This window comes from Euphorbia lathyris, chromosome 2 (assembly GCF_963576675.1).
Source record: "Euphorbia lathyris chromosome 2, ddEupLath1.1, whole genome shotgun sequence".
NCBI classification, from domain to species: Eukaryota; Viridiplantae; Streptophyta; class Magnoliopsida; order Malpighiales; family Euphorbiaceae; genus Euphorbia; species Euphorbia lathyris.
In genome coordinates, this window is record NC_088911.1 from 13,633,281 (window position 1) to 13,705,155 (window position 71,875).

The following is a 71,875-nucleotide window of genomic DNA, read 5'->3' on the forward strand; positions in this document are numbered from 1 at the left end:
ACGGTTTTTAGCATTATTTCATGAATAAGCGAGCAATTCTCGCATTTATATGCTTTTGTCTGAGTTAGTTAGAAATTGGAAATGTTTTATTTACTTTTCATTGTTTAGGCTCGTTTTCTGGTTATTTTAGGCAAATATGGCCAAAATAGCATGTACGTTAAATTTCCATTATCTTTTATAGCTAATTGATTCGCCAAAAGTCGCACCAAACGGAGTGTTTACTCAAAATGAGCGATTGGCGGGTCAATTTAGCCTCGAAACTAATGTTGTTTGGAGTTTATGTGCGTGTGCAGGTTAAAACATGATCAATTTCAGGCAAAAATCGCGTCTCGGGGACCCCCGGCAGTCGCTCGGCGAATTAGGCATCGGCGAGCAGCCTAGGCGCTGCTTGGCGCGCAGCCCAGGCGCTGCTCGGGCGAGCTGGCCCCTGGAGGCCAGCTTGCGTCGAGCTGGCCAGCTCGCCGAGCAGCGCCCAGCTCGGTGAGCTGCCCTACGGAAATCAGTCAAAAGACTGATTCCCGGCCCCACGAAGCCACGATTGACCCCACGACTTCCCACCTGCAAAAGGATAAGAATTAGGTCAGAGAGAGGGCCCGAACCGCATCTATAAATAGGACTTTTCAATTGTAAATTAGATATCTTTCATTCTTGTAATTACTTTAGCCTTCTTCTTTGAAGATTCCTCTCCACCTCCTCCATCTCCTTCAACCTCCATTGAAGCATCTTCGAAGCTCCGCTCATCGAGGAATATTCAAGGTCCGTCTTTAAGACCTAGGAAGCCTGCTGCAGAGTAGACAGGTTCCCTGAAAGGGATTTTCGTATCTCCTTTCATTTATTTTTCTTTGTACTCTTTGATACAGTCTATGAATCCTAGGCTAATTGTATCCCGTGACAATATTCTTCGCCTTTAATAATATCTTAGCTCTTATTTTGTTCTATGATTATTTGTTTAATCTTTGTCTTACGCTTTATTCAATTGGTTTAACTCATTCAAAAGCCCCAAAATCTAGTAGGCACATATTGTGAGCTGAATCTGACCTAGTCAGAGCCTAGGAGATTGACGACCTCTTAGTTGATTAAGCCCAAATTGCTGAGCCTTAGACCTAGTTTCGGCCTTACAAGGGAATCACGCACTAGAGACTTTAGGAGGGTAAGTAGGGTTAATCGCCTTGAATACAAGTGACTTAGATTAGGTTTTTAATCTATTGACCTAATAATCTATCTTTATTATTATCGTTCATACCATGTTCCTTCGGGTAATTGCATTAGTGAAAGATCACCTAGGAGTAGTTTAACTTAATTAGGAGTAGAATAACTTAGTTAGGAGTAGAATAACTTAGTTCGAATTAGTATAACTTAGCTAGGAGTAGCATAATTCAACTAGGAGTAGATTAACTTAAGCAAAACCAACTCAAAACCCACACAGCCTAGATAACACCTGAGACCAAGTAGCTCGATACTTGTGGTAAATAAGTCCTGTGGATTCGATACATGGACTTTCCAGATTTTATTACTTGATAACGACGGGGTACACTTATCCCTCAGTGAGCCTTCTTAACGGAGGCGCATCAGTACTCGGTTATAGTACTCAGTGGTAGAGAAATTCTGGATACTCGGTTATAGTATTCAGTGTGAGATAGGATTGAGTAGACGAATAGAGGACGGTACTCTTGCATACTCAGTTGCTATTGTAAACGGTTTGTGCTCTACCTTTAAAGAGCTTAGTAGTGGATTGAAAAAGCCCGGAGGGATTCTGGGGACTGGACGTAGGCGGTGAGGCCGAACCAGGATAAGACTGCTGAGTAATCTCTAACCCTTTCTCTTGATATATATGTATGTGTTGCTTGCTTAAATTACTCAGTATATAATTTGTACAAGCCGACGCTGAGTAATCAGAGTGCTGAGTTGGAAGCTGACCTAAAGTGTTATTTCCCAACTCACAATTGAAACAGCTCTAGTCAGTGTCTGACTAAAGCTGTCTCACATCTCACTCAGCCTTGCTGACCTAAAGCTGAGTAAAGTTAAAAAAAAAGAATTAACTAAGTCGGCATCATTAAGCGAAAAAGTTACATTAGTTCCTAACCCCCCTGGAACTAATCATAATATGTTACACAGGACCAACATTAACCACTTGACCCGCGATTCTTCCATACAGGCTAAAGACCGAATTAATGCATTGCATATTACTGACAGTCGCCTTGCCGAAAAGGAGTAAATCATCCGCATAAAGAAGATGTGACGGTATTGAAGCGCTACGAGTGTAGGACATCGGTTTGAAGGAACTGTCTGTTTCAAGGCGTTGAAGCCATCTGCTAAGAAAGTCTTCAGCTAAGCCAAAGAAGATGGGCGAGAGTGGGTCCCCCTGCCTCACACCCCTAGAACAGCCAAAGTACCCCTTTGCGGATCCCCCAACTAACACAGAGAGCTTGGATGAGGAGAGGATGTTCAGGACCCAGTCTCTGAATTTAAGTGGAAATCCAAACGCTTCCATCACAGCTAAAAGGAAATTCCAATCCAAGGTGTCAAATGCTTTGTGGATATCAATTTTAAGGGCCATGTTCCCTCCAAAGGTTTTCTTGTTCAGATAGTTTATTCCCTCAAATGCCGCCGCTATACAGTGGTGGATGTTTTGCCCTTTAATGAAACCAAATTGATTGGGTGACACAATTCTGACAGCGATAATGGCTAGGCTGTCCGCGAGGATCTTCGTGATAATCTTGTAGCAGAAATTGCCAAGCACAATAGGCCAGAAACAATCAATACTATTCGCCACAGGCACCTTTGGGAGCAACGCAATAAGGTTCGAGTTCATACCCGGGAGGATACAGCCGCTTCTGAAGAAATCAAAGATCATGTTGCACACATCAGTGCCAATTATATCCCAATTAGCCTGATAGAAAGAGCCGCCAAACCCATCAGGGCACGAGGCACTGTCACAATCCATAGCAAAAATTGTTTTTCTTATATCTGCAGCAGATGGGCAAGCAGTCAAGCTTTTGTTTTCTGCTTCCGTGACCATCGTGGGGATAATTGTACCAACTTCAAACAGATTACACAGTGGAGCTGAGTTTCTGAAAAGATCCGTGTAAAAATCGACAATATGCTGCGATATCTCATTCACATTGCTGGAGAGCTGACCATTGATATTCAAGGTAGAAGTGCCAGATTGCAATTTCCTTACCTTAGCCGCTCTGTGGAAGAAGTATGAGTTACGGTCTCCCGTAATGAGCCATTTTGCACGGCTTCTCTCTCGAAGATGAATTTCCTGCCTTAGTAATTGCAATTCTAGCGCAGCCATCTCTCGAGCATGAAGTTTAGGAGTGAGACCGTGCGTATTAACCAACTGTTGAACCTCTGTAATTTGCTGATTCGCCTTTTGGATATTAGCGTCAACCTGACCAAAAATCTGTTTGTTCCAAGCACACAGAATCGGACGCAATGTTTTTAGCTTGTGACATAGAAGCTGGGATGGCGGGAGCGAGAGATTGGAATTAATCCAATGAGATTTAATCACCTCTCGTAAGGACAGGTGGGTGATCCACATGGTGTGAAATCGAAACCGAGAGGTCTGAGGGGCCCCAATTCGACAGTTCAGGATCAAAGGACTGTGGTCTGAATAGTGTCTAGGCAATGTTGAACAAGTAATCGTATCCCAATGATCAATAAAGGCTTCAGTGACCAAGACTCTATCCAGTCTGCATTTTCAACGTGTACATTCCCCCACCGACCATTCGACCAAGTGAACTGCGCACCTGTCGTTTCCACCTCTACTAGTCCGCCAAGGTTAATAAACTTTGAAAATCCGCACAAGAACGACTAGCAGGAGCAGCCCCCATTTTCTCGTGGGCTCCCTTAACTGCATTGAAGTACCCCATTACAACCCATGCCTGATGAGGAGCCACTTGTAAACTCAACAAAGAATGCCAAAGATCGAGTCTACCCACACTAGAATTGTTTCCATACACAAAAGACACTAATTGCTTAGAAATGGACGTCGCGACTTCTAAGGAGATATGTTGATCATGAACCATAATGCTAGAAGTGGTAACAGTAGCCTTAGCAAGACCCAAATTGACGGTCTGTTGTTTTCAGCCACCAGGACTAAACCCAAAGAATCCCAGAATTGCCTGGACATACTATTAAAGGAGATTAAAGGTTCAGCAATGCATAAAACATCAGGTTTATGTGACTGACATAGCAGTCTGAGCGCCCTTTGAGTTCTGGGGTGGCGAATCCCCCTACATTTCCAAAATAGGACAATCATAAATACCGTTTTGGCGGTCAACTCTGCCTTTTTGCTCGAGCTTCCCCAGACGGTTGCTGTGGTTATTTCTTAGCTTTTTTTCCCTTTAACAGTGTTCCAACCAATTAACTGATTCTCAGACGGATTCTCGGTGATCTGGGCTACCCCTGAAACTTATTGAATATCCAAAACCTGATTGCCCTGATTCTGATCTGCCTCTTTCTCTTCGCTGACCACTAATTCGAGCGGTTCCGGCTCCTGCATGTCTTGCTCAGCGCACAAGGGGTTTTTCCAGCTCTAATATGGGAAACTGGAAGCCTTGGGATCCAGCCTGTGTAAGTCGTTCATCTCAACCCGTAATGGAGTGGGACCTGTGAAGATCTGAATAGCCCATTCAGTGTTAACTTCTTCAATCTCTGACTCACTGACCGAACCCGAAGTACAATCAGCCCATTGACTGCCCTGAACCTTTGAACTTTCCCCTGTAAATTCCTTGTTTACCGACTTAACTCCATCTCCCGTAGCGAGAACTTGCTTAGGCTGCCAAGAATATCTAGCAGGAGATCTGTCCCTAGGCGTTGCAGATTGAGGCTGCTTCCCATCTCTTCTCTGAACCTTTGGTTCTTCCCTTCCTGGGTTCCGGCGGCAGTTCATTGCTGAATGACCAACGGTTTTACATATAGAGCAGAAGCCCAGGAGATTTTCATAGTCTAACTGAACCCATTGCCTCCTACTATCCGTGTCCACATGAATTTTGAACTATAAATCTTGTGCTAAATCCACATCAATTAGGACCCTTGCAAAATGTCTTAATTCTCCTTCGATGGTATTCCTATCGAATCTCAAAGGCGTGCCCACAACACGAGCGATACTCGCAAGTATTCTACGGTCCCAGTACTCCCAAGGGAGGTTGTAGAAATGGACCCAAACCTGTGTCGATGATGATTTATAGGATTCCGGATTAAAATCGGGCGACCAAGGGATAAAACGAATAATACCTGGTTTTAGTGTGATGGCCCCTTGCCCCCAGGCGGCTTGAAGGGCTTCTGCAGTCGGCATTATGATGTGATAGAAACCCTGTCCCAGCGAGATAAGCTTCCAATCCATCTGTCTGTTCCATATCGTGTTCAACTTGAGCTTAAGGTCAGCTTGTTTCCATGGCTTCTCCCCTTTCATAAGAGTAATTCGGCCGATGATCGAATTTTGACACGCCTGAAGCCGTTCATGATAGATCGCTTGGGGGATCTTCATTGCTTTGAAGCCGCCCTCCTCCGTGATTACGGGTGGAACAGCCGCCTGCTCGATTGTTGGGTTTTTGTTGCTGAGAAGGGTAAAGGCGTAGGTGCGATTGGCGGCGATGGGGGTTTCAGCTCCCAAGGACTTAGAGAAAGCATCTCGACTGAACAGTCGGGATATGCAGGTTGGTTCAGTTGCGGTTGTAGTACGCGGCTGTATCGGTGGGTTGTTCCGGGGCTGCGTCGAGGGGTTTTGGTTTTCAGAGAAGGAGGTTTTGGAGAAAAGATGCGTGATGGCAAAAGCAGAGTCCATCGGAGAGGACGACGGTGGAGCCATGGAGTTCGGCCGATTAGGGTTCCGCAGCCGCCATCTTTACCATCTTCGATCTTTCTAGTAATAATGAATATATTAATAGGCAATGTTCCAATCAAATGCTTAGTCATTTATTTTAGAAAATTTTCCATTTTATATACTTACATAATTTGTGGAATTTTTTAATTTCTAACAGCCATTTCAAGTATTTTTTTCTTAAGTAAATTCAAATATTATATTTGAAATCGGAGAGATACTGCTAGAACACTAATTAGAATTTCTGGCGAAGTTTCTATTTTTGCTTTATCCTTGCCATGGCTGATGATATTGTGGAAAAGTGCAGACATCTAAAATTCACTGAGGAGGATAGCGGTTGATCTAGAGAATACTGAGGTCGGTGGCGAATACATGATTGTTCGATTGGGGGGCCGATTTTACACGTGGTGTGTAAATATATTTTTGCTAAATCGATGTCTAATAGAAAAAATTCGTATTTAGATAGAGCCTAATAGGACAAAAAAAATTAGAAATTTAGATTTAAAAATGGCCTAACATATTGGATTTAATTAGGGTCTAACAGGCCAAAAATTAAAATTTTGAATTTAGAGATGACATAATAGATAAAAAAAAAATTGAAATTTTGGATTTAGAAATGACCTAACAGGACCTGTGCCAATTTTGGAGCGCTAATTCAGCATCCGATCTAAATTTCTTGGAAACAGAGAGGCCGAAACCACCACAACCTCAAATTTTTTGGAAACAAGGGGGCTGAAACTACTCGTGGCCATGGTGGTTCCGGCGGTCTGAGGGGCCCGGGCCCCCTCTCTCCGCCCCTGACTGACGTGTGGATGCCAATAAGAAACTCTTAGGGCGAATCTGTATGAAAATAACCAAACTTTGATATTGCATGATCCAACTTTGATGGGTTTTGACTATGTCTTGTGCTGTAGCAAAACAAAAAAAAAGATTTAGAGAAAGGTTTTGCAGAAAAAAGAAAGAGAGAGAAATGGAAAGATGGAGTATTTTTTTAGTTAGGAACGAGGGTGTTTTTGTAATTACACTATGTGGGTCCCTTTTTATAAATGGATAATATAAAAAATGATGAGCTGACGCGTTGACTTTGGGTTGACCAGTCATTTTAACTGGCTATACACCAAAATGAGAGATCACCTATAAGTTTGTACATATTAGTGGGATAAATTGAAAGGTTGTACACTAAAGTGTGAAATTGAACAAAAATTGTATATCATACCTCGATATAACTTGCTGTCTACTGACTTACCTTTCTCGTCAGCACAAAGCACAGTATCAGTACCCATTAGGGTAGATATGGGCTTACATTCTTCCATATCAAATTTCTTTAATATTTCTTTGGCATACTTGGTCTGACTAATGAAGATGCCATTCTTCCCTTGCTTAATTTGAAGTCCGAGGAAGAAGTTGAGTTCGCCCATCATTGACATCTCGAACTCAGTTTGAATCTGCTTGCTAAATTCTTTATACATAGATTCATTAGTAGCACGTAAATTTGTGCTAGCAGGGTATCTTTACCCTTTTTCTAAATGAATAGGGTTGTTTCAGCTTTACCTCTGACATAGTTCCTGGTCAGCAGAAAACTGGTAAACCTTTCGTACCAAGCACGTGGTGCTTGTTTCAGGCCGTACAGGGCCTTCTTGAGTTTATAAACGTGGTTTGGAAATTTTGGATCTTCAAACCCAGGAGGTTGACTAACATAGACCTCTTTGTTTATAACTCCATTAAGAAATGCACTTTTAACATCCATTTGGAACAGTTTAAAGTTCATGAAACTAGCATAAGCACATAATATTCGTATAGCCTCTAACCTAGCAACGGGAGCAAAAGTCTCACCATAGTCAATGCCTTCTTGCTGACTATAGCCTTGAGCTACAAGTCGGGCTTTGTTCCTGACTACATTACCTTGCTCATCTAGCTTATTTCGGAAGACCCACTTAGTTCCTATGGTCTTTTGATTCCTAGGTTTTGGCACTAAATCCCATACCTCATTTCTCTTGAACTGATCAAGCTCTTCTTGCATAGCGTTGATCCAGAATTCGTCGTGCTCAGCTTCGGTGAAATTCTTTGGTTCATGGACTGAGACGAACACAACATTGCTAAGATATCTCTTGAGTTGATTTCTTGTCATCAGGTTGTTCTCAGCAGCATCAAGAATGGACTTCTCCGAGTGTCCTCTTGGAATTTTGATCTCTTTGGGTAGTGTTGAGTTGTCAGGAGTAGGTGTTTCAACAATCTCTGCAGTTTTAGATTGGTCAGCAAAGGTAATTTCAGGTTCGTTTTTACCTTTGGTCAGTCCGTGCGGTAATGACTCAGCGGCCCCATTCTGGTCAGCGGAAGCTGAGCATGGGTCATCTTTAGCAGACTGATCAAAAATGCAAAAAGGAACCTTCTGCTTTCTTCCCATCTGGGGATTATAGGGAACCCAAGAAAATCGCCAAGCGGAAGCAAATGGATGAAAGTGACAATGTTTTTGAGGATGGTGAGCCTTCTTCGTCTTCGAGTTCGGATATTCAGAAATTATTGACTCAAAATCAAGAACTGAAGGATGAAGTCAGGAAACTAACTCACATTCTGGAAGGGCTTTGTAGTTTTTTGGGTTTCGCTCCACCTCCTCCACCAACTATTTGATCTGTTATCGGCATCGGCTCAGTTAAGGGACGTTTTCTATATCTCTATCTTTATCTTTCTGAGCCGTTTGCTTATGCATACATTGGGGACAATGTAGATTTTAAGTGTGGGGAGGGAAATCATTGATTGTAACCAACATCTGCATCAATTGCCTAAATGTTTCCAAAAAAAAAAAAAGAAGTCAAAACAAGTTTTGGAACCCCATTTCTCTTTTATACAACTGTTTTGCATTGATTTTTAACGTGATATGCATTCTTCAAATTTAAGTTTTGATGAATGATGAAGGTAAGTATCAAAGTAGTTTTTCCTCAAAAATTTGGGCATTTTTGCTATTTTCAACATTGGAATTGGATGAAAAAGTGCAAGATTTAACTCTATAACATATGTGAGTTTTTGAGCCTTTTGAGCAATTCATCACTTATTGCTCCATATTTCTTGTTGTGTGTTTAATCGAACATAACTTGTTCATTCTAGAATTTGCTCTTTGATGCATTTCAAGACCACATAGATGATTGTGTGCCTTCAAAATGATTTGGGCATTTAGGTATAGCCACTTTTGAATTCTTAAATAGCCTACCCTACTCTTGTCCATTAGTTAGCCATGTTGAGCCTCTAGCCTCTTTCCTTCATTGACACACCTCATTTCATCCTTTTCCCTTTCACTTTTATCCTTATAAATTACCCCATTTTTTTAAGAATTAGTAAGTCGAATCCTTTCTCTGCAATTATCAATATTTTCAGTCAACTATTAGCATAGGTGGGGTGAACTTTTCACCACCCCCTTCTTTTAATGTTATGTCAAAAAAAAAAAGAAAAAAAAAACAAAGTTCATCCTACAAGAACTTGTTTCATGTTACTCTTCCTATATTAAGTGTCAAACATTCAAACGTCATTCCAATATCCTCATTATGCTTGAACACTTGTTATCAGTAGCTTATTTCTTAAAGCTATCTCCTTATTTTAGTTGCGTCTTGTTATCTTAAAAAAAAGAGAAAAAGAAAAAAAGGGGACTGAACTGTCATTTTCGTTAATTGCAGACTCACGTTATTTACTTTGGCTTACTATTCTTATTTTCGCCCAAAATTTCCTTTCTCTTCACACCCTTACCTAAGCCCCATTACAACCTTGAACAAAGACCCGTTGATTGATTGCATACTTTCATTCCAAGTGGTGGCGATTTGATCTTTGAGCAAACTTATGGTAATGACATGTTTATGTTTTGATTCGAGTGCTTATTGATTACCCTAAACACTTTGAGTGAATAGAGTGAATTCCCCTTGTGAGAGAGTTAAATTGTGTGCTTTGATTCTAAGGAAATTGTTGAAAGAAGTTAAATATATTAATATTTTCAGTCGGATTTGATGCGGATATCGCCGGTTACCACCATTTACATCGGGTCCAAGGTCTCATCGTACCATTTATTACTGGATTCCATGATGTTGTAGCAGATGGTAACTGTGGATTTCGTGTTTTAGCCGATGCCATCATTTATAACCAAGAGGAGTGGAAGCTGATGAGAGTGCTCATAGAGAATGAGATGCGGGCAAACCGTGATCTATATGCGCTAGTGTACGGGAACGGATTTGATGCTACCCTCACACGTATTAAATGGGCAGGAGCGGGTTGTGGTGAGTCCCACTAGATGGTGAGTCCGGATGACTTATTTGCTGCTGCATCTGTATTGAACGCAATAATTTTCCTCTTTACTACACAACAATTAGGATGTTGCACTATACTGCCGATGCGTTCGGTCGATGGAAGACCACCAGAGTGAGAGATTGTGATTTGTCATTTGGGGAGTTATCGTCACTACATACGTCTTTATTTACATCCTGCGTTTCCAGTGCCTCCCATTGCCACCCAATGGCGATTATTTTGTCATCAGAGTGTTCGTCACTTGGAGAATCTATACGCTGAAAGGAGAGAGGCTTGGACTAGATTATATTAGTTTTATATGTTGTGATTAATAATATTTATTAATTAACTTATATTATTTTTTGGTTTTAAGTACAATTCTGTAGTTACGGGTTTAACGCCTCACCGTGTGATCGGACGTGCTAGCCTCACCGCGTGGTCGGACGTGACAGCCACATGCCCGACCTTGCGGTGAGGCGTGAGGCTATCACGTCCAACCACACGGTGAGGCGTGATATCTATACGCCCGACCGCGAGGTGAGGCGTGATGGCCACACGCCCGCGTGTCGGATTGACAAAAAAAATAGAAATTTCCCTCCCAAAACCCATGAAAGGGCATTTTCGTCCTTTCACGGGACTAGGGGGGAATTTGGGGCTGAGTTTAACAACACCCAACTTTTATCATTACATACCAAAAGCCTCGTATCCGTAAAATACCAAACGCCATGTAAGAGGATATGAACTCCATCGAATCAACTCAACAGCTCATTCAAATTGCCTTGGTGGCACAATAATATTGGGACACGTTGAATTAGTTGACCATCTATTAGTCTAACTGACATTCTTTCCTCCGGTTTCCGTTTCTGCCGTCTCCCCCCATAAACCCTAGCTTAATTTTATTCCTTCTCCTCTCTCCTTACAACACAAACAAACATCGCCGATCGAAATCCTCCACTCCACTTCGACGGCCGAGGTTCCTGCTCTTTATCATATTTAATGAGAATAAACGCAAAATTACTCGACTCTCTTTATGATATACTCTATGATTTTGACCTCTGACGATAACTTTTTGAAAATTTTGCAGCGGGTTCAACTAAGTAACCTCTCTCTCTGTATAGAGAGAAAGCTCTAGGGATCAATGGCAGGCGGCTCTGATGTGACGGAAGTATCTTCTTTATCGTGTGTGCAATGCGGGAAGCCTGCCCATCTTCAGTACGTGATTTCCTCTATCCAATCTCACTGTTGGTGAATTTGAGTGAATTAGGGAGTATTTTGCATTACTTATAGGTTTCATTAGTATACGTCTTGCGAGAAACCTGGAATTTGAACTTTTAGGTCTCAATTTGGGTCTTAAAAGGAAATCATTTTGTTGTCTCTATTCTGATGATCACTCTAGTGTATTGATATTGAAAGTTGAGCTGATGTAAATAAGAGTGGTATTACCTTTTCTCCTTTGTAGAGTTTGTTACTTGTGGCATTGATATGTTGTCCCCTGTTTCTGATTATTTAAGTTTCTTCCAATGTATATAGAGTTTATTTGAACCTTCAAGTTATCAACTTGGACGGGTGATTTCTTATTTTCAGTATTTTCTTCTGTGCAGGTGCCCTAAATGCATGGAATTAAAGCTTCCTCGTGAAGGTGCTGCTTTCTGGTATGTAGCTGATATCTTTGATTCACTCTAGGTATGTGTTGAAATGAATAATGGCAGTGCTGGGCACTGCAATGATTTTAATCTGGCAAAAGAAAAAGGAAGACATGTTTTGAAATTTCACGTAATGCTGCATTCTTTCCGGTTAACATGCAAATATACATATTATGAATCATCGTTCAATTTGTATACCTATCTTCTTGTCTTTGTTTTCTTTTCTTGTAATGAGTTCCTGTCACTGTGAATAACACGAATGTGCAAAGTTTGAACTTTTATTTACTCTATAAATTTTTCCACTATTTTAATTGAATATTTGATGCCACTTCTCGCAAATATTTGTATCCAGGTGTTATATAATCCCCAATAAGTACATTTGCTTCCTATGGGATTCTCTATGGGTTTTGCCTTGGATGCAACTGAAATTCATCCAGTCTTCCTATATTATAGCATTGTTGACTCATCCATCGAAATTTCATTTCATATGTATTTGTAGAGAACAACTCGATGCTGCCCTATTTTTTGATCCCATATTAATGGTGTATTTTCTTGTCAGCACACAGGATTGTTTTAAGGCTTCTTGGAGCTCTCATAAATCAGTTCACTTGAAAGCAAAACTGTCTCAACTTGATGCTCTAGGTGGACAAAACGACGGTTGGCTATACTGTTTGAGGAGAGGACAGGCTCGAACCCCAAAACTTCCTCATTTCGATTGGACTGGGTATTTTGCAAAAATTGCTTCCATTTGAATAATTAGTATCTAATTGTTTATTGGTTTGTGATGTTATATTTTTGTCCAATTTCTCTGATCTTTGGATTCTATTGTTGTCACATCTATCCTTTTTTTACTTTGGTCAGTACTGGAATTGAGGCATGTCTGCATCTAATTTTCCTTGATTTAATGTATTTATAATCCAACATTTCCATTTGTCATTTTCTGGAGTTGAACTCAACATCTTTTCTTTTTCTCATTACTAAAGCATAATGGACTTCTTTTCCTTTACAGGATGCTAAGGCCATATCCTATATCTCCCTATCGTGTAGTTCCTGACCACATTGATAAACCAGATTGGGCAGTTGATGTGAGTTTCTATTTGCTCTTCAATTCTAGAGCAGTTTGAGATGTGAACATGATACTGCTGACTGTTATGAAGTGTTTATTATCTGCACCTCATGATTCTTCTACTGACTACCCTGATGTCCTTTTCGAAGTTTATAATTTTGCTCGAGTATAAAGAACCTATCTTTGTTTCCTGCTTTCCTTCACACCTGCTTTTGCTTTCTGTTATGAGCGTCTTATGTAGTGATACATACCTTTTTACTTCATGAATTGCAGGGAATCCCAAAGATAGAACCCAACAGTGATTTACAACATGTAGTGGAGGTAAATTTGTTTTCAATCTCTTAAGCATTGTGAACATATTTTTGTTTTTGTCAGGAAAATATACAGAGTTATCCTTAGGCTTTGCCTATCAACTTAAGCTTTTAGGTCCATTGGTTCATTGACATGGTAATAGAGCCTTTTAAACCAAGAGGTTGAGGGTCCAAATTCTAGCAGCACCGTTTTTATTGTTGAATTTCAACACATGGTAGAGTGAGTCTGTGTTGTACGCCCTTTAAGACCAAGGGGCATTTGCGTGCGCGAGTGTGTCAAAAATAATATATAAACAGTTATTTTCGGGCCTTGTCTATCAGCATGAGCTTTTAGGTTAATTGCTTCCTTAACAGGTTTTTAGTTTTGTGTTTCATATACACTGGATTCTCTCTTTGTTGATTCCTCTGTTATTTTTATTTGCTTCTGTTGTAGATCAAAACATCCGATCAAATTCAAAGATTGCGAGAAACATGCCGAGTAAGTTAATTTTTCACTTCCTTTAAATATTTTTTTTTCTTTTAGAGTACACCCTTGTGGTGAGGGCGAGCCTTGGCGCAACGGTAAACGTTGTTGTCGTGTGACCAAGAGGTCACGGGTTCGAGTCTTAGGAGCGGCCTCTTGCCAAATAAATTGGCAGGGGAAGGCTTGCCACCAGTACACCCTTGTGGTGGGACCCCTCCCCGGACCCTCGCTCAGCGGGGACGCGTAGTGCGACCGGGCCGCCCTTTTTTTTTAGAGTACACCCTTGTGGTGGGACCCCTTCCCGGACCCTCGCTCAGCGGGGACGCGTAGTGCGACCGGGCCGCCCTTTTTTAGGCTTGTTTGCTCTGCCTCAATTTTTGTCTTAACTATACTTGAAGTGAAATCAACTTTCCCATGAAAGGTTTTTTCCCCCCCTCTCAAATGGATGTGTAGATGAAATTCTCAAAAAGCTAGACTCTCTGAACTAGGTTGTACCACATAATTGCTAGTCTTTCTGATATCCTAGTCCTTCTGATGAAGGTATGGTTAAGAAAGGATTGCATGACCATGTGCAGAACATTATAGTCACCATTTTCCACCATTCTTTTTTTCCCCCATTTAGTGGACTTTTAGGCTATCTCTGAGGTTATTCTTCTCCCATCAATAACCCTTCCCTCTGACACCATTCTCTGCTGCTGTTACTAGATAGCAAGAGAGGTTTTGGATGCAGCTGCCAGGGTCATTCGTCCTGGCATAATAACTGATGAAATTGATAGAGTGGTTCACGAGGCAACGACTGCAGCAGGTAATTTATTCTGATTCCATACTTCTAATAAATTGTGAAATATGTCATTTCTTGAATTCAGTTCCTATTTCGCCATGGAATCAGGTTGTACTTAGAAACAAATAAATTTGCTAACATTCTATTTAATATAGGTTTCAGAGGATTGTCACTGTTCTTATGAAATCAGATATTTTATTTGAATGTGCTGTAGCTGTTCTTTCTTGCAGCCCTTGTTTTGCATCGATCTTTTTTATTTTATTTGGTTAACCATCTTGTATGCCTGGATGTTATTACAACAAAAGTCATGCAGGCAATATCACAGAAAAATGTTGGTAGGATTTTCATGTGTAGAGGAATATTATGACATTACTAGGGGTCTCAGATAACAAGAGGGTCTTCTTTTTCTTTTTGTTTCATTTCTACTTAATTGTTTTCTCACGAGTGCTAGTCTTTCACTCCTTCTTCTCTATTTATTACTTCATTCAGCTAATTTTGATATTTATGCATTACTGAACTTCTTTGTTAATGATAAGAATAGTTCACAGTTCATCTATTTATTTATTTTTGGTAATTAAAACCGATAAATTGATTCGAGGTTGGTCAGACACCATTTAGGTGGCTCCTCTCCCAAATAAAGTTTGATGCGTAGGTTAGGATTCGAACTTAAGATTTCTAGCTTAAGCAACTTGAGGCCCTTAACCATTGAAGCCAACCTTAATTGGTTGAAACATGTTTACTGCTAACTACTTCAATTTGCTCTGCTAAACTTCCTTTAATGTAACTCATTGCAGGAGGATATCCATCTCCTTTGAATTATCATTTCTTCCCGAAGTCATGCTGCACGTATGTAGTCATCTTGTTTGTGCCTTTTCTACAAATTTGCTTTTGGGCTTATTATATTGATCAAACAGATCTAACTTCCTGTTGCAGGTCAGTCAATGAAGTAATCTGCCATGGAATTCCAGATGCCAGGCACGTATTAATTCTATTCTGTAAAACTGTACTTCACTTAGGTGCCAGAACTCATTTCTGTGATATAAATTCTGAAACAACTAGGCAACTACTTTTCTGTTTCTTTTACACATTAGAATTTCACCTTTCTAGTAGCATGTTCATATGAAAAACATCTAGGTGCAGTCCACAGCCCTTTTAAAGTCAACTTGTATTCGTAATAATATTTACAAGTAAACCTTGTCTTCATTGCACCAGGAAATTAGAGGATGGTGACATTGTAAATGTAGACGTGACTGTGTACTACAAAGGTGTCCATGGTAGGAATATCTTTCCTTTTTTAATTTGTGGTAGATTTCTTATATCTTTGAAATAATTCTTGTTGATACAGAGATGCTTGTTGAGCACTTCTTGATTTGCAATGCAGGTGATCTGAATGAAACATTCTTTGTGGGAAATGTTGATGAAGCATCTCAACAATTGGTCCGGTGTACTTATGAGTGTTTGGAGAAAGCAATTTCGATAGGTATGTCTTGAGTTAATGTTTTCTTCCCCTTCTGCAAATCTGTGCATTAGTTTGTTAAGTGAATTTTTCTAAGCATATTAATTTGAAGTTTGTATATGATCATTTAACTGATAATGTACGCCTTCGTCTGAGAGTTTTATGAATTGTTCTGTGGAAGGTGTAAACAATTTCTGTTGTTGAATTTTATGTGAAGAGATGGCAATGCCCACCGAGTTTCATCATCTTACCTTATTTGGATTTGCTATACTTTTTTCTCTAATATAATTGTTCTGTGTCTTGGCGCAACGGTAAAAACGTTGTTGCCGTGTGACCAGAGGTCACGGGTTCGAGTCTTAGGAGCGGCCTCTTGCCAATTAAATTGGCAAGGGAAGGCTTGCCCCCAATACACCCTTGTGGTGGGACCCCTCCCCGGACCCTCGCTCAGCGGGGACGCGTAATGCGACCGGGCCGCCCTTTTTTTATAATTGTTCTGTGTCTATATCTTATATTTGTTTGGGTTCAAGGCTCTATCATTTATTGTTACAAAAGAAAGATCCCCACTTTTGACAATGTTTTCTTCTTGATGTTGAGTCCAGTGAAACCAGGAGTTCGATTTCGCGAAGTTGGAGAAGTTATTAATCGCCATGCTACAATGTCAGGGTTATCTGTGGTAATGTACTTGAATTTCGGATTTCTATATACATCCTGTTTGTCATAAAGCCTATTGGCCAAGTTAATAATTCGGTACATTATTTTATTTTTTTGATTAAAAACAGGTGAAGTCATATTGTGGTCATGGAATAGGAGAGCTTTTCCATTGTGCACCAAATATTCCTCATTATGGAAGTATCCTTCAATATATTAGGCAATTCAATCCAATACTTATATTATGAGATAACTCAGTACGAGTGATGAATTAATTGCATTAAGGGTTGCAATTTTTGACACGATAACACGATTACATAGACAACCTGACTGACACAATTGTCATTTTTCTTGTATTTATATCATATGTATAATCATATGGAAGTATATAGATAAAATAACACGATAACCGAATAGCCACCTCTAAATGGCGTGTTTGCATCTTGTAGTCATACTCCTATTACACATCTTTGGTGCATTTTCCAGTTCTAGTGGCTCTTTATATTGCATAACTTAACCAAAGTAGGAAATAAAGCTGTTGGTGTAATGAAGGCCGGACAGACCTTTACAATCGAACCCATGATTAATACAGGTATTTTCTACGTGGCATGTTGATATCAAAAATACACTGCTGTTCTTCCTCCGATATCTAAGTCTTAATGAAATTCTTAAATAGGGGTTTGGCGTGATCGGATGTGGCCGGATGGATGGACTGCTGTTACAGAAGATGGCAAACGCAGTGCTCAGTTTGAGCACACACTTTTGGTGAATATCATATCACATCACTTTAAACCTGTGATCTTTGTTTAAGCATCTTCCAAATATTTATGCTGGGTTAATATTTTGACCCGATTGTCTGTGTAGCATTTCTAGGATTTTTCCTCAGAATGATGTTCATGTTTGGATTGTCAGTGTTGAAACTAGTATTCAAAACGCCGGTTTTAGAAGCACAGAACCCGATAATTGAATATCACTAAGTTCTTTTCTTTTGAAATTGGTGTTTCGAACACCGGTTTTTGTACAGTCTTCGGACAACCCAAACATTGAGCATTAGTCCTCAAACAACATTATTCTCAAGTTATATCTCCATTTCTCAAAATTTTGTGATGTTGCTTTATGCAGGTTACAGAAACTGGAGTTGAGGTTCTTACGGCACGGCTGCCTTCATCCCCGAGTGTCTTTCCGTGGCTAAATGCATAGTTGCCCTTCATTTAAGTGTATGGTGTCTCATACAGCAAGTAATTTTGTGTAAACTTGCTAAAACCAAACCACCCCTTATTAAAGACATGTTGTTTGTAACAATAAATGCTAAGTTTTGCTTTATGATGTATAACAAATTAATTTATACTCCCACCATTTTGGCTTTATCAATTCGTTTAATTCTTTTTTTTAACATAACTGTGCATTCTTGGTAGTTTTTTCTTGCAAATTTGCTCTTATTTATAGGGTCGAGATATCAGAATTAAGAAAAACAATTAATTCTAACCGAAAGATTTTGTTACTCTTGTATTAATTGTATGCGCTAATTAATTTTTATTTATTCTCAAAGTAAAAAGGCAATTTAGATGAGGGTATGTTTGGTAAAAATCCATTAATGTGCATGAATTGATTCAAAATATCATGTATTATGGAACAAACAAAATTCTCTAGAAAAATATATATTGTGGAATGGATGGAATAATTTTTCACAAGTTGCATTAGTATTTTACGTATTTAAAAATACTAGTAGTGCTCATCTGGATCCTGAACGGTTAGATTTAGGTTTATTAAATTTAAATCTTAAAATGTTTTAAATTTTTGCCATATGATTTTAATAAGTTTAAATCTAATAACGAATGATGATTCATCTTTTTGGTAAAGTATCAAATTAATATTTCTAACTTATTTGCAGATGGATTTCGCCAAAGTAAATTTTAAATATTAATTTGAATTTTTAATTGGATAAATTACACACATAACCATTGAACTTTACTTATTTAACATAAAAGACACTCAATTTTATACATATATTTTCTAATAATATGAACATTAATTAACGTCTCAAAATAACTGTTGGGCGATATCAAAAATGGAAGATTAATAAATTTTAGTTTTCATTTAGAGAGTTAATTTTTAGAGATATGGTTTTAGAAATAATGATTTAAAAAAATAAAAGTAACGTAAGTCTAAACAACTTTAATTCTTGAATATTTCTATTTTGAGATCGTCAACTGTTATTTTGAGTTATTAATTGAAATTGATTGGTCATAATGTTAGAAAGTATAAATTAAATGACTTTATATTACATTTTGAAGTTTAATGACCATATTGTTAAAATAAGTAAAGTTTAGTGCCCTTGAGTGTAATTTACCTATTTTTAATTTACATATTTGGTTTAAATTATTCTAAAACGGCACTTATCATTATTAGAATTTAATCAATCCTTAGTTGAAATGTGTCATTTTCAAATTACTTTTAACAACATAAAAATAGTGGACTATAAATTATTTTCTAATATTTTTTTTAACAAATTAATTTTACAAGACTTAAGCAGTTTAGGAGGAAAATTGATTACTTCATCCACATATCTTTTATATAATTTAGCAATTACATTGTAAATCCTTTAATATCGGTGCAGTGCGTAGAGGGTGTTCAACGGTCAATTCAAAATAACCGAATAGCACCTAAAATGAAAACCAAATCTAACTGAATAATATTAACAAATCGAACCAAACTGAACCAAACATTTCTCGATTTCATCATTTATGAAATAAATTATTTAAATATTTTATTTTATGAATTATATATGTAACTTTTGTACGTATCTAATGAATTATTATTTTATATTTTCAATGGACCTCAAAAATTCTTTTTAAAATTATTATAGTATGCATTTAGCGATATTATTTTATCCCATTAGTCCAAATCAAAACCGGAAAAAATTATTATTTAATCGAGATTTTACGAGTCATTTTGAGGTTCATTTTTTCGTTTTTTTTTTGTTGATTAAGCCATAATCTTGAAGTTTGATGCATTGAGTCTTTAACTAATTATAATATACATATTAAGTACCTAATGATAAAAAAAATATCATCTTTCATTTTTTGGTTCATTAAGTTCTTTATTTGGATATATTAAGCCCTTTATCATTTATTTTCTATCACATTAAACTTTGCTTATCAAATTAGTAAGTTGTGAACATCTAATTATATTAAAAAGACGTTACTAATTTTATCTGTATTTAAACTTATTAAAAAATATATTTTTTACAATTTAAATTAAAGTTTTTCTACAATCACATTACACATCCAAAACTGCTTTCAATCAGTGAAAAAAATACAAATTTTGGTTGCATTTCTAACGAAAAATGCCACAGATACCCATCTAACAATCCGTGTAACCACAAAGCATCTAGTAGTAATCAACCCTTTTAGTTATTACACTAGTAACTCAACACATATTTTAGGTAAAAAGTAGAAACACAGAAAACTATATGTTCTAACATCGGAAAATTTCTGTCAGTAATTCTAATTCCTTTTTCATTATCTTTCCATTGTCGGAGGGTCGACTGGCCCACCGTGTCCGCCTATCTCTCCATCCCTAGATCACATAATGCAATTATAACATGATTATCCGTTTTCACACTCTTAGGCTCTTCAGTTAAAAAAAAAGAAACACACTCTTAGGCTCTTAATTCAATTTCCGTATTTTTTTTAGTTTGAACACATTGACTAATTAATCAATTATAATTGAACAGATTCAAATAGTCAACTGCTAAATACCGCAACCAAATTCCTTATCTCTTTTGGATTTTTTTACCCTTCTCATAATTTTGACAAAAACTGAAAATTCTCTCTCCAAAATCATAAATCCGAACAACAATAATTGAAATTATGAAAATAATTGATGTGTGACAATCCGAACCCCGAAAATGGATGATTACGAGTCGGAAACATTAAGATTTACATCTTTTTTATCAAAGAACTCATGAAAATAATACATATTTTTCATGACGATTTTTCATTTTTCGTCACAAAAAATAGGACAATTTTTCATCATAAAAAAATTAAATGATTTAGTATTTTTCGTCACTAAAAATTTTACGATTTTACATATTTCAAAATTTGGCCTAAACGGATGCGGCATACCGTTGACCTATGGCGGGAACGGATGCGGCGTACCGCTCGACCCATGGTGGGAACGGATGCGGCATCCGTTTAGACTAAATTTTAAATTTTCTCTCAAAAAAAAATTCCCAATTTTGAAATTTTTTTTATGCCAAGGACAAAATTGTCCAATGGGTGTCGTGATAAGGAATTTGGTTGCAGTATTTAGTAATATCCTTAAAATAACTATCCATTACTCATTTCGTCTACATTTGAAATTGCTTTTTTTTTTTTTTTTTTATCTGTTTATTTAAGGAAAAAAAATGCATTGTCATTCCTTGGCTTTTCAATTTAACCCAATTAATCATAACCGCATGCATTAAATCGATGGTTACCTAAAAATTATCTACGAGCATCAAACTCGGTCCAAAATGCATTACTCATTTTACCTACATTTGAGATTGCATTTTAATAGTTTAAAAACATCTTTTTTTTTTTTTATGGGTTAAAGTGTAAAAATACCCCTAACGTTTTGGATCAGGAACAATTTTACCCCTAACGTCTAAAATGGTGCAATTTTACCTCTAACGTTAGAAGCCAAGAGCAATTTTACCCCTAACTTTGATAAATTGAGTCAATTTTAAACACTATTATAAAACATAAATAATTTTGTTCTTATTCTACACGAATTGCATAACAATTTATTCTAAAAAAAGGATTTCATGTTTTTTTATAATTTAATAATAGAATTGGAGATTAATATTTATAAATTCGGTGAATTTTTTGGCCTAATTCGTACAAAAAGACAGTATATTTTTTAAATTTTTTTCACATCCAAACATATGTTTGTGATTTGTTACTGATAAAATGATGCACGTATGAAGTGTAAATGACAAGATTCATTACCGAGAAGACAGTTTAATGAATTATTTCTCAAATTGACCCAATTTATCAACGTTAGGGGTAAAATTGCTTTTGGCTTCCAACGTTAGGAGTAAAATTGCACCATTTTAGACGTTAGGGATAAAATTACTCATAATCCAAAACATTAGGGGTATTTTTACACCTTAACCCTTTTTTTATAGGTTTAGTATGGCTAGAACAAAACTGTACAACCACATTTTGAGCTACAGAAAATGGAACATCATATGTGACAGATACATAAAACACATAAAACGAGTCATGCATTATTAACCGAATTTGATATTCAATTGAATTTGACCTCCAAATCTTCTTCTTTTTCAGGCGTTCGAGTTCAGTAATTCATTTTGGAAGTAACATCAAAATTATTCTCTAGGTCCAATTCTTCGGTGAATATCATAATTAATTATAAAATTACAACTAAATTAAAGTATCAAATTTAATTTTAAATACATTATTATTTTCTATATATAACAAATAAAATATGTTTTTACGTCCTAATTTAAAAATTCTAAACTCCAATTTATAAATTGTAAACCCTAAACAATATATACTAAACTCCTAATGTATAAAAGCAAAAAGCATTATTAGGCCTCTGATCTTTCATTTTTGGGTAATTAATTTATTAGTCCCTATATTTTGACAAAACACACTGTTTAGTCACTGTATTTTCAAAAACACATGGTAAGGTCCCTAACTTTTTTCTCAATGAACTGTTTAGTCCTTCCGTCTATTTGTTAGATTTTTTACCGTTTATGACCTCATAAATGACTAAATTACCCTTTACTATTTACCTTCAAACTTTAGAAGGGGAAATTCAATTTAAAAGAAGAAGCTATTTGTATGGAGAACAAGAAAAAGAAAATACACAATGCTTACGAATTTGAACGATTAAGAAGAAAATCAAGAAGAAGAACACTCAAAGTTGATTTCAGATGCATTAAAGTTTAAAGCAAATGAAAAGAAGAACATATATCCAAATTGACTAACAAAATCTTCATGAGAGTCTAATGGCAGGGACTAAACAGTTCACTGATAAAAAAGTTAGGGACTAAACAGTTCATCAAGAAAAAGGTTAGGGACTTTATCATGTGTTTTTTAAAATACAGAGACTAAACAGTGTGTTTTGTTAAAATATGGGGACTAATAAATTAATTACCCTTCATTTTTTGGTTCATTAAACCCTTGATCTTTTATTTGGATACATTAAGTCTTTTTTTAATAATTTCAAATACAGATGAAATTAATAATGTATTTTTAACCCAATTTTATGTTCAAAATTACTTTTTTTGGTCATCGATCGCTTAATGAGACCAAAAATAAATGATCAATAGCTTAATATATCTAAATAAAAGATTAAAGACTTAATGAACCAAAAAATAAAAGATCGGGGACCTAATCATGCATTTTGCCATTTATAAACTCTAATTCTTAAAACCAATATTATCAGAACCGGACCGGACATCAAACCGGATTTGTAACTGGGTCACGGATCACTTGGTCAGATCGGATGGCTCGTATTGGTCGAACCGGATGACGTAATAAATAAATAATATTTATATATAATATATATTAATTTAAAATTATTTTTCTAAATTATATATATCCAAAATAAATTATAAACAAATTTTAATTTATTTTTTTTTGTTTTTTTACCAATTAAAACTTAAATATATAATGAAATATTCTTTTAAATACAAAATTAATCTAATTATTATTTTTTTTTTTATTAAGGTGGCATATGAATAGGGTTGTTTCTATTTAGTTTATCTTTAAAAAAATTTGAAGAATGGCAATAAAAGTAAGAAAGAGAAAGAGGAGTAGGAGTAGGAGGTAAAATACTAAAATCTGGTGGGTTTTGAAATGTGATTTTAGCTGTCAATCACTTTCACACGTTATCTTCAAAATAAACCCTTCATCTCCTTCCTCTCTCTTCTAACTTTCTAAACTGACTTTCATTTTTTAATTTTTTTTGGTTGAGAAAAAATTCACCCAGCAGCATTGTTCATTTATTCCTCAACAATAACACAAGCAAGCAGCACCATGGAAACTTAGACATATGATAAACCAAATGTTTGATGAGATGAAGCCTATCTATTCTCTCTCCATCTCCCTCTTCGCAATCTCCCTCTTCTCAGTTCATCTCCCTCTTCTAACCAGATCTGTATTTTTTATTTTTTTATTTAATTTTTTTATAAATCTTCAAAAAACCGGAGTTGCACCGGTTTCCGGTTCAACTCCGGGCCAGTCCGGTTTGTTGAAGATCCAACAAACCGGCCGACTCCGGACTGCTTGCCGATTTCCGGTCCGACCGGCCGGTCCGGTCCGGTTTTTATAACATTGCTTAAAACATATTAAAAATAATGATTTTAGGTGTCTTCTATTCTTTGTTTTTTATAAAGTAAGACTTACTTTATAAAAAATGTAAACTTAGTTTGATATAGTGCAAAATTATAATTTGGCATAATTATAGATTGTTTTTCGAAAGTGTATCTCCATGTAAATTTGCCTTTTTTATTTCACCACATTCAGCCCTTAATCCTTTATTTTTTACCACATTAAACACATGATAACCGGAAAAGATAACTTTGAATATAAAAATCAGTACATAAAGCACTATTCATTAATGCGAAATTTGTATTTTGAAAAAACTAGAAAGAAGTTTTTCTTGTGTATTGTGAATATATGAAAAAATGTAAAAACATTATTTTGAGCTGTAAAATAAACGATGATGTGTTGAGATAAAAGATCATGGCTCAACTCACTAAAATTGGAAAGATCGGGAACCTCAAATGCTTTTTTGCCTTATTTTAATACTAATCTACTCCATCCATTCCACAATTTACTTTTTTCACCAAATATATTAAATTTAAGTGTCAATGTGTTTTTTTAACATTTCAAGGCTTATTCTTCAACCATTATATAAAAGAGAAATTTTTTTAGTTAACCGATATAAATTCATTATTTTGACTCTATATTAATTGTATTTTTTAATTTGCGTGAAATACCCTAGAATTACTTATATAATGAAACATATGCAACATTTGTTATCATAAATAACAGCAAACGTGGGAAGAAGAAAAATTATCTAAAGCACGTTAATAATATAAAACGTTATATAAAAATGAACGAAGGATCTATTTCCTCAACGACTAGCAGTTCACGCACGGAAAGGCAAGGAAGTTAAGTTCATGAGACCGAAGGCCCAGAATGAATTCACTGACTGATCACCGAGCAAGAAAGACACTTTACCGCACACCATCCAACGAATCAACCCAACGAATCAACGATGGGGGAATAAATAAAGGCAGCTTTCCAGCATCTAAAGATGATACAACAGCTGTGAACGAATAAGTTTCAAGAAGTGGACCGGAGAGAAGTTCGCAGATAGAAAATGTACACAGATCTATCTAATGAACACGGTTGTCATAAATACTAATTTCAGACAATAATCACACACTGACACAAGTACGAATAAGGAAACTTTGGACAAAACTCGTAAATGAATGCAGCAAATGCAAAAGAGGACAACAGAATTAAGTACCTGTTAAAATCCAGTTGATTCAACGAGTGAAGAATAAGAGGCATTTTCATCGTTAGTCGTAGGCCTCTTCGCACCATCTCGTTTTGATATTAGATCTCTGCTGCTCAGAAGTTGTCCTGGTTCAAGACCTGCAATATCATACAATTGTGATCTTTGATGTTTTGCAGCCTCAATGTCACCATCCCAGCATGTCTCCGATACAATTTCAAGTGCTTTGTCCATCTTGTCTTCAGCCACCAGATTCCCATTTTGCAGGAGCACAAGGTAAACTTGTTCAGCAGAGGCTTTCCTAATCTGAGTTAGATAAAGAATTTCCATTTCAGACGTTTCTGTTAGATCATCCACTTGACACAAAAAGAATCATGCAAAACACATTATTATATTCTTCGACTTTTCGGACAGTATAGGGTCTCATGTTGCACGGAAACTTAGATTTTAAAATTTTCACGTTTCCGTATCCATTTCAGAAACCGAAACTCTCGGAAATTGTTAGGAAACTTTGATTAATGCCTTTTACCAAATTTAAAGGCTTTCACGTTTCCGTGAATTTTTTTAAAAAAAAATATCGAAAATAATTTACTTAAAATCTGGATACTCGTTTTCAGGATGCAATGTTTTTTCAAAAGTAGATTATTGTTAATCACATCACATATTCACTAAATCCCTAATACGTTCTAAGTCATCTCAAAATGGAAAAAAAAAAATCTCTTTTTCATCTATTATATGCCTTGTATATAGTTTTTTTAAGGGTAAATTTCAAAAAAAACCCCTGTGGTTTCACTTTTTTGCTAAAAAAGGACTGTGGTTTTTTTCGTTTCAAATACAGGACTGTGGTTTATTCCGTTACACTATTTACGGATTTGGTGAAGATGCCGTTAATTTGCTGACGTGGCTGAAGGGCAATTATGGGTTTTTAAAAAAATTAGGGTAAATTTAAGAAAAAACCCTGTGGTTTCATTTTTTTGCAGAAAAAGGACTATGGTTTTTTTTCTTTTCAAATACAGGACTGTGATTTATTCTTTACACTATTTACGGATTTGGTGAAGATGTCGTTTATTTGCTAACGTGGCTGAAGAGTAAATATGGATTTTTAAAAAAATTGATCAATAAATTTTTTATAACTATTTTGGGTCTACAATATTTACCGATGAATTTTTTATAACTATTTTGTGGCTACAATATTGACTATAAAATCTCGCATGAGCGCAATCTCACATGGTTGTTCAAGGCCTTTTATAGTCAATTTTTTTTAAAAACTCATATTTGCCCTTCAGCCACGTTTGCAAATAAACGACATCTTCACCAAATCCGTAAATAGTGTAATGGAATAAATCACAGTCCTGTATTTGAAAAGAAAAAAAACCACAATCTTTTTTCTGCAAAAAAGTGAAACCACAGAGTTTTTTTTAAAAAAATTTATCCCAATTTTTTTAAAAACCCATAATTGCCCTTCAGCCACGTCAGCAAATTAACGGCATCTTCACCAAATCCGTAAATAGTGTAACGGCACAGTCCTGTATTTGAAACGAAAAAAACCACAATCCTTTTTTGGCAAAAAAGTGAAACCACAGGGTTTTTTTTTGAAATTTACCCTTTTTTTAATGCGCTCGCACACACATATATATATATATTAAAACATACATTCTCATAATCTTAAAATTGTATCGACATATCCATATTTTTTATTATTGACACGTTCCCCATGTTTCTTCTTCCTTTATGTTTTATAAATATCGTTTCCCTGATTCCATTTCAGTTTCCGCATCCGTTCCATTTCCATGTAACATAGGGTCTCAATTAACAAAAAAAAATAAAGGCAAAATTCAAGGCCCAAATAGCAAGTACATTTTGCCGAACAAACAATGGAGAATGACATGACTCAATCATGCACCAAACTGAGAACTTGTTAAGCCACATACCTTGGGAAATCGATGGCAAAGGAAAGCAAGAAGATGAGTAAAAGCCCGAGTATTTACAGGATCCGAAAGTGAAGCAATGTATCCCAGTATTGCAATTCCAGCATATAACTTAGAGAAGTCCTTGGATCCTTTCAACTCAACGGCAAGGGAATCTAAAACACCAGCAGCAAAAGGCCGAGACTGCACCTGGAAAAAACAATTTAATAGATGTATCAACCTATATACTAATCCCAAGTGAAGCATTTGAAACATTACAAATCCATTATAGATCCTCATATTATAACTAAGTGAGATATCTTCCGTGTTTGATGTGTTAATAAATTTAGTGTCTATTTGGTTCTCTTTTTTTATAGCTCCTTTTTGTTGTTTTAATACAATAAATATAAAGTGATTGGTTAGGATTGAGAAAAAGTTATTGATAGCTATTTTGGAAGGAAAATCAGCTAATGTCAGCTACCAGCAACAGCTGAACCAAACAAGCCAATAAGAATCAACTAGGTCATATTCAAACTCACCCCCTTCAGAAAACTAACAACGAACAGATTAGAGAGAACAAACAAACTATGAGAATTTGATTTAAAACCTGAAATTTCTCCCTATAATTTTGTGGCATGATGTGAAATATAGCAATTAGAGTTGTAATGAAACATTAGCATATAATATACCTAAGATACTTGCAATTTCACTTCATTTACAGATAATATGTTTTCACTTGCCACAGCTAGCAATAATATGAAGAAAAAAAAGACATAAATGCAAGAAAAACAACCAAAGGAAAAGAAATCTCTAGTTGTAACTTGCAATAATAAGATTCTGAAACCGACTAGTACAAGTAAATTTAAAAGCAGTACAAACTAACCTCCATGTCCAAGAATATCTTTTTGCTGAAAAGAATCTCAATTGTCTGAAATACACAAGAGAAACAAATAAAGAAAAGCTTCGTGAACAAACTACAAAAAAATAAAGGTAAAAGTATAAAACTATTTAACAGTTGTTATAGTGTATACTTCACAAATACTTAATTTGCTTGCTTATTAAGCAAAAAGAAAAGAAGAAAGAGAGAAAAAGAAACTTCTGAAGAATTCTTCAATACACAATTTTTTATTGAAAAACATCGGATATTAATATGAATTGGGCCTTTAACTATCAGCTTAAACTTTTAGTTCAATTGGTTCCATGACACACCAGGAAAGTTTGAACTTATTTAGCAAAAAACTTATGCTACCTTCAAAGTGGGTACGATGACTCTATCACATTTTTTGTACTGTTCGAGCAGCCACAGGAAGTCAGAAGATAACATATCCTCTCTTTTCCTTCTCTCGTTAGGGTCTTTAGTTTCCTCTGCTTGAAGATAATCCAACAACGCAGAGAGTGATGCCTTCCTTAATGATTCTTGCAATCCACCAATTGAAATAACTAAGCCAGACAGCAGTGATCTACTATAACAACTAAACTGAAGTAGTTGGATAAACCGTGGATATGAAAAGGAGGGCACCTACAAGAAAGTTACAACAGCCTCTTCTTAATCATAGTACTCAAACATGTAACAAACCAAAGAAGAGAAGATGCTAGGCATACTTACAGCCCATTTTAAGTCTCCTGCATTAGGAACAATTTCTTCTAGTTTTTGCCTATGCGGAATAAACGGGATGCATATTGTCTTGTTATACAAAATTCTTTGGAGAACCTTTGCAGCAGTTTCTCTAATTTTATCCATTTTCTCTACAGCTTGCTTAATGATTACTTCAATCACATGGGTAGCAAGATTTGAATCAAAAAGTAAAAGCAATTGCACATTCTCAGGATCTTCAGACATCTCAAGGGAAGACTCAACTGTATTGGATTTTCCAATGGAATCCATAAAACAAAGGATATTTGTACATGCCTCAAGGCCTTCCATAGCAGCTTCACGAACCCAAGAACCAACATCACCTCTGTTATCAACGGAATAATCATCTAGAGCTTTAAATAAACTTGACATCACTTCTTCCTTGATCAGATGACACAAGGAGATACGGTCCTCTGCAGAACATTCTCTTTCCTGAGTTAAGGTCCTGCAAACTGAAATGAGTCCCCTGACAGCAGTTACTCGTGCTTCAGCATCCCTGTCCTCAGGGTTTTCCTGCAAAGAAAATAAGCAACGTTAATATCATAATAGAATAATGACACTGGAGAATGTTAATAAGGTCAGCATCTTTTAAGAACTATACCTCAATTTCACAGGCGCTACAAAGCTTCAAAAGTACATCTTTCCACCTTTCAGCCAGACATTCACATGGCAGAACACCTAGAGCCAATGCTGATCCCCTTCTTACAGCAACATTTTTATCAGTCAATTGTTCCAGGTACTTTGATGTCATACCAAATGTATTTCCACTTTTTGAATTGATAAAGTATGCTTGTACGAAGTGCTCCAGAGCTTTAATGGCAGCATTCTGTAGATTATGTAAAAAGTATAATTCAAAATTACACATGTAATTATCAGCAAAAAGAAACCTAAGAAGGATTAGTAATAAAGACTGAACCTGTATTTGAGAATTAGGATGTCTCAAATTCTCATTAAGTGTATCAAGCAAGCTCCGTTTTATCTTTTCTGTTAATCTTAAGCGACACAGTGAGATGCACTCAATAAACCGGGAAACAGCAGAACGCATTATCTCTCCACCCTTCCCACGATAAAGACGTGCTTTTTCAATAGCAGGAACTATGCCGACTATATCTTTCTCCCTATCTGAAATGGAGAAATTGGCCAAATTTGTGTATCAGACATGTATTCACAATCAAAACAGCAATCTATTTAAATGCACTACAACCAGGGAAGTAAAAGGCAATTTTCTTCACTATTCTTTTAACAAATTTCTGCAGTATATTGATCAATTTGAAACCAAACTCCCATTACCATATCCAAAATCGAACGTCAGAGGTACAGTGGTCTTGAGAACCATAATTAAGCCATTATCTAAGTTTACACATAATGACTACCATCAACTGTCCACAAAATAATCTAATGTAATTTCATAAGAATAGCAGTAAACCGAAACTAATTGCTCTATGAACCGGCCTGTTCTTTCATGATAAAGACCAATCTGCTCAGTTAATGTAGCAAAGAAAAAAAATTCTACAAAAGGTGACGAAGGCACACTCGTAAGTAAGTTCATCAAATGGAACAAGTCCAAGCCGGTTTTTGATATTTCTTTTCCCACCATATATAAATTCAATTTATGACAGGAAAACATACTTCACAGTTATGAGATAAAATGATCAGGCAGTAACTAACAACATTTCCAAGAGTCTGCAAATAGAAATAAAATAAATAGGGTAATTAATTTATTAGTCCCTATATTTTGACAAAACACACTGTTTAGTCCCTGTATTTTCAAAAACACACGGTAAAGTCCCTAACGTTTTTCTCGGTGAATTGTTTAGTCCCTAACGTTTTTCTCGGTGAACTGTTTAGTCCCTACCGTTAGACTCTCATGAAGATTCTGTTAGTCAATTTGGATTTGCATTCTTCTTTTCCTTTATTTTCCTTTCTTTTAAATTCTAATGCATCTGAAATCAACTTTAAGTGTTATTCTTCTTGATTTTCTTCTTAATCGTTCAAGTTCGTAAGCATTGGGTCTGTTCTTTTTATTGTTCTCCATACAAATAGCTTCTTCTTCTAAATTGGATTTCCTCTTCTGAAGTTTGAAGGTAAATAGTAAAGGATAATTTAGTCATTTTCGAAGTTATAAACGATAAAAAATCTAACAAACAGACGGAAGGACTAAACAGTTCACTGAGAAAAAGGTTATGGACCTTACCATGTGTTTTTAAAAATACATGGACTAAACAATGTGTTTTGTCAAAATATAGGGACTAATAAATTAATTACCCAAATAAATATGTGAAGCACAAACATAATCCTTATAAGTAAAAACATCACAAGGTATCAAACAAAGCCTGAACTGAAAGTCATAAAGAACATAATAAGAAGTTTTGGCAGCATTCCAATAAACTAGAGAGCCTGAAGGAAGGAAATGGGTATACCAACCAATGGCAAGAGAGTAATCACACCGATTTAAAGCCAAAACAACTTCTCCAACAGCCAGGGTTGCGCCATGACGTGTGCATAGATCAGAGGATAGGGTAGAAGGAATCAACTTCTCCAAGACAAAGCTCGCAAAGTAATCAGGATTATATTTGACAAGAGCAGAAAGGGCCTCCGCAGCAAGTTCTCTTAAGCCTTTATCCTAAAGAAACCAATCAATTTAAAACTAAATAATAAACAAGAATATATGTATGATAAATGGTAAAGCAAAAAACAAAGGCGCATGATGCAATTTATCAAGTGCTATGATAGTTTTATGACTGATCACTTTAGTTCGGCCCTTGTCCCAGCAAAAAACAAAAGAAATTGAAACCCACACCCACACCCAGCAAAATTGACTGCTAAAAGGAAACCCAATTACGTGCTCTTCATAACTTCAACCATGGTGGTCATAGGCACATCAAGTGAAATTGCATGCTTTTAAAGAGAGAGAGAGTTCAAGGTTACTGAAAGGACAGGAACAGAGGTTAAGGCAATATGCAAATGCTGTGACAATCAAATGTCAGAAATCCAAGAGTTATATTCCCGGTTACTATTTTTTTTGTCTCAGCACGAGTTTTTTTATTTGGGGCTTTGAAGGTGTATCCCCTGGTGAATTAGTTAATTTTTCTCATCTTTCTCCAAGTTCTCTTGCAATCAAGTAATATCTTCCATCTTTTTTGCCACCCCTTTTTTGTTAAAATAGAATGTCATCGAAAGGAAAACTAATGTGTCTATCTAGAAGAGAGGGGCAAAAGAAAAAATTATATATTTATACAGTCAACATCAACATAGTTATTAAAGGCGCGCTAAAGAATGAAAAATATAAAACCATAAATGACAACAATTAACGTTTAATTGTGATAAATTCTAAATGCAACAAATACTAAATCATATTTGTTGAACTATACTTCGAACGATCAATCAACCACACAGATAAACAAAGTTCACAAAGATCACAGATTGGATCTTGAAACAACAATCAAAAGAATACACACAGAATTTACCCTGGTTCGGCTTAACTGCCTACATCCAGCAACTTCACTAATCAATGGAGATTACAACAAGATTGAAACAGTTTCCTCTGTAGAAACTCTCGTGTTTTCCCAATCCCCAACTTAGTATATCACAGTGTACACTAATGACTTAGTCTAAGAATAATCTCTCTTGTGAAACTACTTCCCAACCCAGACCTTTTATAGCCTTTACAAGATTGTGAAAATACCCAAAATATCCTTACTCAAAAATGTACTAACTCAGCAAGACCTACTGACCAGTGGTAACACAGCAAGACCATGTTGACCTGTATTAACACCTCAGTACCATGCTGATCACAGCCATTATACCGACTTGTTGAATTACTTCATGCTGACCTGATTACATACAATTATGCTGACTTGATTACCCAGCATCATTCTTGTAATAGAAAACAACGACGACTTACAATGCTGACTTGTTGACTCAGCATCATCAGCAAGTGATAGAAAACAACGACTTACAATCTCCACCTTGTCTTTCTAATCACTCCATCAACTAGTGAAGAAAATACACTCAAGGACCACTGACCATCCTAACCAGTTTCAAGCAATGTTCAAATTTACTACTTGAAACAGATTTGGTCAGCATGTCGGCTGGGTTATTTTCAGTTCCCACTTTCACCACCTGAACAGTACCAGTGCTAATCACATCCCTGACGAAATGCATTCTCACATCTATGTGTTTGGATTGCTCGTGAAATACTTGGTGCTTTGACAGATGTATAGCTCCTTGGCTATCACAGTAAATCTTCAAACCATCAATCTGTGTCACTCCAAGTTCCGTTAAGACTCCTCTCAGCCACATTGCTTCCTTTACTGCCTCTGTGACGGCAATAAACTCAGCCTCGGTTGTTGACAGAGTCACAACTGACTGTAGACTTGCCCTCCAACTTATTGCTGTTCCAAACACAGTGAATACGTACCCGGTTTGGGATTTTCTGGTGTCAATGCTACCAGCATAATCAGAATCAACAAAACCTGCTACATCATCCACTAGGGCTTCAGCTCCACCATAACTCAAACCTTTACTCAGTGAGCCTTTGACATACCTCAGCACCCACTTCACCGCTGACCAATGTGCTCTTCCTGGATTTGCCATGAACCTGCTAATGAGACTCACAGCATCCTCATCAGTTTGAGGACTCTGCTTGCTGCTCAGCTTGAAGTGACTTGCAAGTGGAGTGAGAACGGCCTTTGAATTCGTCATACCAAAACGTTCTAACACCTTGCTCAGATAAACTGACTGACTTAGGAACAACTTCTTTCTTCCTCTGTCTCGAGAAATTTGCATTCCTAAAATTTTCCGTGCTGACCCGAGATCCTTCATCTCAAACCGTGTGTTTAGTTGTGCCTTTAACTGATTTATGGCTGCTTTGTTGTGACAAGCTATAAGCATGTCATCAACATATAACAAGAGATAAATCTTAGAGCCATCACTAAGGTCTCTACTATACACACACCAGTCATAACTAGACCTATGAAAGTCCTGACTTATCATAAACTCATCGAACTTCATGTACCACTGTCTAGGGGACTGTTTCAGACCATATAGAGACTTCTTAAGCAAACATACCCGCTGGTCTTTACCTCCTATTTCAAAACCCTCTGGTTGTTGCATATATATGACCCCATCCAGGTTTCCATGAAGAAAAGCTGTTTTGACATCTAACTGTTCTAATTCTAGATCAAAACGAGCTACAAGAGAGAGAATAATCCTTATAGACCTATGTTTAACAACCGGTGAATAGATTTCATTAAAGTCTATACCTTCCTGCTGAGTAAACCCTTTGGCCACCAACCTAGCTTTAAACCTAGGTTTCTCTACACCAGGTATCCCTTCCTTTCTTTTAAACACCCACATTGAACCGACCAACTTCTTATCAGGAGGTTTATCTACCAAAATCCAAGTTTCATTTTCATCAAGGGATTTTATCTCATCCTTCATAGCGTTAAGCCACTGTTCCTTGTCAACCGAATTCACAGCTTCCCTATAGGTTACAGGTTCAGATTCTTGTACTTCCTTAGCAACACTAAATGCATAAGCTACAAGGTCCTCAAAACCATATCTAACCGGGGCCCTAGGGACTCTTCTTTCACGGTCTCTAACAAGTCTATAGCTTTGACTGGACTCAGTAGAATTACCATCACTGACTTCTTGCTCGGTTATACGGGTGTTTTCACTATTTTCTTCAAGCTCCACCTCATTCTTAACACTCTCAAGGTTTTGAATGGACTTAGGACTACTCGGTTCTAACTGAGTTTTCTCTTGGTTTTTCTGATAAGGAAAATCCATCTCATTGAACACAACATTTCTGCTGACTATGGATTTCTTATAACCAGGTTCTAGGCACCACAACTTATAGCCCTTGACTCCTATAGGGTAGCCTATAAAAACACATCTTAGAGCCCGAGGTTCTAATTTTTCCTGTCTAACGTGTGCAAAAGCTGAACAACCAAACACTCTAAGTTTTTCATAATCCTCTGGGTGATCAGACCACATTTGCATAGGTGTTTTAAAACCTATAGCAGATGATGGGCACCTATTGATTAGGTAACACGCAGTTTGCACTGCTTCAGCCCAGAAAGACTTAGGGAGACTGGATTGGATTAACATGCACCTAACTCTCTCTAGGATAGTCCTATTATACCTCTCTGCTAGGCCATTCTGCTGTGGAGTTCCAGGAACGGTATGATGTTTGGTTATACCTGACTTCTTGCACAAAGTGATGAAATCTTTGTCAAGAAACTCCAAACCATTGTCGGTTCTCAACCTTTTGATTTTCTTTCCTGTTTGGTTTTCCACTAACACTTTCCAATCCTTGAACGTTTGCAAAGCCTCATTCTTATGAGCTAGAATATAAACCCATACTCTTCTAGAGTAATCATCAATAAGGGTCATAAAATAGGTCCTCCCACCATGAGACTTAGTTCTTGTTGGCCCCCATAGGTCAGAGTGAATGTACTCAAGAATGTCCTGGGTTCTATGTATTGCTGACTTAGGAAACTTGACTTTACTTGACTTCCCTAAGACACAGTTCTCACAGAAATCTATCTTTCCTATGTGATCTTTACCAAAACAACCCTGCTTCCTAAGTTCATGTAAACCAACTTCACTCACGTGACATAGTCTAAGGTGCCAAAGATTGGTTCTATCAGTTTTAGACTCGGTGAGATTTACTTTAGAGACTAACACAGTACTACCTAAGAATGTGTATAGGCCATTACTCATGGTACCTTTCATAACAACTAAAGATCCTCTAGCTATTCTTATGATACCCCCTTCGGCTCTATAATTGTATCCTTGTTTATCAAGCGTACCCAAAGAAATTAAATTTCTTTTCAGTTCTGGCACATACCTCACACCGGTCATAATCCTTTCTTGACCATCGAACATCTTCAGCCTAATGGAGCCTTGACCCAGTACCTTGCACAACTTGTTGTTGCCTAGAAGAACCCTCCCACCTTCTTCTTGAAAGTCTTCGAACCACGTCCTGTTGGGAGTCATATGGAACGTACATCCGCTGTCCAAGATCCAGTCAGTGTTTGGATCTTTATCAGTGACAGCAAGGACCTCAGCGCTCTCATAACCTTCTTCTACCACAGCGGCTTCGCCTTGATCTTTAGGCTGACCGTGACTCTTGTTCCTCTCAAGACAGTTTTTTCTGAAATGTCCTTCCTTATGGCAGTGAAAACACTTGTAGACCTTGCCTTCTTTATTGCTTGAGGATGGAGTTTTGGACTTTTTCCCGTTCTTGTTCTTTGGCTTGTGAGAGTCCTTTTTCTCAGACCTTCCACGAACAAGCAATCCTTCTGCAGCTTCAGTGTTGGTGCTGGCCTCAATCTGTTTTGACTTTAGAGCCATAAGAACTTCTTCCAGACTTAGTGTTTCTCTAGCGTACTTCATGGTTTCAACGAAATGACTGAAAGAAAGGGGTAAAGAATTCAAGATCATTATGGCCTGATCTTCATCTTCAATCTTTACCTCTATGTTCTCTAGGTCAATTATGATCTTTGAGAAATCATCAAGATAGTCTTCAACTGGCTTGTCCTCGTTCATCTTGAAGCCGAAAAGCTTTCCCTTAAGATAAACTCGATTGGTGAGTGTCTTCGTCATGTACAACTGTTCAAGCTTAAGCCAAACCCCAGCAGCTGAGGTTTCCTTCGAGACTTCTCTCAGCACCTTATCGCCAAGATACAGGACGATCGTACTGTAAGCCAATTCAAGAAGATCTTCTTTCTCCTCCTTCGTCATTGTCGCCGGAAGTTCTTTCTCGCCCTTCAGAGCCTTCGCAACCTTCATTTGAACCAAGATTGCTTTCATCCTCTGTCTCCATAGAGCAAAATCTCCCTTACCATTGAAACGCTCGATCTCGATCTTTGTAAAACCCATTGCTCTGTTCTTGATTAGCTCTGATACCAATTGTTGAACTATACTTCGAACGATCAATCAACCACACAGATAAACAAAGTTCACAAAGATCACAGATTGGATCTTGAAACAACAATCAAAAGAATACACACAGAATTTACCCTGGTTCGGCTTAACTGCCTACATCCAGCAACTTCACTAATCAATGGAGATTACAACAAGATTGAAACAGTTTCCTCTGTAGAAACTCTCGTGTTTTCCCAATCCCCAACTTAGTATATCACAGTGTACACTAATGACTTAGTCTAAGAATAATCTCTCTTGTGAAACTACTTCCCAACCCAGACCTTTTATAGCCTTTACAAGATTGTGAAAATACCCAAAATATCCTTACTCAAAAATGTACTAACTCAGCAAGACCTACTGACCAGTGGTAACACAGCAAGACCATGTTGACCTGTATTAACACCTCAGTACCATGCTGATCACAGCCATTATACCGACTTGTTGAATTACTTCATGCTGACTTGATTACATACAATTATGCTGACTTGATTACCCAGCATCATTCTTGTAATAGAAAACAACGACGACTTACAATGTTGACTTGTTGACTCAGCATCATCAGCAAGTGATAGAAAACAACGACTTACAATATTCACAATCTTAATCATAAATTCTAGCATGGAATAAATCCCAAGTTAACTACTCTGACTCTTCCACAATCATAATTCATAATCATAAAACTTAAAAGCTAAATCAAATCCTATGTTTACTTTACCTTCTTTTCATCAAGAGTCTCCATATTCTACCATGCAATAAATCTGAGTTAACCAATAACTACTTCTACAGATTCGTATTTGTTCTTTTTTTTTTTTTTTGCTTTTGGTCTTAAATAACTGTTCTCTTTTTCTTCCTTGTTTATTTGGGACACCATATGATACTCTAATGAATGGTGGAGATTAAGCATCCAAGTGAAGGTATAAAATACAAAAAAAAAACCTAAGTCAAAGAGATGCGCCCATGCAAGCCTCTTTTAACAACAAAACCGCACAAAGGCGTGCCTAGGCGTGAGCTTTTGGAACAGAGCCCACCTTTGGCATTCTGAGGCGCTAGGCCTCGAGCCTAAGGCATGCTTTTAATAACTATGAATATCACTTTCAATTAAGGCATAAAATTGGAGTATTCAGTGCATACCCAGTGTCGAATCTTGTTACAAAGAAGATCTTCGGTGAATGCATTTAAATATCCTTCATATTGAGCAACAGAGACAGCAACTTGGAGGTAAGAATTTACTCGTGAAGAAAGTGAAAAATAGTCTGCTGCATTCACTATGTCAATGCCATGTGGATAATTCCCTTGTCTTCCAACATTCTCTTGAAAAGCAGCAGCAGCTGCTCTTCTGCAATTAACCTGTGCATCACAAGTCAGAAACTCTGGCATGATAAAACAGACGACGGTCGGGTACAAGGAAAAAAATACTGAACAAACAACTACTCTGTTTTTTTATAATGAGTTTGAAGTTCATCAATTTGTTCATTTTTATATGACTTTTTTATAATACCTATGCACTTTGGGAAGGCTTTCTCAAATTTTCCCTTATATGCACTAAGAGAGAGGTTTAGTATTTTTTTCAAAAAAAAGAGAGGTTTAGTATTAATGCGAACTACCCTATAATTAGGACATCATAATTACAAAAAAAAAAAAAAAAAAGAGAGAGAAAAATTTGGCATGGAAAGTAGAGTTTTAGCCTTTTAGGAGAGAATTATTAAGGCTAAATCAGTCATTTTAATAGTGTAATAAATATCTCATTGGTCCTAATGAAAAACGTTAAATGACATAAAAAAAAGAATGGAGTATCCTCTAAAAAAAGGTTTAGCACCTCTCGATCATAGCAAGCCACTGTTAGTAGGTGCGGAGCAAGCTGTTCCAATACATTTCTCATGTCAGCGTGATAATAGGCACGACCAAATGCCCAACAGACATATGCAGCTGCATCACGTACATGAGACCCAACACTATGAGGACCTCTTCGAATATCATAATGCAGTGCCTGTAAAGGAATATATAAAGGTCAGTTGCAATACGAAGTGAACACACATAAGAGATGCTTGAGGAGACGCATAAAAATGGTTATAAATCACAATCACAACACCCAGCAGGCAATCAATTTTAACAATGAGAATTTAAATATGTTTGGTTAAATGTGTGAAGAAAGAAATAATTATTTGAATCACATATCATGTTCACCATGTAAATTAAAGTAACAGAGATAAACTCAAATACGAATAATTTGTACTGCACAAAGATATTGTGTTTGGCAATCTCAAATTACATCAGTAAACCAACAAAATTGCAAGGGAAAAGAAATGAAGTAAACTTAGATTTCTCTCTTATATTTCAGATGTTTATAGGAGAGATGAAAATGAAACCAAGTTTACCATAATACTTGTTATGCATTGTAATTTCAAGAAAGCATAATAGTGTGAGCTTGTGAGGACACGAAAATCGATATGATTTTAACATTATAACTTGAAACATTATCCAACCTTCACAATAAAAGGCACAACTTTGGGAAGACTGACAGGCAAAAGTAACCCCCTGCGTGCCAGCTCAGCCAATGCTAAGCAAGCCCCATGCCATGAACCGTCACCCTGGAAAAAACAACATTTCATCATGGCCTGACACCTTATGATTTGTAAAGAGAGTTAAACAATAACGTTCAGAGAGCAACAAGACGAGCATACTTCTCCAGGTGAAAACAGTTCCAAAACAGATGACAAGACCTCTTCTGACAGGGCAGATGTCAAACGGGAAGTAATGCGGCCTACACCTTTTGCAGCAGACCACCTTACAATAGTGTCCTACATTAACAACAATGTCAATATTAAATCAGCCATGACAATGGAAAATATAGTGAAAGGCTGAAAGTTCAACACCCTTCAATTGTTATCATAGATAATATATGTATCAAAGCTATATGTACAAAGTACAAACACGTATATCTTTGTGAAGAGCATATGCTATTCATGTTTTAGAAACTGACAGAAGCTGAAGGTCCTAAGTGATCAGGCCTATCATTAAAGCACAATGTTCACATGTGACTCTTATTAGTCAAGAGAGTGAATAACCAGAAATTTGCAGAAACCAACTTCAAGACTGCGCTATGTTTTTACTAGAAATTTGCAGAAACCAACTCCGCCTGTGAGGGTCACTTGGTGGCCTTTACAGCCGGTCCCAAGCCCGGACAAAGGAGGAGGATTGCGGTAGGTTTGTGGCGGCCAGCGTAAAACTTAGCCACATCTTATGACATGAACCATACTATAAATACCGTTGGGGCGTTCCCTACTCAGCGACGCGCTGCACTTCCTAGACCCGGGTGTAGTGATAAATGTGCAAGGGTTGCTAGGTCGTCGCCCCGAAGCGGCGCGCCACCCTAGGACCCGGGGGTGGTGTCAAATATGCAAGGGTTGCGGGTAAATAAGCTAGTCCACGGTAATGGTAGGGGTAGGGGTAAGGGTAGTAGGTTACGCTTTGGGACATGGAACATAGGTTCTTTGACAGGAAGATTAGCTGAAATTGTAGATGTTATGAAGAGGAGGAGAATAAGTATAATGTGCCTACAAGAAACCAAGTGGGTTGGAGCCAAGGCTAGAGAGATAGCTCCTTGGGGTTATAAGCTTTGGTACTCAGGAAAGGATAAGGGTAGAAATGGAGTAGGTATTCTTATTGATAGGGAGTATATTGATGATGTAGTAGCGGTGTCTAGGAAGAGCGATAGAATTATGAGTGTTAAGCTAGTGATAGGGGATGAGGTTGTGAATGTCATTAGTGCATATGCGCCACAAATAGGATTAGATGTCTCTATCAGACAAGCTTTTTGGGAGGACCTAGAGGAAGTGGTGCAACAGGTTTCTAGGGATGAAAAAATGGTACTGGGGGGTGATCTCAATGGACACGTGGGTTCTAGGCGAGATGGGTTTGAGAGTGTTCATGGAGGGTATGGTTTTGGAGATAAGAATGAAGCAGGAAATGATATTTTGGAATTCGCATCAGCCTATGACTTGAGTATCATGAACACATGGTTTATGAAGAGAACATCCCACTTAGTGACTTATCGGAGTGGCGGTAATGCGAGCCAAATTGACTTCTTCTTAATAAGGAGTGCTTGGAGAACGAGTTATATTGATTGTAAGGTGATCCCTGGTGAGAGTACGACAACCCAACATAGAGTAGTGGTGCTTGATTTTCGAAGTAGGAGATGTATGAGAAAACGAACACCACAAGTGGAGACTAGGATTAAGTGGTGGAAACTGCAAGGGGAGAATCAACAAAAATTTGTGGATGAGATGGCCAAAAAAGATATTTGGACTTGTAATATGGATTTAGATATAGATTCGATATGGACTAAGATGGAGCATAGTATAAGGGAAGTAGCGAAGGAAGTTCTAGGGGAATCTAAAGGTAGCATGCCACCAGGTAAGGACACATCTTGGTGGACAGAAGAAGTACGACAAGCAGTAAAGAGTAAGCGAGAATCCTATAAAATATTGGGGAAATGTAGGAGTGACGAGAACTGCGAAAAATACAAAGAGGCTAAAAGGGAAGTAAAGAAGGTCATACGAGATGCTAGAGCAAAGGTGAATCGGGATCTGTATACAAGATTAGATACGAAAGAAGGGGAAAGAGACATATATAGAATTGCTCGGATGAGAGATAAGAAGACGCGAGATCTCGGAAAAGTTAAATGTGTGAAGGATGTGGACCAGAAAGTCCTAGTTGGAGATAAGGATATCAAGGAACGATGGAGGTCCTATTTTGATGACTTATTTAATGGAGATCGCAGACAAGATGTTGGAGATATAAGTATCCATCACGATATGATAAATCATGAATGCTTGCGGAGAATTCAAAAGGGTGAAGTCAAAATGGCATTAAGTAAGATGAAGTTGAAGAAAGCAGTAGGACCGGATGGCATCCCTATTGAGATTTGGAGATGTTTGGGAGAAAGAGGAATCGAATGGTTGACGAAGTTCTTCAACAAAATTTGGAGAAACAATAAGATGCCATCAGAATGGAGGAAAAGTATCTTAATCCCTTTGTATAAGAACAAAGGCGATGTCCAAGATTGTGCCAACTATCGGGGAATCAAATTAATGAGTCACACTATGAAACTTTGGGAGCGAGTGATCGAACAAAGGCTAAGGAGGACGGTGAAGATCTCGGAAAACCAGTTTGGCTTTATGCCGGGAAGATCAACTATGGAAGCCATCCACCTAATGAGACAATTAATGGAGCACTATCGAAATAAGAAGAAAGACTTGCATATGGTTTTCATTGACTTGGAGAAAGCATATGATAAGGTACCAAGGGAAGTACTTTGGTGGGCCTTGATAAGGAAAGGCATTTCGCGGAAATATATTGACATCATAAAGGACATGTATGAGGGAGCATGCACGAGTGTACGTACTAGTGTTGGGAAGACTGAAGAGTTCCCTATTACGATTGGAGTGCATCAAGGTTCCGCACTAAGCCCATTTATTTTTGCCATCGTTATGGATGAACTAACAAGTTCACTGCAAGATGGTATACCATGGTGCATGCTGTTTGCAGATGATATTGTGTTGGTTGATGAGACGAAAGAAGGAGTGGAGAGGAAGTTGGAACTATGGAGACAAACTCTAGAATCTAGAGGCTTTAAGTTGAGCCGAAGTAAGACAGAATATTTGGAGTGTAAGTTTAGCGGCCATAGGAGTAGGGAGGCAGGGACAATCACCCTAGATGGGAGAGTTGTTCAGGCCTCGGATTGCTTCCGGTATTTAGGATCTATTATCCAAACGGATGGAGAAGTAGATGGAGATGTTGCTCATAGGATTAAAGCTGGTTGGTCGAAGTGGAAGAGTGCTACGGGTTTCCTTTGTGACCCCGGCATGCCTAATAGATTAAAGGGAAAATTCTACCGGACGGCAATTAGACCAGCATTGTTATATGGTACGGAGTGTTGGGCAGTGAAACACTGCCACATCCATAAGATGTCGGTGGCGGAGATGCGTATGTTGAGATGGATGTGTGGTCATACGAGAAAAGATCGGGTGAGTAATGAAATAATTAGGACAAAAGTAGGGGTCACATCTATTGAGAATAAAATGAGAGAAAACCGACTAAGGTGGTTTGGCCATGTGAGACGTAGAGCGCTTGATGCGCCGGTTAGGAGAACCGAAGAGTGGCAAAGGGATGTAGTGGTGAGGGGTAGGGGAAGACCTAAGCAAACTTGGAGGAGGGTGATCGAGAGTGATATGAGTTTACTGGGAATTGAGGAAAATATGGTAGTGGATAGGACGGAGTGGAGGGAGCGAATTTGTGTCGCGGACACGACTTGATTTCACGGTTATATATGATGGTTCATGTTAGCCGACCCCGTATCATTTCGGGACTAAGGCTTTGTTGTTGTTGTTGTATTTACTCAAAGTTTATGCTTTAGAAGCTAGCCAGTTTAATAAGGCATAATCAAGTCCATTGGAGGGTCTCACCCTTTGGCACATACCGTGTCTCTCAATCCAGTAAGTAAAATCTCAATGATCTCTTCCACAATTTCAGGAATTTCCATATCTTCCTCTTCAATGAAGTTTGCAGTTTCTTCAGGTTTGGTGGCATTAATGTTCATATCATCATCAGAAGCAGTAAGGGAAACAGTAACTCCAAGTGAGCTGATCCTGCCCTATGAATAAGATGAGAATGCTGTAAGAGTACTGTTTTAATTGGTTGCTTGACAAGTAACAAATATATTGAATTACAAATATATGTGTTCTAAAAGTAAGCAACATGAAAAGATAACACAAAATTAATTGGCAAAGGAACTATAGAAGCACATAACAGGAGATCTTGTGATCACACTACCACGATAGACAGAAGAAAAAATCCTTTAACATTATCTGTGGTGTCCATGAGAACTTTTACAGCAAGTCCACAGACAAACCAATGGATTGTAGCTATACAAATGTGTAGCTGTGTGTAGGCTATAAAACACATTGTCTATCTGTGGCTTTATCTTATTATAATGACATAGTTAAAATGCATAATCTAAAGCAGTATGGTCCAAAAATTTAGCAAACACTAACCACGTAACACCAGGTCGGTGGACGGTGGGGAAGACAAATTAATCCTATCCTCTGCGAAAGCTTCACTAGATATTTGCGGAGCAAAGGACTACGAGCTGCAGCACCAGACTTCACCAATGATGATGAATCATTCCAAATACTAGGAACAGCATCCATCAACACTTTTCTACCTCCTGCCTGACCACAGTCATTAGTATTTAAGTCATCCAAGAAAAAGAGAATGTTCCTCCCCATACACCCACTCACCACCACAAAAATGAAGAGTAAACAAACGGAAAGAGCTAGCTATGAATTGATAACCAAGTATAATTTGTGATGCAATGAAAGCTTTTTGAGAGTTAAGCTAAAACTATAATAGAAACAATTGTAAAATTGAAAATTTAGATTTGGAAGAAAAATTGTGAAAAAAAGATGCAGAACACAATTATGAACTACCCCCAATTTATGCATTTTAGCTAAGAATTACGAAACTATATAAGGCAAACCTTGAAAATAGAAGCCAGTGCTTCCGCAGCACCTAGTAACCGGAAGTGAGACATAGTATCATCTTGTCCTGAAGATAATACTTCATGTGTCCATTCAATGAAGCTGAAAAGAAATAATAGAAAGCAAGTGAAAATAGTACAAAAAACAACTTTCCAGGCTATAATAGTAGAAGGCTTTTAAACTGAGACAAATCAATCTCACAAGGCCATGAAACCCCAATAAGACTGAAGCCATTTCCGTTGGTAGTAACTAAAGGTACCAAATAGTACATCCGTTGTGCTTGATTCAAGGCTCCCAGCAAGTTAATCCACTGTTGTTATGGTCCCAGTGATATATGATAAATGCACAGCTCAATCTCATGCCAATGCATGAAACACTCCAATATGTTATTAGAAAATCCGCGCAACCATAACATATCAGTTCTCTTCATTATAAATGATAAATATAATACTGGCATAAAATCCATCTCAAGGAGGATACCCGCAGCCCTTTCTGCCACCAACTTTAGCTTGTTGAACCTTACAGTTAACCTTAAGCTCAGCCATAACTGAATGCAGTGACCAACAGCATAAATAAGCTACCAAAAGTAATGAAATACCAACATCTTTCAACAATCCACCTCCATCTGCCCACCCATGATTCCTTTGAAGCACGTCAGTATCCAAATAACTCATGTACATGTATGATAGGAAGCTGAGCCTGAACCTTGTTCATTTATATTCTCCTATATGAATTGTAATTGGACATCCCATTTAAATATGAATCAAGATGTATTTGTAGGATTCTATCCGTTAACAAGGGGCAATGGTACAAATATGCACCACCAATGAAATTACATATTAGCTCCACCAATCACCAAACAAAATGTACCTCTATGATAGACTCTTTACGGAAAACTAAACTTTGTCCGCTACTTGTCACCACAAGAATAATTAACTGACTAAATGACCGATATGAAGATTGGCGCAGATTTTAAGCAAAAATGTTAGCTTTAATCATTATTATTCAGTGGTAACATTAATGATAAGAAATACCTGTTAAAGGCCACTGGCATATCAGGACGAGTAAGAAGCTTCGCTAAAAGCAATCCGGCCATGGTGCGCATAGGACCCGCACTAGAAAGGTAATCCTTACAATACTTCAATATCCTCAAGACAAGAGGAGCAGGTTCAAGTTCCCCAAGATCATTACTATTTGCAATACTAGTATCAACAGATGAAATATCAAAAGGAACCAATACGAGAATAGAAAGCCATAGAAGTATCACACATTTCGCCTCCATCTCGCCAGTACTTTCCTGCCTCAACGACGTCCCTGAAGCCGTACCATGGCACTTCTCCAAGAGAGAAACTGCGAGCTCCAAATCGGATACTTGGTGCGGGAAGAACTTAATAACAGCCTTGTATCCGCAAACAGTGACCAGGCAATAAATGATAATACATATAGGCTGAATTACTTGAAGAATCTCATCAGAAGCTACACCCAATTCAATTGTTCTATTACGGACAATAGACATTAATGGAGAAACTATTGTCTCCAAATAAGGCTCGAGCAGTTGCCCCTCTTGTTGGTACTTGTCCATCTGAAACACCATACATAATAATCAAAGGAAAAAACAGTACGAGATTTAGTAAAAACACATAACATAGAGAGGAAAAAGTGAAGTACAATTGATCGGATCTTGTAGACGGAAGAGATATCGGAGACGCAGCGATTGGAAACGATTTCGTCGAGGAGGGACTTGACAAGCTTCCATTCCAGCAAGAAGTACTTCTGCAGAAACCTCCTGCAGTCGTGCTCGTCGTCTTCTTCCACAGCTAACGTTTCCTCTTCCTTGGTTTGAGCCTCCACTTCTACTGCCGCCATTTTCAACACCGAATACGGACGAAGATGTTGGCTTGGATTGGCGCCGGGAGTATTTGATCTAAATCTGAAAATGTATCTAATGACGTATTTATTTCAAAAAATTTGAAATCAGTCTCGTTTCTAAGCAACAAATTTTAGTAGACATATAAAAAATAAAAAAAGTTGAAGGAGAATATGAATTTCATAAAACGAAAATATTCAAAGAGACAATTCCGTTGCCGGGAATCGAACCCGGGTCTCTCGGGTGAGAGCCGAGTATCCTAACCAACTAGACTACAACGGATTGACATTGATAAGTTGTCTAAATACAAAATAGCCTGAACCCCTCCCCAGCTTAGTCATTTTTGTCACTTGGCCACTCAAACTTAAGGGTGTTTCACTTAGCCACTTCAAGTCATTTTTTCATTTACATCTAGGCACACTAATATAACGTGGCACTGACATGGCAGATGTTAGAGACTCCAACATTTTAAGGCGCGTGAAGAAGAGGAAAATAGGCTCCTCCTTCTTCAACGGTAAAAAAAGAGGGAATAAATCCTTAATTCCTCTTCCTCATCATTGAAAAATTCACATCCCCTAAACTTCAACAATTATTTCTTCTTCCTCCTCATCAGTTTTCACTGTTTCTTCTTATTCTTCTTGGTTTATGAGTTTCTTTTTCTTCTTATTCGTTTATGAGTTTCTTCTTCTTCAACTTCTGACTTTTTACTCTTCTTACCGATTTTATAGAGGCAAATCCTTATATTTGTTATTGTGGTGAATTCGCAGTACTGAAAGTGTGTTGGAAACCTGAAAATCCAGGGAGACGATTTCATAGATGCCCAAATTACAGGGTTAGTTGTTATTGAATGGGTTAGTTGATTAATTTGTTATTGATGAATTACCTTGTATAATCGATTAGCTTGTTATTGATTGGGTTTAATCAATTGATTCTTGACTAATTACCTGTATAATTGATTAGCTTATTATTGATTGATGAATTGCAGACTGAGAGGTATTGTGGATATTTTAGATGGTTTGATGCAGCAGTTACTCCACATAATAGAAACGTCATTGGTGGGCTGTTGAACCGGGTGAAAGAGAAAGATGGGGAAAGATAGGATGGTTAAAAGGCAAAGCAACAAGGAGGAATGTCACAGTATTAGAACAGAATGGCAGAAGTTCTTATTTGTGTTCATGTTGGGATTGCTAGTAGGAATGTGGTTAAAGAGCAGTTGAAATGGATTTGTAATTTGTAATTTGCAATTTGTAATTGGTTAAAGAGCACTTGGTTGTATTTCATATGAAATTTGGGAATAGGAATATGTAATTTTTTGGTTCTTAATGGATTTGTCACAGATTTGTCATGATCTTTGCAAAAATCTACATTTCTTATGGTTCTGTTTAGTAAGCACATGTATGGTAATTGAGAAATGGGTACCATTTTCATGGAAAATAATGTTGTCAAAATAAGTAATTTATTGATTCGTTAAGCCGTTGGAGAATTTCCTTATAGTATTGTTGCATTTGATCTGGGGATTCGGCTCAAAGGTTCGATGAACTGAACTGCTCAAAATGTTGATTTTGATTTTTAACTGATGTTGCTCGGCGAGCAGAAATGGGACTGCTCGACGAGCAGTATGTATTTTTGCACCTTTATAGGCTTCGAACTTGGAGTTCTGCTCGACGAGCAAAGGAAAGTGTGCTCGGCGAGCATGTGTTTTTTTACACCTTTATGAAAATTTTGAATGTGACACAGTTAACAAATAAGAGAGCATTAACAACAACGATGTAATTATTTGCATTGGTCCAAAAAAGCACTTCATAACATAACTATTGTTATGATAATAAGTTTTATACATTAACATAACCTACAATTGAAGTGTAATTACATGAAATAACAGGTCCAAAAGATCACACAAGACCAAATACGAATCATGGCAGTAACATTCATAATCAAGGCATCCATCTAACTACTTTTGGTGGTTGAGAACAACTCTTTTTTTATGTGATGCTAGCATTTACTCTCTCATCGGAGGCTGAGAAGACGATACATTGACTTGTGCCTTTGATGCAGAACGGTTTGCAGTTGCAGCATTAGTTTTTGCAGCAACATTATTTTTTGCAGCACTAGTAGATGACATTGCCTTTTTGCCTTTAAATTTCAATTTGTTTGCCTCAAATCCCAAGTCCCCCGTAACTTCAGAAGAGTTTTTCAACTTGACAGGCCCAGTAGACAACACAACTCTATCACCATCTAGACTCTGTTTACATTATATACCACTTTATAGTAATTGGTATCACATTATATACCACATTACATTATATACCTCACAAAAATCCAAAAGATTACCTGAGCACAAGTCCAGCTTGTCCTTTCAGAGATATATACACCCACTCCAGACATTCTTGGCCTCTTTTCTTTTGTTTGGGTATTAGCTTTAGGCACCACCCTCTTCTTTGCTTTATCAACATGCTCCTGTATTATATCAAAATTGTAAGACATATGCAAGAGTAATCAATTTCATATTGAATTTCACAAGTACCTTTGTTGTAGTATTAATTGTTTGAGATGGAGTATTTGATGTTGAACCTTGCATTAAATCAACGGAATCACCCTGCATCACAAACTAACAAACTAAATAATTGTATTGTACTATCTCTTATAAATGCAAGTTATCTGACATTACCTGAGATGTTGCTTGTTGTTTCCTTAATGCACAACCCTTTTTTATTATGGCCTTTCATTTTGCAGTAAGAGCATGTCATGATGGATCGTGTCCTAGGAAGCTTCCCTACCTTCTTAGCTTCATCTTTGTCCTTTCTTCTATTCTTCTTAGGTCTCCCCGGTATTTTCTTTATTTCTGGAGGCTCAATTGGCGGATGCGTGCTCTCTGGCCACATCTTCATATTCAAAACTAGTTGAATGAAATGGGCATAGGTCTGAGTATATTTTTCCCTCCCATACCAGTTACTCACATATTTAATAGGTTCCATGTCATCCTTATGCATGGCAGCAATGGCATGGGGACATGGAATGCCCTTCACTCCCCAATATCTACATGAGCATATCATTTTCCTCAAATCAACTATGTGCCTATACTCCCCATCAATCACCTCAAAACCTGAATCCCCATTCCACTCAATTTGACACCTCATAGATGCACTTGTGTTTTTTGTTAGACATTTTAAGGCCATTGGGGATATGTTAGTTGTCCATTTGTTATTTAGAAATACCCTCAAGTCTACATGCATATTCATACATTGGATTCTTATTTCCTCTAACATAGAAATTATACTCGTATGCCTAGCACCTAGAATCCAACCATCGAAAGTTTCACAAATATTGTTATCTATAGAATCATATGTGTCAAATGGGAAGTATACTCTACACCATTTTTCCTTGCCGTAATTCAACAAATCTGTCACTACTGGTTTCCCACCTAACTTAAAAGCTCAGCCATATTGTCTCTTAATTGAGCCTCAAAAGTAGACTTACAAATCTTCCAAAAACATGTTCTCCTCTCAAGTCCCCTCCACTTCTTACCCCAATTAGACAAGACATGTCTAGCACACATCCTGTGTGTAGCTTTAGGCAACACTTCTGCTATTGCTGGAATCAAACCCTATCAATATAGCACACCAATATACTACATCAATATAGCACAGCAATATTCACATCAATATACATACATCAATATAGCACAGCTCTTGTGCCTTAAATAACTATGATACATGCATAAATCTATATGATCAGATTGCAGTATCATACCCTGTGTACCATCAGTTCAAGATGGCAGCTATAAGTGATGTAACTTATATAATTAAGAGATAACTGGTTTAAAATGTAATGATTTTAAATTTTCATAGTTTTCCTTTGACGACACTCTTGTCAGGAATAATAACTCAATTTTTGGATTTTGTTGCCTGCTCTTTGTTTTCAAGTTAACTAGATGCAATCAACACTAAATCAATTATTTTGAGTTCTAGGCCACTCTTCATATTAGCAACACATATGAATTTTATGTTATAACAGTTTAATCTGCTGATTAAAAATATGTCAAACCAAATTATCACATCCTTTCTATTGAAGTTTTGTATAAAAGAAACAACTGAAAGGTATATAAGTACGTACCTTCTGCATATCAGTCATTAGTATAAAATTTTCCCCATCACCCAGCTCTAAATCTGCTTGTATAAGCTTGATAAACCATGTCCATATTTCCTTTGTCTCACACCCATCAACCACTGCCCATGTTATGGGAAACATTTGATTGTTTGCATCTTTACAAACTGCAGACAATAATTGGCCCTTACAAATACCTTTAAGAAAGCAACCATCCATGCATATACATCTTCTGCAACCTTGCTTGAACCTTTCCTTCATAGCTTTGAAGCACACATAAAAACCTCTAAATATGTGCCTAATAGGTATATCTTTAGTGTCAGTAAGAACCGCACATGTTGAACCAGGATTAGACCTCAAAATCTCATCTCTGTAGTCATATAATCGTTTGTATTCTTCTCTATAATCACCCATGAACTGCTTCATGACAATGTACTTTGCTCTACTACACAGGGTCTTCCCAACATACACTTCAAGTTTTTCCTTCACCAGCTCTTGTAGTTTCTAAAGCCTGGTGTTTGGAGTATCAACAATTTTATCCTTAAAGTAATTTGCTATAAACTTAGAGTCACAACGCTTGTTCCTATTTGTCCTACTACAAGTATGTTTCGGATAATAAGTCTTCACCTTGAAATCATTTATCTCTGTGTCCAAACTGGAAAACAGTTTCCAAGGACAATCTTTTTCCCAACACACTTAGCCAAAACCCTAAACCAGTCATTGGGTTTCAGCTTCAGCTTTGCACCCCTTTGTACTGAATACTTACCCACTGCTTCTCTAAAGTCATACACACTCTTGAATATCATCCCGATCTCAAACATAGGCTCTTCACACTCTGGATCATAATGCACCCTCCTTCTTCTACTCCTCGGTACTCCATCTTCATCTTCAGAATCTTTATTAATACTGTCTAAATCTGATGACCCAATATAGTCCTCATCACCACCTAGAAGACCTTCTCGGTACTCATCACCACCCAAATTTACACCTTTATCAACCCCTAGAGGTCCTAGTTGAATTTCTATTGGATGTTGTGGTTTTTTCCTTTCCTGAACCTTTTGGCTTGCACGTTTCTTTCTCACTTGTGTTAGTTCTTCAGCAAACTCACTTCCATCAGAGCCACTATTTATATCATCTAAAAAATCTTCATCTTCCTCTGAATCTTTATCATCTAGGCCCTCTGAAATTGCATCTTCAGCTTCTACAAAACCTAGATCTGAACCAAGTTGTTTCTCACCTTCAAACTCTCCATTTACTGCCTCAAGGGGGTTAGGTATGGTATTTGAACACATATTGGCAACAATTGCCACGCTGGCAGTCCCACTTGAAGACCCACTAGCATTAATATCTACTGTTTTGTCCACATATACTTCCATAATTTCATTATTTTCCAAACCACTAACCATATCCAACACATCTTTATCATCATGTATTTCTATTAAAACACCATTGAAATTCTTATTATAATAAAGGGTCCCACATTGTTCATAACCAAGCTCTTTAACAAACCATAACAATTCAATTATACTTAACCTTTCACTATTTAGGTTTGTCTTCTCCACAACACTGCCCCCAATATAAATAAGTGATCTTGTTTCATTCACAACCCTACCACCATGGTACAATCGAATGGTGATATCACCCATTTTTGAAGCTGGAAAAAAATTCACATTCACACAATAATCAATAAGATTCTGTATATAATTGACACTTTACACAAAAAGGAATCAATAAACAAATTAAAGTGACACATCATTCAGACATACTTTATTCATTCACCTCACATTACCCCTAAAATCAGCATATATAACCAAAATACCAAGCACACCATTATATATAATAATAACATATAACAGTGAAATACATTATAGAACTCAAATATAACACTAACCTCAACTAGTACTGCGTTGAAATCGTACTTCAAAACCGAGAAACCTGTAAAACCTTCTTCTATCTGAAACCTTAGAAATCACGCTTTAATCTTAGATTCTGATTCTGATTCTTTAAGATGAAAAAAATTAGGGTTTTTTATTCTTCAGTTGTCGTCTGAATCACTCGAAAGAAGCCATAAAGATTATCACTATTAGATTGTGAGAGGAAATTTTAAGAACGAAGATAGAAGAAGAATCGCCAGAGATCGAATAAACATTTCAAGGAAAAGGGCAATTAGGTCTTTACACCTAATTCAATGACATGGCAACAAATTTAGACAGGTGGCATAGGCAGGGTCCATTTTCTTTCGCGTGTAAATCACGCTCTGAAATTTGGCTGAGTCTCTCTTTTAGTGTGGCTAGATGTAGGTGAAAAAAGGACTTAAAGTGGCTAAGTGAAACACCCTTAAGTTTGAGTGGCCAAGTGACAAAAATGACTAAGTTCAGGGGGCTGGGGAGGGGTTAAGCCTACAAAATATAACCATAAACATTACTAAGAGCAAGTATAGTGGTAGTAACACCACAAGTCTACAAAAGAGAGCCACCTAAGCATAAACTACATACACAAAGAAACACACCACTAAAGAATAAGAGTTTCAAAAATAAATAAATTAAAGTAAGTGAAAAAAAGAGGAAAGAGACAATTAAAAAATAAACAAAAAAGATGGTGGCAGACACTCTGAAGGGCATGTGAAACGCAGCATGTGGTGCACGCGCCATATGCACCACTTTCTGCCCTCCGTGTATGCCAAACTCTCCTTTTTATCTGTATAATTACAATTTTAATTCAATTTTTTTGCTTATTATTACTGTTAGTAACTTGCAGAAATCTATAACAATAAAGTCATAGCACCTCTAGTGGGTGGGTGTTACAAGTAACACCCTTGTAACACCCACTATAGATGCTCTAATAATTTAGGTATAATAACCATTTGGCTCCCAAGGCTTCAAAGTCAATTAAAACCTTAAAGTATTAAAATCGTCAATCATGTCTTATTCTAAATAAAATCCATTAATTGAGACCTCATCAAAAATCATTCGGTTGAACAATTTCAGACCCTCTTTCCTAAAATCATTTTGAACCAATACATAGATTATAACAATCTATATTAAATAGTCACAGTTTTTGATTTTAAGGTAGGATGAGAATTCAATTGATGATTTTTACTTAGTTTAGGGACCTAAATGATGATTTTGATAATTTAAGCTTCTAATTGATTTTAAAGTTTTAGTTTGAGACCCAAATTGGTGTAATGCCAATAATATATCGTTTAAAAAGCAAAAGACTAAGGAATATGTATTATATGATAGATGTTATGCTTACTTTACTTTGTTTTTTACAAAGTAAGTCTTACTATTGGATGGATTTTACACTCCATCATCCAATGGTGAAAAAACAAAGGTCTTGTTTGATAAAGAGCTTTGTGGAGTAAAATTAGAGGTTTGAGCAACTTTAGAGGTTTTGACTAGTCAAATCTCTAATAGTGGTGTTTGATGGAGAGATGTTTCAAAGAGTTTATTAGGTCCAAAAAGCTCATTTTGAAATTATGAGCTTTTTCAATTAACTTATTGCTCCATCTCTTTTGATGGACATTTTTACCCCTATTTACTACCCTCTAACCTCAAATAAAGACTTTACATGTCTTTATTTGTCATTTTACACAAACATCTATTAACAATCAGCTAAGTTTTACCAAACAAGTTTACACAATCAGCTAGTCAAATCAGCTAACAGCTAATGTAATCAACTAACAACTATTTGCCAAACAGGGCCAAAGTAAGACTTTGGGGGTGTTTGGTAGCTCCTTTTCAGGCTCCTATTTGTTTTTTACTTCAAAAGGGAGAGTTTTATGCGTTTAGTTAATGACCTCTTGTTTGTCTTTTACCCCTAAAAAGTAGCATTTTACAAAATCAGTGAATCCCTACTAAAAATAGTTTTTTTCTAACAACAAACAACAAACCATAACAGCAAATAGTAGGTAAAACAAAATGGGCCTTTACTTTATCGAAAAAAATAAGCATACAAGGCACCGGTATTATATTATTTTGAATGCACGAAAATGTATTATATTTAGATTTTTTATAGAATTTAAAAGTCACGAGGTATAAAAATTTAAACTATGAAATAGTTTAAGAAAAAAGACAACGAGCCCTAAATGTGCAGAGCGCCTACGCCGTTAGGTTTTAGACCTCTTGTGGTTTTCAGTGACTATTTTGTCTTTCTCCGGTGAGTTCTCTTTTCCTTTCCCTGTTTTTTCTTTTTCTTTCGATGGCAGAAGAATTAGAAAATCTGTGCAGGAACCTAAATTTAAACGAAGATGAAGAGATAACTATTGATCTTGAGGAGGAGCCCGTGGAAGCAAATCTTGAATTATGACGGAAGCTGGTGGGACGTATCTTGGCAGCTAAACCCATGAATCTCAAATCCATGGCAAATGCTTTTAAGAAGATATGGAAAACTAATAAAGGCTTCTACCTTCATGAGTGTGGAAAAGGATCCTTCATGATCGATTGTGAGTCTGTGGGAGACAAAAATTGGGTTCTTGAAAATGGTCCTTGGCACTACGATCGCAATCTCGTTATTCTTTCCGATGTGAGGGGTATCGACAACACCTCTGAGGCGGACCTGACAAAGTGCCCCTTCTGGGTTCACTTAAATAGGTTTCCTTTGAGCTATAGATCATAGACATATATCTCAAAAATTGGGGCTAGAGTTGGAGAAGTGGTATGAATTGATTCAGATAGTTTAAAAAGTTGGGCACCATATGTCTGAATCCGAATAAAAGTGGACGTGACGAGACCTCTAACGAATGAACTGAAGGTGAAAATTAAGCGGAAATGGACAGAAGATAAAATGGTTGAAATCAAATGTAGCTTTGAAAACTGCCTAACTATTGTTATCAATGTGGTATTATCGGGCATGTTCAGGAGGACTGTGAAATAGAGAGGGAAGATGATGTTGCTGAGTGGAGGTATGGGATGGAGCTGAGGGCTACACTGACTAAATTGAGGTCGTTTAACTGCGGTTTTCATGAGAAAGAGAGTAAGGATTACGGCTCTAGCAGATCGAAGACGGCCAATTCTGTAAGTAGTTACTCCGGAAATGCTAAAAAATAATTATTTTGAACAAAGGCTATGAATGAGGATTTGAAGGATACATCTGAGTCTTGTAGTGTGAATATGGTGAATGCTAGTAAATTGGTAGATGTCACATAAGCTACTTCTGAGGTGAGGGAGATGCCTTTAAATATAGAGGCTCTGCATACAACATGGAAGGACCAATGAAATACACAGGTTGCAACACCTACAATGAGGAAGCTAAAGATGAAACGAATGGCAAGAGAGAAGAATGGGCCTTCAAACCTACGATTGCTCAATGAGGGGGAGGAACTCAATAAGAACAATAAGAGACCAATGGAGATTGATACAGATGAAGTTATGGGAGAGGGACGATAGACTAAGAAAGTTTTTTCTGTTTCAGGTGACCAGAGGGTGGAGGCCGACGATCGGCTCCACCCTTCATTATGAAAATATTGAGTTGGAACGTCCAAGGTCTGGGTAATACTTGGACGTTCCGTACCATTCACAGGTTGTTGCGGGAGAATTGCCCAAATGTGCTTTTCTTGATGGAAACACGATTGAAGAAAAGCGAATGTTGTCACTTGGAACAATTGTTGGTTGATTATAATGTTTTGTGATTGATGCAATTGGTCAGAGTGGCGGCTAGGTCCTTACATGGAGAAAGGAGTTGATTATTCAGATTACTAGATATTCAGTTCACTGTGTTTATTTTTTAATGCAGGTAAATGGAGAAATCAAGTGGAGGGGGTTAGTTGTCTATGGTTGGCCGAAACAACACCAAAATAAATATACTTGGGACCTAATCAATCACATTTATGGCCTGGATACATATCCGATTATCTATTTTGGAGATTTCAACGAGATACTCTACAGTTCTGAAAAACAAGGGAGATGGCTTAGAGACAACATGGAAATGGCAAATTTTCATACGTGCATTAATGATAATGATCTTACAGAAGTTGAAAGTGAGAGCATGTTCACTTGGTATAACAAGCGGTCTGGAAACAATGCCATATGGGAGAAATTGGACCATTTTCTCGCAAATTCTTTATGGCTGGAACTCTTCCCTGAGGTCTCGATTACATGCCTTCTCCGTGAATCGTCAGAACATAATCTGATATTACTTGATACTAGGAAACGTGGGTGTGATACGGGAAAATAGAAAAGGATTTTCCACTTTGAACAGATGTGGACCAGGGAAGCGGAATGTCGAGAGCTTATTAATTCAACTTGGAAATCCAACCTAGTTCATGGGGGTGACCCACAATAGAAAATCGCTGCTAACTCTGAAGTCCTCATGGGATGGAATACGGCTAAATTCAAGAATGTTCCCATAATGCTGAAATCAAAGCGGGCCGAATTAGAGGAGATTCAACGCAGAGCAGATCCTACGTGCAAAGAAACCGAGACGACATTGGCACAGGAAATTTTAGAATTGGAAGTCCGGGAGGAAATAATATGGAAGCAAAGGTCCAAATGTGACTGGCTGAAAAAGGGGGATCATAATACATCTTTCTTTCACGCTAAGTGTAATCAACGAAGACGGACAAACAAGATAAGTTGCTTAGAGAATAATGTGGGGGAAATGGTGCAATTTGATGCTGATATTGAAAATGTGGTTACTGATTACTTTTCGAAGCTCTTTCAAAGCTCAGATCCGGTAGGAATCGACAGTTTTCTTGCATCCATTAACAGTTCAGTTTCAGGGGAAAATCAAGTCTACTTATCCGAAGCTTTTTTTAAAGAGGAGATTGTTAAGGCGTTAGAACAAATTAATGCTATTAAGGCCCCAGGGCCCGATGGTATGTCTTCTTCTTTTTATCAGGTGTATTGGGATATTGTTGGGAATGACGTGGTTAATCTTGTGCTTAATATTCTTAACTTGGGGGTTATGCCTAATAACTTGAACCATACATATGTCGCTCTTATTCCGAAAGTCAAAAACCCTATATATATGAAAGACCTGAGACCTATTGCTCTATATAATGTGCTGTACAAACTTGTCTCCAAAGTGATTGTTAACCGGTTAAAAGTAGTGTTACCTGAGCTTATTCACGAAACCCAATCTACTTTTGTGCCTGGTCGGTTGATAACTGATAATGCAATTATAGCGTTTGAAGCTTTCCATAGCATGAAAACCCGACTGAAATGGGTTAGGGGGAACTTTGCGCTAAAAATTAGATATGAGCAAAGCATATGATAGAATTGAGTGGATTTTCTTGAGAAAAACTCTTGAGGCTATGCTGTTTTCGGTGCACTTTGTGAAGCTAATTATGATGTGTGTTACTACTATCTCACTTTCCTTTCTGATAAATGGTCAACCAAAAGGGAATATAAAGCCTTCTAGAGGCCTAAGACAGGGAGATCCCATTTCTCCTTATTTATTTCTGATTTGTGCGAAAGCGTTATCGTCCAAGATCAGAAAAGCAGAAGTAGATGGTTTGTTATATGGTGTCAAAATCAGTCAATATGCCCCTATGGTCTCTCATTTGTTTTTTTTGCAGACGATCCACTTATCTTTGGAAGAGCCAATGTTGCAGAAATTAGTACCACCCAGAAGATCCTTGAAGAGTATGAAGTTGTCTCGGGTCAAATGATAAACTTTGATAAGTCTGAAATATTTTTCAGTCATGGTGTACTTGAATTGAGACGGAATGATCTTGCTAATCAACTGGGGGTGAAGATTACTGGTGAATTCCCTCGCTACATCGGTTTGCCTACTATGATTAGAAGGAAGAAAAAGGCTAGTTTCATTGTGCTGAAAGACCGAATTAAACGTCGTTTGCAGGGATTAGAGGAACGTCGTCTGTCCACAGATGGTAAGGAAGTCTTAATTAAAGTTGTTATCCAGGTTATACCACAATATGTTATGTCGATTTTCCTCCTGCTTGATTCCCTATGTCAGGAAATTCAGGGCCTAATTAGCAAATATTGGTGGGGTGGAAATGAAAAGAAGAGACCAATGTACTGGCTTGCATGGGATGTTGTTTGCCAATCCAAAGTAAAAGGGGGCCTTGGTTTCAGATGGCTCAGATCTTTTAACATTGCTATGATGTCAAAACAATATTGGAGAATTCTTAAAACGCCCGAGTCTCTGTGTAGTCGCATTCTTAAGGATAAATATTTTAGAGACTCAAATTTTCTTGATGCTCATGTTTATTCTAACACTAGTTTCTTCTGGACAGGAACATGGGAAGCTCTAAGGGTCTTCAAACGTGGACTTATGTGGAGGATTGGTGATGGGGAATCGATTGATATTTGGGGGGATAACTGGATCCCTTCGCTTAATTGCAAAACACCTATTCTTTGCCTGGAACACCACAAACCGAAAGTGGTAGCTGAGTTAATCGACGTCTCGATTAGGGACTGGGATCGAGCTCAGCTGCGACGTTTTTTCTGCGATAGCGATATCAATGAAATCGTCAAGCTTAAGCTTAGCTATCGTCTACCCCCGATGAAATATATTGGGGCTTGACTAGGAATGGTTTGTTCTCTGTAAAGAGTTATTATTATTTAACTGAGGCTATTTGTTTTGCAGGGAAACAGGTCTCGTCTTCTTCCGAGGGTACGCCCATGCTATTTAAAGACTTGTGGAAGATGTCGTTGCCCCCATAAATTCTACACTTTGGCTGGAAATTGGTAAGAGAAATCCTACCTACGGCCTCAGTTCTTTCCCGCAGGGGTGTGACGTCAAATTCTAGCTGTATGTGCTACGGTTGTCCGGATGAAACTCCCCTTCATGCACTTTTACAATGCCGAGGTGCTGCTGCAATATGGAAGATGGCAAAACTCTCCTCATGGCTGGATAAAATTCTGGTTAGGAATATGATGGATTGGTTCGAGTTCGTGAAGAAGAACTTACCCCCGACTGAACAGGAACGAGCTATTATTATTTCTTGGTGGATCTGGTATAGACGCAACATCTTTGTTCATGAAAATACCTGGTTAGATTCTCGTGTTGTTCTTAAGAAGGTGGATCTTTTTATTGCGGATTACCACACGGCTGTTGGCTCTCACCAATCAATAATTGCCCATGCACAAGTCTCAGGTAACGACGTCCTTGATCCTAAAAATATTTGGCACCCTCCCCCCGTCGGTGCCGTTAAAATCAACTACAATGCCTCATGGGGGGGATAATAGCCTTATTTGCAGGGTCGGTATCGTTGCTAGAGACGATAGGGGCTTTGTGTTAGCTTCTGCAGGAATCCTCATTGATCCGTGTTGTTCAGTGGAAGCTGCAGAGATTCAAGCTATTCTGAAAGGACTGAGCTTAGCGAATGATTCCTTCTTCCAGTCTATTATTATTGAATCTAATTCAAAAATAGTAGTTGATGCAATCAACTCAGGCTCCATCCCTTTTTCCTCTTTACATAATCTGTACGGTGATGTTTTAGAACTCAAAACCAGGTTTAGTACATGTTCTTTTAATTTTGTTTGTAGAGAGGGGAATAGAATAGTACATTGTTTAGCTTCCTGGGCCAAGGATCTTTCGTCTACCATCGTTTTGATGGAAGATTGTCCATCAATTGCCTGGCCTCTAGTTTGTATTGATGCTGGTTCTCTCTAATTAAATTACCTTGCTTATCAAAAAAAAGTCACGAGGTATTTAATTCAGATTTATACAGACTCCATAAAAATCTAGGTATTGAATAAATATTTTAAAAGACTTTCAAAAATCTCTAAAAATTTATGCATATTCCTTGTTACAAATTTTATGGAGTCATTAAAAAAGTCAAGTGTATTAAAAAAAAGCCATTGAACTTTCAAACAAAATAAATTTTATGGATACTAAAGGAATTTTTATGTGATTTTACAAATATGATATGCAAAAAATCCAATGTTTTAAAAACCGGACGTCCAAACCGGACTGGACATCGAACCAGATTGATAAAAGGGTCAGAAGTCAATGGATTCAACAGGTTAATTCGGATTGATTGAACCGAACAACATCATAAATAAATAATATATATATGAATTAATAAATATACTTAATCAACACATTATGATAAAATAAAACAATCTCTCTAATATTTTATTATATTTATAATAGTAATTATGTTATTAGTAAACCTAATAGCAAAACCAAGAATCCAAGTTTAGTTTATAAAAATAATTGAACTATGATATTAAATGAAATAAAAAAAATAATGAAAAAATAAATAAATCAATTACATAATAATAGTCTAAGAAGAGTTTATTTATAATCACTCTCATTTTATTTACTTTCAAGTTTTCCATGTGGGATGTTTATGGAATAAGGAAGCACAAAGTGAATGGAAGAATAAGGAAAAACAAGGAAGAATCAATACCACATTAGAAAATGGAAGAAATTGAAACTTATAAATAGACAAGTGGATGAGAGAACCACTTAGGAGCCTCGAGTTGGGCTTCTTCATAGTTTCTTTTGAGATTTTTTTTTGCCTCCTTTTTATTAAATATTTAATAAATATGGGTTAAAATCTAATTTTTTTAATTGAACTCGGGTGAGGCCGGTTCACCGGTTTGATCCTAGTTCACCGATTTCACCCGATTTGCATGGGGTCATTAACATTGACCCCAAAATGCTATAACCGTATCAAAAACCTGGTCGATTCCCGGTTTAAACGGTTTAACCAGCCGGTCAGATCCAGTTTTAAAAACCATGTCTTCATCCTCCAAAGATCTCATTGCAATTGAAGTGGGCTCTGATAAGAATACGTGTTTTAGTTTATAAGGAATATAATCCCTAGTTCATATGTATGTCTTCCACATCGTAGCTCTCTTAGTTTGAGTACATGTATTCGATTGTATAAGATTCGACCTTCATCTTATATATATATATATGAGTTCACTCTTAATGGGTATTACCCATCCATGGGTACCTAAAAAAATGTGTACATCAATCAATGCAATTTATTATTTAACTATTTTGCTCTAATTTATTTTCTCTTTCATAATAAATTTTGTCTTGGAAATGAAATTTTAAAAAAAAGTAATTTAAACTAATTTTATTTTATATGCGGGAAAATTACAAAACTAGGTCAAATGGGAAGCCCATTTACATATTAAACTCATTTACTCAATCTACTACATATCTAGACTGTTTTGTGTAACTTTCCCATAATACCCCCAATCTTTCATCTTCCTCTTCCTCTTCCTTACGGTTTCCTCTTCACCCAAAATGGCTCATCCTCCTTCCACAGAGATCTAACCTGTAAAATCCGTTGTTGTTTGACGGCGTTCTCCGGCAACTTCTACTCCGGTGAGAGAAAAGGGAAGCGAACGGCGGTAGAGGAAAAACGAGAGGGAGTTTTTAGGGCGAACGACGGTGAGAGAAGGTGAACGACGGTAGAAGAAGATGAACAGTGAGAGCAAAGAAGAGCTGCAAACAGACGGTAGAAGAAGGTGAACAGTGAGAGAAAAGACGAGGAAGAAGGCGAACAACAGAGAAAATGGAAGAAAGAGGGCGATTTTAGAGCGAACGACAACCTCGTTCCGTGAGGCGGAAGATTGGAAAACGCAGATAAAATGCCTAATTCTATAAATCTCACTGAATTATTGTTGGTGTATTCATCTATGTTCTGATTGTTTTGTTAAATAATGTTAGAATCCGTTGTTATATGCCATTTTTTGTTATATACCACTTAGCGAATTTTGTTAAAAACACATCCAGACTTCGCATATGCTAACTAAAATCATCAACTAAACCAAACATTCGTTTCGCAGGTTTCGCATATGCTAACTAAAATCATCAACTAAACCAAACAATCGCTTCGCAGGCTTCGCATATGCTAACTAAAATCATAAACTAAACCAAACATTAGCTTCGCAGACTTCGCAGGCTTCGCATATTTAGCTTCGCAGGGTTCGCATGTGCTAACTAAAATCATCAACTAAACCAAACATTAGCTTCGCATGGTTCGCAGGCTTCGCATATTTAGCTTCGCAGGGTTCGCATATGCTAACCTCTGCGAAGTCAGACGGGAGGAAGACAACCGCGCGTAAATATTGAGGGTATTATAGGAAAGTCACACAAAATTAGTCTAGATATGTAGTAAGTTGAGTAAATGGGTTAAATATGTAAATGGGCTTTCCATTTGACCTAGTTTTGTAATTTTCCCTTTTATATGCACATTAATCAATACAAAATTAATTATATAATTTGAATTAATATTAAAAGTTAATTTGTTTAATTTAATTGTTTTTTTTTAAAAAGCATTTAAAAAAAATTATGAATAAGTTGTGCAACAGCTCGTTTGAGCTGCTGCCAACTTATTAAATTAGTTGGGCGGCAATTGCTGCTCCTTTGGCAGCAGTGCCGCCTTGCGTCGCGGATGTAATCTGCGAGACGAATCTGGTTTTTTTATTTTGTCTCCATCACGTTTGTTTTTTATTTTGTTTTTTCGAGTATTTTAATTTAAGAAAATTAAAATTAATATATATAGAACTAATTAATCTACATAATTATAATTGTTATTTATTTTTAATTATATGGATTGAATTTAATTGTCTATTTAAAGATATTTGATGCACAATTAATTAGCGGAACTATTTCATTGATACAAAATTAAAATTTTAAAACAACGAATCAGCTCATATTAGTGTTAAATTATAATTATTATAATTAATAAAAGAATAGATCAATTATGTGTATTTTAATTTGATTTTGCAAATCATTTTTGTGCTTAATAATTATATTCGATATATTAGTTAAACATGTTTAACAATTTTGGTAAAATAATAAACCCAATAATTTATAATTTCTCGTCTTAAAAGTTTTATGTTTTTGAATTGATTTTGCAAAGTTATTTTCTATTTGAATTAATTATATAAGATATGTTAATTAAACATGACGTGATGTAACATGATGTAACATAACATACGTAACTTGACGTAATATAACATAACGTAATGTAACATGATGTAACGTAACGTAACGTCACATAACGTGACGTAACGTAACGTGACGTAACGTAACGTAACGTGACGCAACGTAACGTAACGTGACGCAACGTAACGTAACGTGACGTGACGTAACGTAACGTAACGTAACGTGACGTGACGTAACGTAACGTAACGTAACGTAATGATAGGGATAAAATTATCTAACTCCTAAAGAGCAAGTGAATTCTATCGTATGAAGTAGTAAATATTCCTAAGAACAGTATCGATCCCACAGAGACTAGTATGTAATCCCTTACTTGTACTCGAACTCTATATTATCTAAGGATTGAATTAAACATGCTAAGTTGGTACCTTAACTACTAATAAAGCAATTAAATTAGATAAGCAATTGAACAATTAATATGTTTAAATGAATGAATAAGAGACTAGGATTCAGGATCCCCGTGCTAACTCATAAAGATCGATAAGTGTATGTTGCATGAAATTAAAGGTTAACTCGAGACGGTGATTTTTCATTAGGAAATAGTAATTCTGATCATGAACCACTAAATCTACCTCAAACACTATTAGGACGATGCTTGGTTAGGCAAAATCTACCTAAAACATAATGGGATGATTGAATGAGAACTTTTGTCTGTCGAGTTTAGTTTTATTGATTCAAGAATAAGATGAAAGAAGATGGAACTTGAAACCAAAGAAACTAAACTTGATTCATAAAAGATGGGAATGTTTCAGTTTAGTAATATTCCAGCTCAGTGATGTTTCAGTTCAGTGATGTTTTAGTTCAGTGATGTTTCAGTTTAGTAATGTTTCAGTTCAGTATTATTTTAATTTAGTGATGTTTCAGTTCAGTAATGTTTTAGTTCAATCATGTTTCAGTTTAGTAATGTTTTAGTTCAATAATATTTCAGTTCAGTGATGTTTCAGTTGAGCAATAGTTCAGTTCTGTGATGTTTTAGTTTAGTGATGTTTCAGTTAAGTAATATTTCAGTTCAATGATGTTTTAGTGCAGTAAAGTTTCAGTTTAGTAATGTTTCGGTTTAGTAATATTTTAGTTCAGTGATGTTTCAGTTGAGTAATATTTAAGTTCAATGATGTTTTAGTTAAGTAATGTTTTAGTTTAGTAATGTTTCAGTTTAGTGATGTTTCAGTTCAATGATGTTTTAGTTTAGTAATGTTTCAGTTCACTGATGTTTCAGTTGATAAATATTTCGGTTAAGTGATGTTTCAGTTTAGTAATGTTTCAGTTTAGTAATATTTCAGTGCAGTGATGTTTCAATTTAGTGATGTTTCAATTGAGTAATGTTTCAGTTTAGTAATGTTTTAGGTTAGTAATGTTCTAGTTCAGTAGTATTTCAATTTAGTGATGTTTGAGTTCAGTGATGTTTCAATTGCATGATGTTTCAGTTTAGTAATGCTTTAGTTCAGTAATGTTTCAATTCAATAATGTTTCAGTTCAGTGATGTTTCAGTTGAGTGATATTTCAGTTTAGTAATGTTTCAGTTCAGTAATGTTTCAGTTCAATGATGTTTCAATTCAATGATGTTTCAGTTTAGTGATGTTTTAGTTCAGTGATGTTTCGGTTTAGTAATATTCCAGTTCAATGATGTTTGAGTTCAATAATGTTTCAGTTTAATAATGTTACAGTTCAGTAATATTGCAGTTGAGTGATGTTTCAGTTTAGTAATGTTTCAGTTTACATAACGTAACGTAACATAATGTAACGTAACGTAATCTGACGTTTTACGAGTAAAGCTTAAAATCAGAGGGTGTGCCAGCGGAGTCGGTGCCATTAGAGTAAAGCCGAAGTCTTTGATATCGGTTTGCTTATCAGCATCTGAAGTTTGAGGTGCAGAATCTTTATTCCCTCCCTCTCCTTTCGGGTTATAGGTCCCAACATCTGCCAAATGAAACAGGAAATGACACCCATTTCCTGAAAGACTGGAAAACTCTCAGGCTCACTTTTGATTTCGGCATCAAAGATCCAAATGATCATGTGGCTTCATTCATGAGTACTACAAACCTATACTCCAAGGATGAAGACATAATGTGCAAAGTCTTTTCCACCACTCTGTACAAAAGCGTGTAAGATTGTTACAAAGGCCTGGCCCCTGAGTCAATTGACTCTTTTGAGATATCGGGAGAACTAAGTAGGATGAAGCTCCTTTGCCATATCTTCACCAATGAGAAGTGGACCATGCGAATCCAAGATCTATGGTCGAGCTAAGTCGAGCTTTGGCCTGCTCATGCTTGAATATGTACATGCCCGAGCTTGAGCTCTATTTGAGTTGAACATCCTATTCGAGCTTGGTCATTAAGAAAGTTATCTAACCGTGAGCTGCTCGTGAGCATCTTGTTTATTTGTTTACGAGTTTTCCTCGTAAGCACCTCGTTAATTATGTTCATGGACTTTGCCCATGAATAATTCATTAATTATGTTCACAACTTATGTAGTACAAAACTAGAGTTTCATACAAAACTATGTAATTTTACATTTCCCCTTTTATAAAAAATACTATTATTAAAAAATAGTCAATCCAAGCTTTGTTCACGAGCCTATTCACGAGCCAGTTCACGAACATTATAATTGATTTTGTTCATCAACTTGTTCAAAAACCGATAACCGAGCATGTTCATGAGCTTTCGATCCGAGTTTAACCATGATCGAACTCGGCTCCTTTATGAATCGAACCTCAAAAATCGTACTCAAACTCGACTTGTTTATAAATTAAACTAAACATTACCGAACTTTTATTGAACTAAACACCAAACCCCTCATCACTGACTTAAGCATCAGAGTGTTCCTGGCCGAATCCAGCAGCGCCTTGATGCGCCCTCACCTAAGTTAGAGATGAGAACTCACTAAGGGATAAGTGTACCCCGTCGTTATCAAGTAATAAATTTCTGGTTAAGTCCAGGTTATCGTCCACAGGATTTATTTCTGCAAGTATTGAGTTACTTGGTTTCAGGTGTTATCTAGGCTTAGGGGGTTTTGAGTTGGTTTTTCTAAGTTAATCTACTCCTAGGTTGAATTATACTATTCCTAGCTAAGTTATCTGATTCTAACTAAGTTATTCTACGCCTAATTAAGTTACTCTACCCCTAATTAAGTTAAACTACTCCTAAGTGATCTTTTACCAATGCAATTATCCGAAGGAACATGAAGGGATATGATGATAATGAAAATAGAATGTTTAAGCAATTGAATTAAAACCTAAGTCACTTGTGTCCGAGGCGATTAACCCGACCTATCCTCCTAAAGTTCCTAGTTCGTGATTCCCTTATAAGGCCGAAACTAGCTCTAAGGCTCAGCAATTTGGGCTTAATCTTCTATAGGGTCGTCAATCCTATAGGCACTGATTAGGTCAGATTCAGCTCGCAATATGTGCCAACTTGATTTTGGGATTATCGAATGAGTTAAACCAATCAGACAAAGCGTAAGACAAAGATTAAAGCATTAAAACAATTGAATGAACAAGAACTATAATATATATCAAAGATGGAGAATATTGTCACGAAGTTACAATAAGCCTAGAATTCATAACATGTATCAGAGGCTAGACAGAATGTAAAAGAAGAAAAATCCCTTTCAGGGAACCTGTCTACCAATGCAGGCGTCTTTCTAGGACTTAAGGATGGAGCTTGAGCAATCCTCGGTGAATAGAGCTTCGGAGGTGTCTTCAATGGAGGTTTGAAGGATATGGAGGAGGTGGAGAGGATTTCTCAAGAGGAAAACTAAGAGAATTACAAAGATAAAAGATATCTAATTTACATTGGAAAAACTCTATTTATAGGCGTGGCTCGGCCCTCTTTTTGACCTATTTTCGTGTCCTTATTGGTGTAGGAAGTCGTGGGGTCCATCGTGGCTTCGTGGGGGCGGAATTGGTCTTTTTGACCAATTCCCGCAGGTCTGCTCGCCGAGCAGGGCGAGCTGCTCGGCGAGCAGGCTCCTGCTCGCCCGAGCAGGCGCCTGGCGGCCTGCTCGGCGAGTAGGCCTCTAGGGGCCTACTTGGCGAGCAGAAATGGCCCGTTCGTCGAGCGTTTTCGGATTTTTTGTTCTATTAATAATTCATTATTATGCACATTTCTTTTTTTTTCTATTAATAATTTATTATTATGCACATTTAAGCGATATTAATAAGTGCATGTGTCAAATATTAAACAATAGAAGCTACATGGATAATGGTATATTAATTAGCGCGCTCCATAGTAGACAAGGAAAACAATTAGCCTAGTGGTAAGTAGTATGGAGTGTATGTGAAGTGGCTAGGATTCAAACCCTACCAGAAACATTTTGTTTTTATTAATTTTTATACTCAAAACGACGTAGTTTTGAGTGGTTCTCACCTAAGGAAGTGTCCGGGTTCTCAGAAGAGCCCTCTCCTATATATATATATATATATATAAACATAATGCTATTATAACATGTTAATTCAAAATGTCATATCTAACAAAAAGTTTAAGATCCATACATCTCTTGATATAACTACGTATTAGAAACTTTCTACAATGGTCTAGAATCAACTGGTCCAAACCAATTACGAGATGACATGTTATCAGTAGTGCTAGTATGTTACTTTTTGAAAGGCCTATGACTAGTTGATACTAGACCATCGTAAAAACTATTTTTTGAAACCATTTAATGCATAAAATTTTCATATATAAAAGTGTGTTTTCAACACCAATTTACATCTTCAAAACATTAGTCTTTCACGGCTTGGTCGCAGCTTTATACCGAGCAGCATATTGATGAAATAAGGCCAAAGCATTACTAGTACTCTGAGCCACATTCAAAACCTTACCCTTAATCGTAGCCTTCAATTTACTCATCCTTTTCCCTGGAAACGCATCCACACAATTATTCGCATTCGTCAACGCCGCACTTGTCCACGTCTCCACATTACTTATATGCCAAATCGCACCTCCACCCGCCGCCTCTTCTTTCCCAGCCAGCCGCCTGAGTTCCGCAATCGATTGACCGATTTGCTCAACTCCATCATTCAATTGGTCTAAACAATCTTTAATGAGTTGGTACTCTCTACCTTTTACCGCTTTAGCATCTTTCAACACTTTCCACATAAAGGATTTCGTTGACTTGGCCCGACATAGGCTTGCATATAAGGCAGCTTCGGCGAGATCTTGTGGGGTCCGTATCGTCGTGTTTGAAAACGTCGAAAGGTATTGGATACATAAGGATGGATAGCGCGTGGTGGCGCACGAGGCCTCGATGTAGGTTCGTGAGTGGGATCGGGACCGGAGACGGGGAACCGGCGGTCGGACGAATGCCGGAGCGACTGTGCCGGACATGTAGAGAATGGAGAGTAGGAGGAGTAATGAGGAAAGGGTGGGATTGGGATTATTGGCCATTTTTTGAATTGGTTTGATTTGGGGTAAATGTGTATTATGAGGTGTATGTATATATAGGAAATGTGTCACATGCTAAAGTTTAATTGACTTGTATATGAAGTGTTGATTACTTGCATTTGATAAAATATTATAGTGATTCGATCCTATAAGGTAGCCTAATAATAAGGAATTATGTTTAATCTTGGTCGCATAAGATATATGAGAAGTGTTTTATTTTTCATTTTTAAATTTGCAATGCTCGTGCGTTTTTGTTTGTCAATGTTTGCTTGCAAATATCAAGGCAAAACTTTTTTTTTTTCTTTTGCCCTTGTACTCTTTCAAAATTCAACTTTCTGCTTGCAAAATTGCATTTATTATTTTCAGTTAAGAGCAATTTTGTTTCTAACGTCATAAATAGTACAGTTGAAGGCATAAATGGTATAATTGAAGGCTTAATGTTGACATATTAAAATCAGATGATTCAGAAAGCAAGAGGTTTTTTTTTATGCGATTTCAGAATAGGCTTAGGAACGAAGCACCTTTAAACTAGACAAAATATTTGAATTTTTTAATTTTTTTTCCAACATGTGATAAGAATTTAGATAAGATGAGAAATACATGATGTCATATATCTTAAATTGTTACCTATAAGTGATGATATAATGCACAGAGAGAATGGAGATAACATGATTCATATACATTAGAAAAGAACCATGTTTAAAATTCGTCTAGTTTGCCAATGTTAAGCACACAATTATATTGTTTATGACACTAAAGGTAATACTAATTTAGGTTGTCAATGATAAAAGTGTACTTTTATACTTTATTCCTTTATATACTTGGAGGCAGAGGAAGAGGTCACGAAGTTCGTGACTCTCCAGGCTATTGGTGATATATAGCCACGCGTAATGACTCATGAGTAAAAAAAATCAAAGTTTCAGTTCTTTTTTATTGTTTGATATAAAAGTGTTTGATTAGAATTAAAGATACAGTTATAAACTGAAATGAATAGCACTAACATCTAGTAAACAAACTCAAAGTTGAGAAATAAAAAGGCTAAAATAATAAAATATAGGGGCTAAAATGTGAATTTTTGCCAGATATCAAATTGGTGATTATCTCATAACCATAGGTCACGGGGTCAGATAGTCTGAGCTGGTGTAGATTTCAACGATGCCCGCGGCAATCTGCCTCGGAGATCTTTATGCAAATTATATTATATTCTGGCATATTGTAATCCATAAATTTAGGTTAAGAAATTTCCAGACTTTGAGTAGTCAAAACTTATCCTAATTAATTATTATAATTTATAATTAATGTAGAGTGCAAAACTGTATCGTAAGTTGGAACACCTCACATATCATGTGGGATTGATCACTGTTATCTTCTCCTCTTATTGGAAAAATCAATTCATAAAAAGAATTAAAAGACCATGCTTCTGATTAAAAATATTGTAATATCTTGCTTACACATGCATCTTTTGATTTCTTTGGTATTTGATCATTATTGTATGCCTTTATTTGTCCTATAAAGATGAAATTCTATCATATTTTGATAGATATAGACTCAACTAATGAAAAATATACCCATGGGTCTATTTTTCATTCGGGTGACAATTCATCAAAGCGGATCATATTAGTATCATCATATCGTATTTTTAACAAACCTTATTTTAACTGTCTCAAAGTTTCGATCCAAAACTTATTTAACTTAATACCTGCTAAGAGTAACATTTTTCAATGATAATATAGTAATAATTTTAAATATTTTTATCTATTCCAGATTAACGTATCAATCAACCCTTAAACCGACGCAAAAACTGTCTATTTAGGATCAACCAAAAAATGACTCATTATCTGTTTAATAAACTACAAATAAACTCCTAAATTTGTATCGAGTTCTTGTCATATTAACGAGTCGTGTACATAATTATCACCTCTAAGTTGCTGACTAATCACAGGGGAAATCATGCACCAACTTGCCTGATTTCTCATTGCTCTTCAGAAATTATGTGATGCACACAAATACAGAAGCAGTGAGGGAGAGACTTTTTTACATGATAGGAAAACGAATTTCACAGCATACAATACAATTTTAGCAAATACAGTAACAGAAATTACAGCATGCCATAAAATAAATTACACTGAAAAACAAAATACAAACACTAGACATTGTTACATACCATTCGGATGGATTTCGGAGTTGGTAGTTATTCAGCAACCTTAACACCTGAGAGATAAACCCGGCTCTGAATAACACTTCCTCCTATCCAAAAACCAGGCATAACCATTAGCCCAACACTAGGCTTCTGATTTTCCTCCAATATCAGATTTTTCACTACACTTTCCATATAAACCTCCGAGAACTCGCTTCCTCTCTTAACTTGGAACACCTTCACATTAGGATCAAAAGAATATGATAGCCTGTGCAGAAGCCAGATGGATTTTGCCAGTTTTAAGAAAGCTTGGTAAAATGGAGTTCTCGGATGCCCGCCTCCCATCACGTAATTTCGCTGATCCATGTTTCCGAAGAATGAAGCTTCCATCTTTGGGTGAACAACCACCAAGTACTTGCTCCTGCAAAATCTACCGAAATCGGAATCTGGGTTCTGGCCTAGCATATCTAATGGATCTGTTTCTCTTAGTGCGAGAAATTGGTGGAAGAAACTCTCGTTGGAGAAAGCCGTGTTATCTGATTTCAAGGAGAAGCTCTCGTGCTGAAATCCGCTGAACATTCTTTGACATATATGAGATTCAAATGCATACTTCTTGTGAGCTCTTTTTGCATACACAACATCTGGTTCAATAGAGTTAGCAGCAGCATCAAGGTCCCACCCAGCAGCCTTCATCATGTTGATTAAAGGTTTGGAGAAATCATGAATGGCTTTATAAGACGCTTCTACAGAAGATATGAAAAGCTCCGGGGTAAGATCTATGGGGAAAAAACCATTTTCATCTCCAGACAATTCTGATTCTTTGGTTGATAAGCCCCTAAGCTTAAGATTTTTTTCCAGTTTTGTTCGTTTCTGAGACGCGTCCTCAATCTGGTGTTGCAACTGATGAATCTCAGAGTCTTTGTTATGAATTTCAGATTGGAACTTTTTCACCATAACCTCATATGTTTTCAGCAGGCTCTGTTGTTCTTGGATCTCTGCAGCTAAGCGAGAGTCCTGAGGAGAAATGTACGCTGGTTTTGGGTAGGTTTCCCTGTAAAAATGCTTGAGTTCAGATAGGTTTTTCAGCTCAGAAATTACAAGTTTGTCAGCGTCCTGGATTTTTTCAGGATCATAGGGAGTGTGAGCAGATTGAAGTTGGATGTATGCTGACTTTAAGGAGGAGATGTTTGTAAATATTTTCGATATCAAGGCTTCCACGGCTTCGGGATTTTGATCGACGGACTCTTCCATGGGTTGAGGATGGACCTTTTGGCTGTTGCTCTCACGGAGTTGACTATCTTTCAACCCAGTGGGTAGCATAGCTACTACTAAAGAATAGGTGATCAAATAAGATTCCCTCAGAAAAATCACTGCAGCAGCACAATCTGAAAGCTTAAAAAGAAGTGTTAGGAAAATATAAAGAGTATCAACTACCTGGTAAAGCAGAGTTTATGTTTATGGGAAGCAAACAAAATCAAAACTAACGCTACAAAATGGTTAG

The 71,875-nt window shown here is 36.9% G+C and overlaps 5 protein-coding genes and 1 non-coding gene across 15 annotated transcripts in view; 2 read left to right on the forward strand and 4 right to left on the reverse strand.

Moving 5' to 3' along the window:
• The first annotated feature begins 10,904 nt into the window (after window positions 1-10,904).
• On the forward strand, window positions 10,905-17,809 carry LOC136216728 (methionine aminopeptidase 1A). Its single transcript, XM_066003284.1, has 17 exons — window positions 10,905-11,063; window positions 11,175-11,302; window positions 11,692-11,742; window positions 12,293-12,457; window positions 12,743-12,818; window positions 13,073-13,120; window positions 13,544-13,588; window positions 14,279-14,378; window positions 15,149-15,200; window positions 15,288-15,329; window positions 15,567-15,628; window positions 15,736-15,834; window positions 16,410-16,483; window positions 16,590-16,659; window positions 16,985-17,050; window positions 17,135-17,223; window positions 17,581-17,809. Exons 2-17 carry the CDS (start codon window positions 11,229-11,231, stop codon window positions 17,656-17,658), a joined length of 1,191 nt encoding a protein of 396 aa, XP_065859356.1. The 5' UTR covers window positions 10,905-11,063; window positions 11,175-11,228; the 3' UTR covers window positions 17,659-17,809.
• Window positions 17,810-19,795: 1,986 nt separating this feature from the next.
• Window positions 19,796-46,013, reverse strand: LOC136216732 (tubulin-folding cofactor D). Of its 4 annotated transcripts, none has more exons than XM_066003288.1 (18): window positions 45,675-46,013; window positions 45,041-45,588; window positions 44,006-44,108; window positions 43,521-43,697; window positions 42,947-43,120; window positions 39,150-39,266; window positions 38,952-39,056; window positions 38,285-38,455; window positions 37,600-37,815; window positions 30,961-31,159; window positions 29,453-29,658; window positions 29,138-29,362; window positions 28,510-29,049; window positions 28,153-28,422; window positions 27,787-27,831; window positions 26,928-27,113; window positions 25,009-25,302; window positions 19,796-20,037 (listed from the first exon to the last, which is right to left on the reverse strand). In XM_066003288.1, the coding sequence occupies exons 1-17, from the start codon at window positions 45,870-45,872 to the stop codon at window positions 25,012-25,014; spliced, it is 3,771 nt and encodes a 1,256-aa protein (XP_065859360.1). In that variant the 5' UTR covers window positions 45,873-46,013; the 3' UTR covers window positions 19,796-20,037; window positions 25,009-25,011. The 4 variants fall into 4 exon arrangements, with proteins under 4 accessions (XP_065859360.1, XP_065859359.1, XP_065859358.1 ...); XM_066003287.1 differs by lacking the exon at window positions 19,796-20,037 and adding an exon at window positions 24,432-24,804; XM_066003286.1 differs by lacking the exon at window positions 19,796-20,037 and adding an exon at window positions 24,433-24,786.
• A 69-nt stretch (window positions 46,014-46,082) lies between these two features.
• TRNAE-CUC (transfer RNA glutamic acid (anticodon CUC)) lies at window positions 46,083-46,155 on the reverse strand. The gene has a single exon. It is a non-coding gene; the product is annotated as a tRNA-Glu (tRNA).
• Window positions 46,156-53,998: 7,843 nt separating this feature from the next.
• LOC136216733 (uncharacterized) lies at window positions 53,999-59,565 on the forward strand. Of its 6 annotated transcripts, none has more exons than XM_066003292.1 (3): window positions 53,999-54,135; window positions 55,711-56,791; window positions 57,494-59,565. In XM_066003292.1, exons 2-3 carry the CDS (start codon window positions 56,287-56,289, stop codon window positions 58,462-58,464), a joined length of 1,476 nt encoding a protein of 491 aa, XP_065859364.1. In that variant the 5' UTR covers window positions 53,999-54,135; window positions 55,711-56,286; the 3' UTR covers window positions 58,465-59,565. The 6 variants fall into 6 exon arrangements, with proteins under 6 accessions (XP_065859364.1, XP_065859362.1, XP_065859367.1 ...); XM_066003290.1 differs by having other exon boundaries at window positions 54,015-54,135; window positions 54,207-56,791; XM_066003295.1 differs by having other exon boundaries at window positions 54,026-56,791; window positions 57,494-57,808; window positions 57,895-59,565.
• A 7,855-nt stretch (window positions 59,566-67,420) lies between these two features.
• Window positions 67,421-68,247, reverse strand: LOC136220650 (pectinesterase inhibitor 9-like). The gene has a single exon (XM_066008446.1). The coding sequence runs from the start codon at window positions 68,238-68,240 to the stop codon at window positions 67,584-67,586; it is 657 nt and encodes a 218-aa protein (XP_065864518.1). The 5' UTR covers window positions 68,241-68,247; the 3' UTR covers window positions 67,421-67,583.
• A 2,008-nt stretch (window positions 68,248-70,255) lies between these two features.
• Window positions 70,256-71,875, reverse strand: part of LOC136216734 (protein GRAVITROPIC IN THE LIGHT 1) — a 3,994-nt gene continuing 2,374 nt past the window's right edge. For both annotated transcript variants that reach the window (XM_066003296.1, XM_066003297.1), the window contains one exon: window positions 70,256-71,759. In XM_066003296.1, the coding sequence (XP_065859368.1) occupies window positions 70,429-71,694 (1,266 nt within the window). In that variant the 5' untranslated portion in view covers window positions 71,695-71,759 and the 3' untranslated portion in view covers window positions 70,256-70,428. The remainder of the gene's footprint in view (window positions 71,760-71,875) is intronic.

Coding starts and splice junctions, on each gene's coding strand:
- LOC136216728 (XM_066003284.1), top strand. CDS start 11,229: ATGGCAGGCGGCTCTGATGTGACGGAAGTATCTTCTTTATCGTGTGTG. Junction 13,121..13,543: donor ATTTACAACATGTAGTGGAG/GTAAATTTGTTT, acceptor CTTCTGTTGTAG/ATCAAAACATCCGATCAAAT. Junction 17,224..17,580: donor AGTTTGAGCACACACTTTTG/GTGAATATCATA, acceptor TGCTTTATGCAG/GTTACAGAAACTGGAGTTGA.
- LOC136216732 (XM_066003288.1), bottom strand. CDS start 45,872: ATGGCGGCAGTAGAAGTGGAGGCTCAAACCAAGGAAGAGGAAACGTTA. Junction 38,456..38,951: donor TTGTGCCTTTTATTGTGAAG/GTTGGATAATGT, acceptor ATTCCTTTACAG/GCACTGCATTATGATATTCG. Junction 28,423..28,509: donor CAGGAGACTTAAAATGGGCT/GTAAGTATGCCT, acceptor ACTTTCTTGTAG/GTGCCCTCCTTTTCATATCC.
- LOC136216733 (XM_066003292.1), top strand. CDS start 56,287: ATGGGATGGAATACGGCTAAATTCAAGAATGTTCCCATAATGCTGAAA. Junction 56,792..57,493: donor TAAGGCCCCAGGGCCCGATG/GTATGTCTTCTT, acceptor TTTTTTTTGCAG/ACGATCCACTTATCTTTGGA.
- LOC136220650 (XM_066008446.1), bottom strand. CDS start 68,240: ATGGCCAATAATCCCAATCCCACCCTTTCCTCATTACTCCTCCTACTC.